The 67,846-nt window shown below is 58.7% G+C and overlaps 2 protein-coding genes across 6 annotated transcripts in view; both read left to right on the top strand.

Moving 5' to 3' along the window:
- The window catches only part of ARHGEF19 (Rho guanine nucleotide exchange factor 19), a 13,928-nt gene extending 3,943 nt beyond the window's left edge, over positions 1-9,985 (top strand). Inside the window, exons 2-16 of one of the 2 annotated variants that reach the window (XM_069477378.1) lie at positions 1-163; positions 595-879; positions 989-1,097; positions 1,174-1,250; positions 1,567-1,829; positions 2,465-2,625; positions 2,733-2,885; positions 3,147-3,276; positions 3,416-3,490; positions 3,658-3,747; positions 3,917-4,077; positions 6,293-6,451; positions 6,883-6,962; positions 8,622-8,726; positions 9,145-9,985. The exon at positions 1-163 is cut by the window's left edge and continues 281 nt beyond it. In XM_069477378.1, the coding sequence (XP_069333479.1) occupies positions 1-163; positions 595-879; positions 989-1,097; positions 1,174-1,250; positions 1,567-1,829; positions 2,465-2,625; positions 2,733-2,885; positions 3,147-3,276; positions 3,416-3,490; positions 3,658-3,747; positions 3,917-4,077; positions 6,293-6,451; positions 6,883-6,962; positions 8,622-8,726; positions 9,145-9,302 (2,169 nt within the window). In that variant the 3' untranslated portion in view covers positions 9,303-9,985. The remainder of the gene's footprint in view (positions 164-594; positions 880-988; positions 1,098-1,173; positions 1,251-1,566; positions 1,830-2,464; positions 2,626-2,732; positions 2,886-3,146; positions 3,277-3,415; positions 3,491-3,657; positions 3,748-3,916; positions 4,078-6,292; positions 6,452-6,882; positions 6,963-8,621; positions 8,727-9,144) is intronic. The other variant, XM_069477380.1, reaches the window with a different exon arrangement.
- Positions 9,986-31,164: 21,179 nt separating this feature from the next.
- On the top strand, positions 31,165-67,510 carry EPHA2 (EPH receptor A2). 4 transcript variants are annotated; one of them, XM_069479391.1, is made up of 17 exons: positions 31,165-31,210; positions 44,948-45,015; positions 46,654-47,323; positions 55,815-55,970; positions 56,066-56,398; positions 57,210-57,325; positions 57,727-57,880; positions 58,339-58,438; positions 58,912-58,967; positions 59,239-59,364; positions 59,470-59,658; positions 59,807-59,868; positions 59,980-60,189; positions 60,381-60,530; positions 61,246-61,439; positions 62,027-62,182; positions 66,531-67,409. In XM_069479391.1, the coding sequence occupies exons 3-17, from the start codon at positions 46,663-46,665 to the stop codon at positions 66,634-66,636; spliced, it is 2,769 nt and encodes a 922-aa protein (XP_069335492.1). In that variant the 5' UTR covers positions 31,165-31,210; positions 44,948-45,015; positions 46,654-46,662; the 3' UTR covers positions 66,637-67,409. The 4 variants fall into 4 exon arrangements, with proteins under 4 accessions (XP_069335492.1, XP_069335495.1, XP_069335491.1 ...); XM_069479394.1 differs by lacking the exon at positions 31,165-31,210 and adding an exon at positions 39,331-39,349; XM_069479390.1 differs by lacking the exon at positions 31,165-31,210 and adding an exon at positions 40,183-40,395 and having other exon boundaries at positions 66,531-67,510.
- Positions 67,511-67,846: the final 336 nt, after the last annotated feature.

Genomic DNA, 67,846 nt, shown 5'->3' with positions numbered 1-67,846 from the left:
CCAGATACAGAGATCTCCACCAGTGGAGGAATGCGGCCCAGCAGGGCTGGCAGCTGGCCACACTGTCCTGCTGCCCAGCCCCCAGCTCTGGAGGGACCCTGGAGTCCCCAGCATCCACAGCCACAGCGCCGGGCCAGCCATGGCTCTGAGAAGAAGTCAGCCTGTGAGTCACCCCGGGGGGCGGGGGGAGGTGGCCCTGTGGGGTGGACAGGGGAGGTGCTGGATGGCTCTTTTAGAACCCTTTAAGCCCTAAGTTCCCCCCAAAGTCAGGATAACTGGTAGGTTTTAGTGATAAGGAAACTAGGGCTCAGGGAAGGCAAGTGACCTGTCCAAGGTTGCATGCACAGCAAGAGAGTCACCATCCTGGGTACCCTGGCCCCTTACCCACCCTTTGCCCACTGCAGTCAGGAATGTGCTGTCTCCACCCCCCCTTGTTGACTACATTGCTCTAGGGACCAGAGGCCAGCAGAAACTCCGCCTCTTCCTCAGGCCTGGCCTGTGAACCCCAGATGCTCAGGGTCACAGAGCAGCACCAGAGAGGTTGGAGAGGCCCCAGTGGGTGCCAGTCTGGGCTTTCACACCCCCTTCCCCCAGGGCGCAAGATGCGGGTGTACCAGCGTGAAGAGCCCGCTGGCAGCCTCGAGGCCCACGCTGTCTTCCTGGAGCCTGGCCAGGCGGTGCAGGAGCAGGCCCTGGGCACAGAGGAGCCTAGACCACGGGAGCTGCCTGGGTGCACCCGAGCAAACCTCGAAGGGCCTGAGCGGAGGCGCTTCTCGGCGTCTGAGCTGATGACCCGTCTGCACTCTTCTCTGCGCCTGGGGCGCAATTCAGCACCCAGGACACCGATCCCCGGATCAGGCACTGGAGCAGCCCGGGAAGGTACCAGCTCCTCCCCTGGGCCCTAACACTGCCAGGGTGCTTGTCAGCTGCGGTGCGTTGTCAAGGGCCACTCTCCAGACCACCCACCTCCAGCCCTCTCCCTCTCCAGGGAAAGCATTTGGAAGGGAGTCGCGAGGTGTAGAGATGCGGGTGGACAATGTGTCGCTGCCAGCCCCTCTTGACTCAAGCGAGGGCCATGGCTGTTGGCCCGAGCCCAGGTACCACCGCCCTCTCTGGGCTGGGGTCCCAGGTGGGTGCAGGTGAGGAAGGGCCCTGACACACTCTATTTCCTAGGCTAGACGCGCAAGAAGAGCCTCCGTTGGGTACCAGGAGCGCCAGTGAGCGGCGCCAGTCACGATTCCTCCTTAACTGTACGTGGGAGGGGGTCACGGAGGAAGGGGTTGGGGATGTGGAAACTGGGAAACTGGGGTTTGGAGAGTTCGGAGGTAGGGACTGTGTGAGAGGTAAAGAATCGAACTCTCAGTATCTAGCACAGGGACTAGCATGCAGTTGGTGCCCAATTAATGTTTATGGTATGAATGAATGAGTGAGCGAATGCATTCACTGTGTCCAGATACCCCAGCCTCCGCAAAGGCTTAAGTGAGGCGGGCCCTTGGGGGCGCCGGGGAGGAGCCGGGCCGCTCCGACGGGCGCCCCACAGCCCTTCCCCGCCCTCTCCCCGCCCAGCCGTGCTCTACCAGGAGTACAGCGACGTGGCCAGCGCCCGCGAACTGCGGCGGCAGCAGCGCGAGGAGGAGGGCCCTGGGGACGAGGCCGAGGGCGCCGAGGAGGGGCCCGGGCCGCCGCGCGCCAACCTCTCCCCGAGCAGTTCCTTCCGCGCGCAGCGCTCGGCGCGCGGCTCCACCTTCTCGCTGTGGCAGGACATCCCCGACGTGCGCGGCAGCGGCGTGCTGGCCACGCTGAGCCTGCGCGACTGCAAGTTGCAGGAGGTGGGCGCGGGGACCCGGCGGGGCGGGGCCGCCGGGGGTGGGGGGCCCGGAGCGGGTGGGGCGACAGAAGGGCGGGCCAGGAGTCAGTACGTGATCGGGGACTTATCTGGGACCCGGGCCATGAGGGGACGGGGCCACAAAAAGGGGCGCGCCCGCGGGACTGTCAACGGGGAGGGTGGGTGCTAGGACCTCACTAGGCGGGGCTGGCTGGAAGTGAGGACAGAGAAGCAGGGGAGCCAATAGCGAGTGAAGCTAGACGAGGGGGCGGTGACGGCGGTGAGGGGCGGAGCCCGTGATAGGGCAGGGCCAGGGGAGGGGCGGAGCCATTGGGAGGGCAAACGCGTGGTGGGCGCGGGGCCAGGGGCGGGACCTCGGAATGACTGGGGCGGGATCCTGGGCGGGGCTAGAGTAAGGGGCGGGGTCGAGGGCTCCCGTTGGGTTTGTACAATTGCCCGCAGCAAGTTATAGGTCCCCGGGCTCGCCCAGCGCCAGATTAGGGGTGGGGCTAGAGGAGGGGTGATGGGAACGCGGGGCGTGGCTGGGTCTAGGGAGATGACGTCCTGGGGCTGGGGGCTACGAAGCTGGGGCGTCCAGGGTGGGCTGGCTCAGCCCTTTCAACCTTGGCCCTCCCTTAGGCCAAGTTTGAACTGATCACGTCTGAGGCCTCCTACATCCACAGCCTGTCGGTGGCCGTGGGCCACTTCTTAGGCTCTGCCGAGCTGAGTGAGTGTCTAGGGGCGCAGGACAAGCAGTGGCTGTTTTCCAAACTGCCCGAGGTCAAGAGCACCAGCGAGAGGTAAGAAAGTGGTGTGGCCTGGCCCAGGGCCGGGACCAAGCCTGTTGTTGACTGGCACCCAGATCTGGGATCTCTGTCCTGGCCCTGACTCCTCCCTGACCCCTCAGGTTCCTGCAGGACCTGGAGCAGCGGCTGGAGGCAGATGTGCTGCGCTTCAGCGTGTGTGACGTGGTGTTGGACCACTGCCCGGCCTTCCGCCGAGTCTACCTGCCCTACGTCACCAACCAAGCCTACCAGGAGCGCACCTACCAACGCCTGCTGTAGGGCTGGGGGATCTGAAGTGGGGGGAGGATGGAGGGAGTCTCAGGCAGGTGTAGGCACAGAGGACTGGGTGAGGAAGAGTGACTCTGGGAGGGAAGGTGTCCCTGAAAGGGTCTCTGTGACCAGGGTAAGGTGAGACCAATCCCAAGTGGCAGAAAGGACGTGCTGACAAGGTACATGAAGAACCAGTGGGGTGGCTGGGGTCATGGATCCCAGGAGTTCAGGCCACCTGTGACTCCGGAACTCTCCCCATCTTCCAGCCTGGAGAACCCCAGGTTCCCCAGCATCCTGGCTCGCCTGGAGGAGTCTCCCGTGTGCCAGCGTCTGCCCCTCACCTCCTTCCTCATCCTGCCCTTTCAGAGGATCACCCGCCTCAAGATGCTGGTGGAGGTACCTAGAGGGCACCAGGCTGCAGAGAGGGCTGGGCGAGCTGTGGGCCGTGACCTCCACAGCCCCTCAAGGCACGTGCCCAGGCTAGGTCACAGGGGGAGGACAAGGCCGGCCTCATTGCACTGGTCCCACCTTCTAGAACATCCTGAAGCGGACGGCACAGGGCTCTGAAGACGAAGACATGGCCACCAAGGCCTTCAACGCACTCAAGGAGGTGAGCTCGGCAGGGCAGGGGCTGTTTGGCTCCGGAGGGCCCCCCTGGACCCCCCTCTAAGAAAGCCTCCACCCGTCAGAGTCTCTGGTCCCCAGGCGGGAGCCTGAGGCTGGGCTCTGGGAGCCCGGGTTAGAGGGCTGCAGGTGACCCACCCACGGCCTCCCCAGCTGGTGCAAGAGTGCAACGCCAGTGTGCAGTCCATGAAGAGGACAGAGGAGCTCATCCACCTGAGCAAGCGGATCCACTTTGAGGGCAAGGTGCAGGCAGGATGGGGCATGTGAAGGGGCAGCTCTTGTTTCCTCCTTGCCAGGGGGACTTCAGGCCAGTTCATCACTGCCCACATCCTCCCATTCCCCACCCCGTGCTCTCTGCCTGGTGGCCCTGGGCCTGACCTGCCCTCTCCCCTTGCCTACTCCATCCCCCTAGATCTTCCCGCTGATCTCTCAGGCCCGCTGGCTGGTTCGGCATGGGGAGCTGGTGGAGCTGGCACCACTGCCTGCAGCACCCCCTGCCAAGTTGAAGCTGTCCAGCAAGGCCGTCTACCTGCACCTCTTCAATGACTGCTTGCTGCTCTCCCGGCGGAAGGAGTGAGTCGGGGCAGGGTGGGGGTAGGTAGATCAGAGCTGGGCTCCCTTCTTCCCCACCACTGGGCTCACGGCCAGGTCATCACTGGTCCTGGAAGCCCCAGCTTGCGCCAGGCTGTGCTGCCAGGGCACCCGGAGCCTTGGAGGCTCCTGAAGCAAAGGCAGAGATGTGGGTTAGGTCCATCTTCCAGATGGGAGAGTCAAGGGCTGGACTGTGTGCAGAGGACTTGAAGCTGCTCGGAGCTTAAGCCAGTTAGAGCAGAGATTAAGAGCACGACCCTGGAGCCCCAACTCCGCCCTGAGTCACAGCGATGCTAACAGCCAACGTTTACTCAGCACCTGCTCTGTGCCAGGCACGCTGTGTGGATTATTCTCCTTGATCCTCCAAGCACCTCCCTAGGAAGTAGACTCCCTTGTTATTCCAGATTGTGGAGCTGGGAGGTGGGGGAGCCAGGAGAGGGAGCAAGGAGGAAATCAGGTCTGGCCGATGCTGGATCCCAGGCTCATACCCACTGCACTGTCCTGTCTTCCATCTGTAAAATAGAGACCACACACAGGGAGGGTCAGTGTGAAAATAACACATGCAAAGTATTTAGCACAGTGCCTGGCACGTAGGGAACATTTCCTCGGTGTTAGCTGTGATCATTGTAAGTGCGGGAGGACGAAGGAGACCTTCTGGATGAGGCAAGTCCTACGGCTGGATGGGATGAAGGATGGACATCTTATGCTATCAGAAGAATTCATTCCTGATTTATTTGTGGGCTGGGCGTGGTGGCTCACGCTTGTAATCACAGCACTTTGGGAAGCCGAGGCCGGAAGATTGCTTGAGGCCATGGAGTTTGAGACCTGATTTATTTGTTCATTCAATAACCTGTCACTGGCTATTGCTGAGGACTGGTTATTACTAGGCCATCTGCTGGGTGCTGAGGACATAAATATGAATGAGAAATGTTCTCTGCTTACAGAAGCTGTCAGACCAGTGAAAATATATCCTGATAACCATGTTGTCAGGGTTTTGATGGGAGATCATACTGTGGTAGTTAGTCCCTGGTGTGGGTGAGAATCAGTAAAGCTTCATAGAGGAAGGACCATTTGAGCTGGGTTTTGAAGGATGAATAGGAACCTTACAAGTAAAGAGGTAGTTTGTGGGGGAATGGACAAAAAAGTCATGATAGTATTATATATAAGAGCAAAGTGTGTGTTTGGGGAATGATGAAGCCTAATATGGCTGGATGTGTAGAAGAGCAGGGCAGGAGAAGGAAGTTGGGATGTTGAAAGTCATGGTAAAGAGACTGGACTTTTCTTTCTTTCTTTCTTTCTTTCTTTCTTTCTTTCTTTCTTTCTTTCTTTCTTTCGTTTTTTCCTTTCTTTCCTCGTAGTGAATCACTGAAGAGAGATCAGACTTTTTCTGAGGGCAGCCGGGAACATGGAGAGTTAGGCAGAGGGGTGACACTTTACTCCTGGCCAATTTGGAGTATGGGTGGGAGGGGGAGACACCAGAGGTCTTGCCTTTGCCCAGGAGAGGATAGATGCTCCGGGAGCACTAGGGTGCTTCCAGGGACAATAAGGAGGAGGAAAGACAGGCGGAGCTGCCAGCTGGGTGTTGGGGGCAGGCGTTGCAGAGGTGAGCATGAGTCTGAGTTTCCTCCTGGGCAAACTGGTGGAGCCTCCCACTAGCATGAGAGCCGCAAAGGGATCCAGTTTGGAGCGGAGATGCCGGGCTCTGTTTAGACGTGTTGAGATAGAGGAAGCTGTGGAGCATCCTCCACCTGCCATTCGCCCATCCTTCCCGCAAGTATTTTTGGAACCCAAACTGTGGGCCTGGCACCAGCAGGCCCTGAGATACAGCAGCAGAGAGACAAGGTTCAGCCTTCGTGGAGCTTGTATACCGGTCAGGGAGCTGTCCGGAGGGCGCTTTAGAGCAGGAGCTTGGGGGGGAGGTTCAGAGAGAAGTTGAAAGCGCGCCTGGGGGTCAGGGACTGGTCTCCGTCCCCTCCTGCCTCCGTCAGTGAGCCAGCAGGACAGGAGCTCCCAATTCCTCGTGGGGACTTTGCTGGCCACTAGGGAAGCAGTACCTGTGTAGAAGGAGGACCCTGGGGCGGCCGCTGGGGGAGACAGGCCCTTCTCCTCCCCTCCGATCAGAACCCGCCTCATCCCGAGGGTGGGCACTCGGGGCCGGAGCCCAGGCCAGGCTGACCTCCCCTGCCCTGGTCCCCAGGCTGGGGAAGTTTGCTGTTTTCGTCCACGCCAAGATGGCCGAGCTGCAGGTGAAGGACCTGAGCTTGAAGCTGCAGGGCATCCCCGGCCACGTGTTCCTCCTCCAGCTTCTCCACGGGCAGCGCACGAAGCACCAGTTCCTGCTGAGGGCCCGGACTGAGTGAGTAGGCCTGGCTATGGGGAGAGGGCATCCCCCCAAGGTAGACACAAGGCTCGCCTAGGGGTGAGCAGTGCGCGGGGCAGAGGGCAGGGTTGGGTGGGCAGAGCAGTGGCGCGTGCCCCGCAGGTCATGCCCAGGGCTGGCCATCTCCCCGGCCTCTGCACGTCTTGCTTGCATGTGAACCTCTGCACCCGCCTAACTCTGGCTTCCAGACAGAGGTGTTAGGCAGGACGGGGGCCTGTTTTTATGCTCAGAGCTGAGTGGGCACAGGCTTGGAAACAGGGTTGTGGGGTGGGCCCCAGGGTGGGGCAGACGTGACCTGGGTCCTGGGTCTGGGCATCATACCCAATTCCCCCAGCCCTGGTCTCGGCACCCTGCCCTGGGCGACTGCACTTTGCATGTGGTGACAACTCGACCTCCCCCTTCCCTAGAAGTGAGAAGCAGCGATGGATCTCAGCCCTGTGCCCCTCCAGCCCCCAGGAGGACAAGGAGGTCATCAGTGAGGGGGAAGGTAGCAGCCTGCCCCCAGCCACGTCCCCGGGCCGGGTTCCCTCCCTCTCCCTCTCTCCCATGCTGGGTGCTGTGTTGCTGGCGGGGCAGTGGGCAGGCCGGGTGGCTCTGAGGAACCCTGAAGCCTGGGCGGGATTTACAAAGGACAGGCCAGTCCCAAGTGCACAGACAGCACCCTGGAGATTGCCAAGGCCTTCAGAGGTGCCCATTTCATCTCCATGAACCCCCAGTTTACAAGTTAGAAAACAGAGGTTCAGAGGTAAAGTGACTTGCCCAAGTCCACCCAGCTAGCAGGTGGCAGAGCTGGGACTGGAGCCCAGGTCTGTCTCTGTCTTTGCATGGGTTGCAAAGGGGGCAGGGACCCGAGTGGCCAGGGCGGGTGGGAGTGGTGCTGCAGGGTGGGCATCTGCTCAGCTGGGGTAGAGGCTTGTCCTTTCGGTGCGAAGTGAGGCTGGTGGGCCCGGTGCAGCCTGATCATAGAGGGCCTGCATGTAGGGGGCGCAGGGTCGCCATCGAAGGTTCCTGAGTGAGGGCCGAGTTCGGTAGCGAAGGGAAGGGAGGGAACTCATTACTGAGCGCCTGCCCCGTGCCAGGCCCGGGCCCAGGGGCTTCATATTTGCATTTATTTTATTTAATCCTCACGGCAACCCTACTAGGTAGACTCATTTTCTTCATTTTTCCTATGTGAGAAAATGGAGGCTCAGAAATTTTAAGTAACTTGCCCAAAGTCACATAGCCAGTAGGTGGCCGAGCTGGGATCCGAGCCAGGTCTGGCCCCAAGACTTGTGGGTTTTGATGCTTCCAGCCCACCAGGTCTGCTGGAACGCACTGAGGTCTGGAATGGGCCAGACTCCCTGGCTTGAGCTAGGAGTCCCACTTGGGCTGGGGGTGAGCTCTCTGCTCCAGACAGGTGGTCAGGGAAGGCCCCTGGGAAATGACACTTGACCCTGAAGAATGAGGGGAGGCAGCCGTGGAAAGATCTGGGGAAGAGCACTCCTGGCAGGAGGAACAGCCAGTGCAAAGGCCCTGAGGCAGGGGGAGCTAAGGGTGTTTGAGGAGCAGCAAGGAGACCAGTGTGGCAGCTCTGTGAGTAAGGGGAGAGGGGGAGTCGCGAGGGGAGAGGGGGAATAGCAGGGAGGAGGTGAAGTTAGCAAAGGGCCAGCGCCAGACCACACAGGGCGTTGTGGGCCCTGGGTGGAGGGGGGACTTTGGATTTTATTCCAAGAGGATAGGAAGTCCTGGAGGGCTTCAAACAGGAGAATGATGTGGCTTGAGTCCCAGTAGGGAAGGATGGACCGGAGGGAGCGGCAGGGGGCGTAGGAGAGGCCGTTACAGGTTTGGGTAGGGGCAGTTGGATGTTGGGGTGTGGAGGTCAAAAGCAAGGTGCTGGACTGAGCTGGGCAGGGGAGAGCCCGCGGCTCAGAGGCAGCACGGAAGCCAGGAGGGACGGGGGTCCTCCGCGCTTGTGTCTAGGGCAGGAGGGAAGAGCAGCCAGGGCGGGCAGCGGGTACCTGACGTCTTGCACGGGGACATGCGGCATGGGAGGGGCAGAGGAAAAGAGCTTCAGTGGCCACCCTCCCGCCACTGCCCCTCCTCGCCCCACCCCTGCGCCTGCCCCACCCTGCCCCCAGGACTCCCTGACCCTGCCCTGGGCTGTCAGACCACCCCCAGGTTCAGTGCGTTAGGACGTACAAGGCACTGCAGCCGGATGAGCTGACCGTGGAGAAGACTGACATCCTGGCAGTGAGGACCCGGACCAGTGACGGTGAGAGGGGCCTCCTGGGAAGGCCTCCCTGATGGGGCTTGGGTGGCAGGAGGGAGCTAGCTGGCTAAGACATCACAGGGAAAAGTTATGCAAGTGTGTGAAAGTTATGCAAGCATGTGGGAATCAGGTTAGACAAGAGTAGGAACTTCGTGCTTGTAAAGTTGTAGGATCAAGAGTGACAGGGGAGAGTGGGAAATACCCTTCTCAGGGGCTGCAGGAAAAACAGGTCAGAAGTTCATCTAAAAGACGGCTAGAGGCAGGGTCCTTCCTGGAGCTGGGGGATGCTGAGATGATGTCGCCTTGGCCCCAGGGGTGCAGACAAGGCTTGCATCAGGGCTGAGGCGTCCCCTCCCAGACCTGGCCCTGGTGCCTGCCCCTTTGATGCCACTGATGCTGCTCTTGGCCTGCGTGTCCCTAGGCTGGTTGGAAGGGGTCCGCCTGGCAGATGGCGAGAAGGGGTGGGTGCCCCAAGCCTACGTGGAAGAGATCAGCAGCCTCAGTGCCCGCCTCCGAAACCTCCGGGAGAACAAGCGGATCACAAGTGCCACCAGCAAACTGGGGGAGCCCCCCGCGTGATGGGTGGCCGTGGCCTGGGACAGCTCTGGAGGGGCCTGCAGTGTCTCCATGCCCCAGGCCACTGCTGCTGGCACTTCTGTTCCGAGGCCCTGGCATTGAGGGCACAGGCTGGACACAGGAGCAGGGGGCCTCCAAAGGGTCTCCCCTGTCCTCACGCTCCTCAGTGTCCACACTTGAGGGCAGTTTCTTCGTCTGGCATGGAGGCCACGACAGGTGACTGCTGGTATCTGGCAAGGACTGGGATCCTCTCCCTTCCATGCCCTCGACCCTGCCTGACTCTTGGTCCCTCTGGCAGGGGCCTGGCCGGGGAGTGCTCCGGTGCCGATGGGTGCTAGGACCTGTATATATCTGGGGTCTTCACTACCACCTCCCCTGGCCAGAGCCCTGAGTGGGTGCTGGTTGCTGTGACTTGTCTGTAAATAAACTCCCATCATGCCTTTGCTTGGAGTCTGTGAGCCATCTGACGCCACGCCGCCCTCCTGCCAGCCCCGTTTCCCCAGCTAAAGACCGGGCGGACCTCCGCTGCCTCCTGACGGGGGTTTGTCTTTCTCTAGAGTGCCCCCTTGGCCATGGGCGAGAGACGGAGGCAGAGGGACAGTATATCAGTTAGGCTGCTTTCAGCTGCAATAACAAAATGTCAGATTCAAATAGGCTTAAATATTAAAGAGAGTTCATTAGTTCTTATGTTTGTTTCCCATGGCATCTGTAACAAATTACTACAAACTGCGTGACTTAAAACAACAGAAATTTCTTCCCTCACAGTTTTAGAGGCCAGGAGTCCAAAATCAGTATCACTGGGCCAAAATCCAGGTGTTGCAGGGTTGAGCTGGAGCCTCTAGGGGGAATCGTTCCCAGCCTCTTCCGGCTTCTGGTGGCTGCTGGCATTCTTTGGCTCACAGCTGTGTCGCTCCGGTCTCTGCCTCTGTGGTCATTGCCTTCTCTGTGCGTCTGTATGAAATCTCCTTCTGCCTCCCCTGATAAACAAGTGATTGCAGTTGGGGCCCACCCAGATAGTCTCCCCATCTCATGATCCTTAAATCACATAAGACCCCCCAACACTTTTTTTTTTTTTTTTGTCATATAAAGTAATACTCACAGGTTTCAAGGACTAGGACATGGATATCTTTCGGGGGCCATTTGTCAGCCCGCCACAGTTCTCATAACTGAGAAGTGTAGAGGAAAGGTGGGCTTCAGGCAAGGCCTGATCCAGTGTCTCATTGATGTCACTGAGGACCCAGCTCTTTCCATTTCTCTACTCTGCTGTCCTCGGGCTTGGCTTTATCCAAGGCTTCCAGGGGCTTGTTCATCACACCAACGTGGAAGAAGAGAGTTTGTCTCAGCATTCCAAAAGTCCTGGGGTTCTCTCTGATTAGACCTCGGGGCTGATCATGGCAGCCAGGGCCCGGAGTGTGCCCATTTGCCTGGCCTAAGTCACACGCTCTAGCCCAGCAGCCAGGCGGGGGCGTTGTCTTCCCCGGAACCCCATGGATTCCCGAGTGGAATCTGGCGGCTGCTGCACAAGGAGGGGTAGATGCTGGAGAGGCCGATGTTTACTGAAATCCAAGTCGCCCAAGAGGTTGGACGGAGCTGGAAACAACGTGCTGGGAGATGTGCCCACGTGCGGGATGGGAGCGTCCTTCAGCCCCCGGAAAGGTCATGGGGCAAAGAAAACAGATGCGTCAGGGCGGTTCCGGGGGCAGATGGGGAGAGGCTCAGATCCACAAGGAAGTCTTTGGGAATGACTTTCTAACGTGGAATGGCACAGGGATGGGACCACTTCTCCAACGCAGGGGTGGAGCGTATGGGCTTAGAAAGTGGACATATTTGAATTTGAATTCGATTCTGACATTTATACCCCATGTGATTTTTAAAAAACAAGCTTTTGATTTTGGAATACTTTTAGATGTACAGAACAATTGCAAAGATAGTACAGAAAGTTCCGTACACCCCTCGTACGGTTGTCCCCATCGTTAGCATCCTACACGACCACAGTACAGTTGTCAAAGCTAAGAAACCAACGCCGGGACACTGCTATTAACTGAACTCCGGGCTTTATTCGGATTTCACCAGTTTTCCCACTAACGTCCTTTTCCGTTCCGGGCTCCAGTCCAGGGTCTCACATTGCATTTAGCTGTCGCGTCTTAGGTCTTCTCTGGTCTGTGACAGTTTCTCAGTGTTTCCTTGGTTTCCATGACCTTGACAATTTGGGGCGGTCTGGTCAGTATTTTGTAGATTATCCCTCAATTTGGGTTTATGCGATGTTTTTCTCATGACTAGGCAGGAGTTATGGGTTTGGGGAAAGAATACCACTGAGGTAAATAAAGTGCCTCTCCTCACGTGACACCAGGAAGCATGTGATGTCCACGTGACTCGTCACTGGTGATGTGAGCCTTGGTGACGTGGCTGAGGTTTTTCTCTCGTGAAGTTGCTCTTTCTCCCTTTCCATACCCTGTTCTTTGGCAGCGAGTGGAGCCCACACTCAGATTGGGGGTCTCTGCTTCACCTCCTGGTGGGTGTATCCGCGTATAGCATTCGGAATTCTTCTATGAGGAGGCTTTGTTCCTTTCTGTGACTAACCTTTATTTGGTTAGTCAGTTACAGTGGAACACAGCTTAGCAGCGAGGCTCTGTGGTTTGGCCTGTTGCTCCCAGGCTGCAAACTGGCGCCGAGCGTTACTGCACCGAGGACTGCAACGCAAAGCCCTAGGCAAGAGGAGCTTTTCAGCTCCATTCTAATCTATGAGACCACTGTCAGATATGGTTTGTCATTGACCGAAATGTCGTTAGGCGGCGCCTGACTGTATTTCTACCAGCACGGACCTATGCATTTACCTATTCTTATACTTTGGGTTATAATCCAATATTATGTTACTTATTTTGTTGTTCACACTGCTCCAGCTTTGGCCCTTGGGAGCTCTTTCAGATTGGCTGCTGTGCCTGTCTGACGTGCTTCCATTCTTTTGGTTTTTGAGCATTTGCTTGTGTTCTGGGACTACAAGATGCTCCGGGCTCATCTTGCACTTTCTCTGCCTCATGCTAGAGTCGAGTCAGCCATTTCTCTAAGGAGCACGATTCCTTTCATTCTGGAAAGTGGTGTTGAGAAACCAAGACCCGGGTGTGGGTGTGCTCATTGCTACTGAGGTGTCACTGCTCCTAGGCCCTCTCACAGGCAGAGGTGCCATGTGATTTTGGGCAAGATACAAAGCCTCCTTAAAGCCTCTCCAAGGCTCCAAGCCTCAGTTAACTCATCTGCAAAATGGGTATGACAATAATGGTACCTACTTCATGGAGCCACTGTGAAATAAAGTATGTAAGCAGTTTATGCAGTGCCTGGCCCATAAGAAATCATAACAAGTGGTGGTTTTTATTGTCAGAGCTGCACGAAGCATGGGGATTTAAGGAACTCAGAGAGTCTGCGAATGGGATTCCTACACTGAATGAAGACCAAGGGGCCTTTGTGCTGCTTCCAGTGCTGAGTCTGCATGGGGAGAGCCAAGGTTGGCACCAGGCTGGCAAGGCAGAGGGAGCAAGCTCTCCTGCATTCAGCCTGCGCTGGCACATCTGGCTTCTGGCTGGCACCTGAGTCTGGGATAGGCTGCTGGGGCCACAGGGGCTGGCTGTGGAGCTGTGCTGTCAGGCAAGGAGCCTGGGGCTGCACGAGGTCTCACCGGGCCCACTTCCCTCATTCCCCATCTGCTCCCTGCTCACCTGCCCAGGTGGTAGATCCAGGCCAGGCATCCTGGGGGAGCCCCTCTCTCAGTGGTGCCTGCCTCCGCCTACTGGGCCTTGCCCTGGTAGGGCCTTGGCCAAGGACCCAGGGCCCTGCCCATGCTTGTGGCAGGAGGAGGAAGGTGCGGGGTGGTATCGAGCGGGATAGTACCTGGAGGTGGGCACGTCTGGGGCTGGGGCTTTGGCCTTTGAGGCTGTCTGCCCAGACAGTGTCCAAGCTATGGGCCATCAGGAGCCCCCTCCCCACCCAGTGCCCACACCCTTTTCTACAGTGGCTGAGGGGACCCTTCCGCCCCCGTCACTCCTGTCGTCCCAGAACTGTGAACCTATTGTTTAGAAGATTTTGTCCTGAAATGAAACTACTGAGGAAGAAACTTATTCGATTGTTCATTTCAGGGCACACTGAGGCTTCAGTGAGAGCCGGTGAGCCCCTCTGGGCAGCCGGCGCGCTGTGCGCTGGGTTCCGTCTGTTCCCCGCCTCTCCCCCTCCCTCTCCTCCTCCCTCCCTGCCTCCTTGCTTCTTTCCTTCCTCTTTCCATTTTTCCAATCCTTTTCACTCTCCCCTCTGATTTGTGTCCCTGTGGGCCAGGGGACACAGGCAGCACCACCTGTGGCACTGCCCAAAGGGTGAGAGGCATCAGTAAACCCGTGAAGTGCAGGGCCCCAGCCAGAGAGTTCCCAGGCTGCGAGGCAGCGGGGTCCCCCGTCGGTGGAGGTGTAGCACAGCTACTTTGGAAAACAGTCCGGCTGCCCCGCTAACGCCGAGTGCGTGCCCACCCCGTGACCCAGCAGCTCCACGGCCTTCTCTGGGTAGATGCCCGACAGTCGGGTGCCTGTGTGCCCCAGAAGACATCGATTAGCATGTTCTTAGCAGGACTACCCGTTAATAGCCAAAATGCTAGAAACTACCCAAATGCTCATCAGTGGTAAAATGAAAATCCTGGAATATTCACACTGTGCAGTGATGAGAATAAACCATTTACAACCACAGGTAAAGTCCCTGCCTACGTGGGAAGAGAAGCCAGACACAGAGGAAGACTTCCTAGGTGGCTGTGTTTGCACACAGTACAAAAACAGGCGAGACTAATTGATGGGATAGAGGTCAGGGTGGGGAAGGCCTGGGGCAGGGGCCGGGACTGGTAAGGGAGGGACGGGTGCTGTTTACACAGGGCTGTGCGTGGGACAATGGGCTCTGCACTTAAGATCTGTGTGCCTTCATGCGTGTGAGTGAATGTCAGTGGGGAGCTTACTCAGTGCCCTGGCAGGGCAAACGCTCTGGCGGTAGGAGCACAAATAAGGGAGCAACCTGCTCTTGCTGTAGGTCAGGGCAGGCTTCCTGGAGGTGGTGCCACTGAAGCTATATCCAGAGAGCTGCAATGGAGGTGGCAGCACAGGGATACTGCAGAGTGCAGTGGCCACTCTGGGATCCCTTGTTTATTCACTTGTTCACCTGTTTGCTGTCGTCTCCCCCATTGGACCATGAGGTCCGTGAGGACAGGGACTTCGGCTGTCTTCCCAGAGCTCTGGCCTCATGGCCATCTGTGGTCCCTGGCACCGAGGAGCAGCTCAGCGTTTGTTGCTGGATTCGAACCTTGTTGCAAGAATCCTGAGCCTGAGCTCTTCACCGCCCCTCAGACCCCCTCTGCTCCCGGATTCCCATGCCAGCCCCTGCAAAAGCCACAGGGTGCCAGTGTGGCAGGGGGTGGGCCTGGGCGCCCTCAGGCGGCGGGTGCAGCTGCCCCACCTGGGCTGAGGCTGCCCTGGGCACCAGGAGACCCGCGTGGCCACTCTTGCTGCCCTGACCTGGATTTGAACCTAGGCTCAGCTGTCATTCCCTGTCCCTGAGTGACCCTTCCCCATTCCAGGGTCCCTCCCTCTGGGCCTCAAGTGTCCTCCCCAGATTATATTTCTACTGGGAGAGAAAAAACGAAAAGAAATGGACTGAAACTGCAGCAGGAGGGACTCTGGCTGGACACGAGGTAGAGTTTGCCGACTGTGGGCACCGCCCCGACACCTGGGCGAGTGGAGGAAGCGGAATTGCGGAAGCTCCTCCCCTAGAGCAGCGGGAAGAACTGGATGAGCAGCTACCTGCCGAGGTGGGGTGCAGGGGGTGGACGGGTGACCTCTGGAAGCCACTCTCAAGCTCTCGGCTCAGGAGCTGCCCTGAGGGGAGCAGGCAGGAGGGAGGAAGGGGTCGGCTGCTGGGCCTGGCATTCGGATGGTGCCTTAGAGTTACCAAAGCAGGGTGTGGGGAAGCCGAGCACCGGGGCTTTGAGTCCTGCGTTACCACCTACCAGCTATGATGCTCCAGGCAAGTTATTTCCCCTTCCTGTGCCTCGATTTCCTCATCTGTTAAATGGGCATGATAACACAGACCAAAGGAGGCAACACCCTTTATGTCACTGAAATCGCTCCCCCACCCGTGGGAAAGGACTTTGTATGAAGTCTTATGTAAAGGTGAGGTGACAGACCGGGCAAGTGTCATTAACTAACGATAGCAGTGTTATTGTCTTCAGTTCAACCTATGTGCCAGGCTTGAGGTCATCTAATCCTTAGAACGACCCTATTTTTGTCACCTCATTCTACAGATGAGGAATCTGAGGCTCCGAGAGGTGACATGACTTGCCAAGGTCACATAACCTCTTGGAACTTGACTCGGGACTTAAATCCCCATCTGATTTCAGTCCGGAACCCTGCACCCTGTCCGGGGCAGCCTATGATTGGCTGAGAAGGTACTTTGCGAGCTGTAAAGTGGGGAATAGCAGGAGCAGCAGCAGCAGCACTTGACTTTTTAGGGTATGGCTGCTGCTGTTCTTAAACTGGTTGTCCCAGTGGGAGCAGGATCCCAGGGCAGCCACGAGGGGGCAGCAGAGCCCAGGGCCAGGATGGAGGGTCCCGGGCGCGGGGCTCTGCGCGGTCCGCACGCGCCTGCCTGCGGGTAGAGTCTTCCTGCTGCCTGGCTGTGCCCGTGGGGCAGGGGTCCGGGGCAGGGGTCCGGGGCTGGGGCCAGGCAGGGGCGAGGGGCAAGGGAGGGCACAGCCCCCTGGAAGTAGGAGCACATGCCCCGTCCCCAGCTCTGAGGGTTCCTGAGACTGAAAGACGCTCGTCCCCAGAGGCTCCGGGATCACCCTTGGCCCTGTGATGTCCTAGTCCTTTATGCCAAGTTCGTGGCTGAATAATGGGACAATAAAAATCACCACCACTGCGTATCCAGCGTTGTTTACCACTTCACGGGCACTGATTACTTCCCTTAGTCCCTGTCACAGCCCCGTGAGCAGGTTCTATTTGTATCGTCCAAAGTTTACAAAGGAGGAAGCCGAGGTTCAGCGAGGGGAAGTGACTTCCCTGAGGTCACACAGCAAGCAAGGGGCAGAGCCTCTTTGAACCCAGGCCCATCTGACTCAGCCTAGTCCCTGCAGCCTTTTGCTGTCGCGGCACCCCCACCCCAGCTCTCCAGCGAGCCCCAGCTCCGAGCGCATGCGTGTCAGCAGCCCCGCACGATTTTCCCAACAGCGCCGTGCGGCAGGCAGGCGGGAGGACGGGACGTGCCAGCGCCATGCGGGAGCCCGCTCAGATGGGCTCTGCGGAGTAGCTCTTCCCAGCGCTGCGGTTGGTGAAGTCACGCTGGTGCTGGAAATTGGTGGTAGTGGGGGTATCACGCCACAGAAATCAGCTTCCCCATCCCTGTCCCCGCCCGACACCAGAGCCGGTTGTTAATCCCTTACCAGCACACCACTGTGCTTAGGTGCCCACTGCCACCCGGAGGGGGACATGACGGTACCAAGATGCCTGCAGCCCCGCCCCCCCCCACATCCTCTGCAGGGCTTCAGCCCCTTTGCCTGGCCCACCTCTGCGAGGTGTGGGGTGATGCAATTTGTGGCAGCCCAGCCCTGATCCTATTATCCCCTCAAGAGTGCGACACTTGTGGCAGGCCCTTCTGGGTCCACTGCCCACCCTTGTGCCTGAGGACTGGGGTTCTCCTGAGCCCAGGATGCCTCAGACCCGATTCCATGGAGGCTGTTGGTGCCCCTAAAGCTGTGTCCCATGGCAGAGTGGCACTGATATCCCTCAAAGAAGAGTGACACCACCTGGTGTCACATAGACCTTGCCTCAATGTTCGTCTACACCTGCCCCCTTCAGGGTGGGGCAAAACAAGGCTCTGCAGAAGGCAAGTGGGGACATGCCCCGGGAGGCTGTGCTGCTTGGCTGAGGTGGTGGCGGTGTACTGGTCACCCAGGGCCCTGGTGGCACCCTGGACTCAGCCCCACAGCTGGCTCTGACTCCTGGACCTGGTGGCTCTGGGGTCTCGGCGTGTAGGAGGGAGGCTCTGGGGGCAGCTGGAGGTAAGTACCTGCAGACAGGCTGGGGGAGGAGCTGTAGGGCAGGACAGGGTGCCCACATGTGCTTTCCCAAACAGGTGCCTCCCTCCCTGACACCCCCACCGCGTCTCCTGTTTTCCAGGAAAAGGCCGATGCAATCGCTGAGTCAGCGCATCTAGGCTGGTATCACCCTGGCAGCTCCATAGGGTGAGGCTGCGCTTCCAGGGCCCAGCAGAGCCTGCCCAGGAGCCCTGGACCTGGCGAGGCTCCCGTTACCCGCCCTGGCCTGCGCCATTGTTCCTGCCTTGCACTTGGCCCTGCCCCTCTCACTCTCCTTCTCTCCTGCCCCACCCTCTGGCCCAAACATCACCTCATGCCCAACCCCAGCCTCTCTCCAATTCCACAGATGCCAACACTGCTTGTCCCTGAGGGTGGGATGGGGTGTCAGAAGGCCGAGGTTTGAATTCCAGGACCACACTTACTGGCTGTGTGATCTTGGGCAAGTCCCCTTACCTCTCTGAGCCCATTTCCTATCCTGAGATGCAAGTCAGCTTCCCCACTGTGTCATGCATAGAAAGGCTACCAAGTGCCCCTCATGGGCCCGGCAGGCTGTGGGAGGTGTTCAGGAAATGGCTTTTACCGGATGCTGGCAGACCATTCCCCAGCAGGACCTGTTCTCCTGGGCCCGGGGAAGAAGGAAGCTGTGGGATCTTCTGCTTGGCTGTTGGGCATTAATCAGCCTGCAATCATCTCGCCCAACACCCAGCTCTAATTGTTCTCTGGTGAAATGGGCTGGAGCCCCGGGGCTTTCACCTACCCAGCCCCTGGGCTCCCGGCTGGGGCAGAGCTGGCTCACGCACCAGGTCTGGGCTCCTGGCGTCGAAGCCTGAGTGTGGGAGGATCCAGCCGGCCAGAGAGGGGAGTGGGCGAGGCGCCCGCAGAGGGCATCCGCCGGGCCCTGCAGGCAAGGATGCCGGGCCATCTCTGCTGAAGGCCCCTGGCCAAGGAGCCCCCCCTAGAGGTTTTGTCCTACACCCTGGTTCTAGTCTTCGCATGCCACCCCTGCTCCAGACGGCTCTCTCTTGTTTGTTTTGGGCTTGGAGGAACTGACAAAACTGTTGTGGTGGTTGGCAGCACAGTGGGCACCGTCTAGGACTGGCGAAGGGGGCTGGGGAGGCGGGGAGGAGAGAGCCGGGCTCACGGAGATTGCTCAACAGAGGACTGGTGCAGGGGGAGGAGCTCGTGGGGACTGAATCAGTGAGCAGAGGGTGGGTGGCAAGTGGACGTGCAGGCCAATAGCCAGATAGTACTGTCAGCCGACACCGCTGTAGCGCTCGAGATGTGCCCAGCAGTGTTCTAAGCGCTTGTGTGAACTCACTCAGTTCTGACAGACCCTGTGAAGTAGGCCCAGAGGCCCAGAGAGGTTAAGTAACTTGTCCGAAGACACACAGCTGGTAGGTGACTGAGTTGGGACTTGAACCCGGGCAGGCTGGCTCCAGAGTCTCTGGGAACCAAGTCACTTTAGGACTGTGAAGAGGTCACAGCTCAGGGGATAGGAAGACGGACTCCTCTTTTGCAGGCTGGGCCTTGAGACTTCAGACTTCACCTTATTCCAGCCATCATTCATTCATTCTGTGTATCTGTTGGTCGCGTGCTCACTCACTCGTCCACTCACTGGGTGCTGGCTCTGGGAGTGGGAAGGGGCGAGATTAGTAAGATTCTGTCCTACCCTGTTAGGGTTTGCCCTTCAGGGCTCAGTTCAGGTGCCACCTCCTCCAGGAGGGCCCCCAGGCCCTGGGCCTCTCACTGTCATCTCCCGTGTGCCTCCTTCCTCTGCTCCCTCAGCCAGGCAGTGCTTTTGCCTCTGAATTCTTGGAACACCGTGGGTGCTCAATAAATGTTTGATGAGGCATCCTGCCGCAGCTGAGCCTCCTGCTGGGCTCTCCCTGCTTCCCCCCAACCCCAGCCAGGATGCTCTGGTATCTGGGCAGAGCCCGCCCCGCCCCCGTGGCCGACCCATCCTCCAGTGGAGTGGAAACTCCCCGGGCACTGGTTCCAGCCAGGGGCCATGGTCAGCAGGGCCGGGATTCACCCCTGCCCTGGGAGGGAGGGAACCGGACCGGCACCGCCAGCAGCCTCTTCCTTCCCTGCCTAAATGTTTGTTTTCAAATTCCTGAAGCCTGTGTCACCCCCACCCCTGTGTCCCGCTGGCCCCAGCTGCCTTTGCTTCCTTCCTCCACTTGCTGGACCAGGCCGGTTTGCAGGGTGGGCAGCAGGCCAAGCCTCTGTCACACTGCCCACCAGCAAGGGCCAGGGCCTTGAGCCAGCTGACTGGGAGCCCCACAGACTGGGGGGACATGGCATAGGACCACTCAGGAGCCCGCCCAGCCTCTCTGGACAGAGCATGGAAATGCCAGCTCTCGCTCTCCAGGGAACATTGCCGGCTGGCGAGGACGCACAGGCCGGTAGCCAGCGCTAGGCATCTTCAAGGCTGGGCTAGCTGGGTTGGGGAAGCCCTGAGGGGCACCCTCCCCTAAGCAGGCCGCAGGAGGCCCAGTGCAGCTCAGACCTCATTCAAGCTGTCTCCCTGCTGGGAGTCTTGAACAAGTAGGGTGTTGTTTTGGATCTTAAACTTGACCTCTCATGCATCAGAACCACCTGGAGGCAGTAACAGTTGCTCACGCCTGTAATCCCAGCACTTTGGGAGGCCAAAGCAGGAGGATTGCTTGAGGCCAGGAGTTCGAGACCAGCCTGGGCAACAGAGCAAGACCCCATCACTTCCAAAAAAAAAAAAAAAAAAATCACCAGGAGAGTCTGATAAAAACACACACAGACAACGAACGGAGCCCCATCCCCTGAGACTCTGATCCAGGAGGTCTGAGAGGAGCCTGGGGTCTGAAGTGTCAGCACACTTCCCTGGCAATTCTGTAAGCGACAGTCCAAACTGCTGAAAGGCGGCACTCGAAAGCTTGAACAACACGAAGTTAGGCCAGGTGAACTGGGGTTCTAATCCCGGCTCTACCGTTCACATGTGACTGACCTTCTAGAACTGCACCATCCAGTTCAGTAGGCACCAGCCACCTGTGGCTATTTAAATTGAAATTAATTACAATGAAATAAAATTAAAGTCAGTTCCTCAGCTGTGCTAGCCACAGTTTCAAGTGCTCAACAGCCACGTGTGACCAGAGCCACCCTACTGTGCCAGGCACATGAGAGCATTGCCATCCACCCGTCATCCCGGCACAGAAGGTCTCCTGGACACTGCTGTTCTAGACGTCCCAGAACATCAGCTCCACAAAGGCAGAGATATTTGTGTGTTTTCTTCAGTGCTGGATCTACAGCATCCAGCACAGCGCCTGAAACTTAATTGGGGATCAGTGAATTTCTTTAGTTTGTTTTTTTATTGCGGTAAAATATACATGACACAAAATTTATGATTTAAACATTTTTAAGTGTACAGCTCAGTGGCTATTAAGTGCATTCAGATGATGGCGCAACCATCACCACCGTCCACCTGCAGAGCTTTTTCGTCATCCCAGACTGAAACTCTGAACCCACAAACAACTCCCCATCAGTCAATATTTTTTGAACAAAAGAATAACCTTGGTCAAATCACTTCCACTCTCTGGGCATTGGCTTCCTCTTCTACAAAATGGGCATTGCACTGGTTCTCACCTGGCAAGTTTGTTACGAGGATTAGATGAGATAAAGCATGCTCTTAGCACAAGCCCACAGTGAGTTCTCGAAAATTATTAGCTGTTCCTAATTCCTGTATGCCTACCCCAGCAGGAAGTCTTCCTGAGTGTCCTACACCTCCTTGTTTTCTGAACTCTGCAACGATCAGAGTGTGCCCCATTCAAGGCAACGAGAAACGGGGAGACCACAGCTGGTGTGAATCACACAGGTGTGTTTTGTCTCCAGGGCGTGAACCGTGGGGATCCTTTGTGTCCCAGCTAGGCTGGTTACCCTGAGGACCAAAGGCCTCCCCTGAGATCCTGCAACAGCCCCCAGGGACAGGGAGAAGAGTTGGGACTCTGACATGGATGCCATTGTACAGATGGGAAGGCTGAGGCCCACGCTAACCAGGAAGCCAGTGGCAGAGGCAGAACTCAAAGCAGGAATCCTGATTCCAGTATCTTTCCGAGACACCACCTGGCACAGGGGAGCTGCCAAACTGCAGGAAGGGATGGAAGGATGAATGTAGTCGAGTCGACAAGCCCCCTTTTGCAGCTGAAGAAACAGGCTCCGGGAGGTCAAGTGAGGTGCCTGGTAAATATTTACGGAGTGGATCATGCACTGTCAGAGGGCAGGGCACGCTGGCCGGAGCCGAACCTGTGCTACCTTTAATCCCTGCTCCAAAGGGACAGTCAGGACACTTTCTTGCCCTGGACAGGAAGTTGTCCTGGGGGAGTAGAAAGAGAAGTGAACTCTTGCTCTGGCTTTGGAGTCAAACAGATCTGTCGCACGTTCTGAGACAGGGGGAGTCTTGCTAGGCTCTCAGACTGTCTAACCTGGGGACCCTTCTGAGACACTATAAAAGCTGTGGCCTCCAGCCCGTGTCGAGCTGGTGAATGTTTAACAACCTGTTCTCTGAAAGGATAAAAGAAAAAACGAAGCAAAGCCCTGGTTTGGATCATTTGCTGATTGCTGTGGTGTAAATATTCGCACCACAGTGATTTCAAGATACCAACGAAACCTGGCTTACAAAATTCATGAAAAGTTAACAATCTGCTGTCCCGTGCCGCACGGCTGGGTCCGTGTGAACCCCGGCAAGGCCCCCCTCCTGCGCCTCATCTGCCTATCTGTGAAGTGGAGCTAGTGGTTCCTGCCTTCAGGGCTGTTATGAGGATGAACTCAGAGGCGAGGGGACTGGCGAGGACTGTGGAAGTTCACATCGTCCAGCCCCTGATGGAGGCACGCGTCCCAGAGGTAGAAATAAGCATTGGCCATGGAGGGCCAGCACCTCCCCCTTTGTGCCCTGGGCTCCTGGGCAGCTTGTCCTCCTCTCTTGACCTGCGGAGGTGACCATGAGGCCCCCACTCTTTTTAAAAAAATTTTTTTTTATTTCAGCATATACAGGGGTATAAATGTCTAGGTTATGTATATTGCGTTTGCCCCACCCGAGTCAGAGCTCCAAGTGAGACCATCTCCAACACGGTATATTAGGTGTGAATATACCGATCTCCCATCCCCCCCATCTGCCCGACACCTGATGAATGTTACTACTATATGTGCGGTGAAGTGGATTTTTTTTTTTTTTTTTTGAGACAGAGTCTCACTCTGTTGCCCGGGCTAGAGTGAGTGCCGTGGCTTCAGCCTAGCTCACAGCAACCTCAAACTCCTGGGCTCAAGCGATCCTCCTGCCTCAGCCTCCCGAGTAGCTGGGACTACAGGCATGAGCCACCATGCCCGGCTAATTTTTTCTATATATTTTTAGTTGTCCAGCTAATTTCTTTCTATTTTTTTTTAGTAGAGATGGGGTCTCACTCTCGCTCAGGCTGGTCTCAAACTCCTGAGCTCAAATGATCCGCCCGCCTCGGCCTCCCAGAGAGCTAGAATTCCAGGTGTGAGCCACCTCGCCCGGGCCCGCAGTTAAGTGTTGATCAGCTAAAACCAATTTGATGGTGAGTACATGTGGTGCTTGTTTTTCCATTCTTGGGATACTTCACTTAGTAGAATGGGTTCCAGCTCTATCTGGGATAATACGAGAGGTGCTAGATCACCATTGTTTTTTGTGGCTGAGTAATACTCCATGGTATACATATACCACATTTTATTAATCCACTCATGTATTGATGGGCACTTGGGTTGTTTCCACATCTTGGTAACTGTGAATTGTTCTGCCATAAACATTCTAGCGCAGATGTCTTTTTTGTAGAATGTCTTTTGTTCTTTTGGGTAGATGCCCAATAATGGGATTGCTGGATCAAATGGTGGTTCTACTTGTAGCTCTTTGAGGTGTCTCCATATTACCTTCCACAGAGGTTGTACTAGTTTGCACTCCCACCAGCAGTGTGTGAGTGTTCCTACCTCTCCGCATCCACTGGACATTTATTGTTGTGGGACTTTTTGATAAAGGCCATTCTCACTGGAGATAAGTGATATCTCATTGTGGTTTTGATTTGCATTTCCCTGATGATGAGAGATGTTGACAATTTTTTCATATGTTTCTTGGCCATTAGTCTGTCTCCTTTTGGACCCACCCTTCTTTGTTGGCCACTTTCAGAAGCCAAGCAGTGACAGGGCAGAGGGGACAGAGGAGCAGCCAGGCGCTGCTGGCAGGGTTTGCCTAACCCTGAAAAGGCAGGCTTACCTGCCCTGGTCTTGCTAAGCCCACTCGTTCACCTTTACTGGGGGAGAGGAAAGAAATTCCCCTCCCTGACCCAGGCAGCCCCTCCGCTCCCTACCTGAGCCCTGGCACGACCCTGGGTGCCCAAGGGGGTACACCTTTGACACTGGGTGCTGTATCATGGTGGCACCTCTCCTCTCGGTTGTGGCATCTAGGGCCCTTGTACACAGGAGACAGGGTGCCTGAAAGTTAAGGGGGTTGGTCACATTGAAGAGGCTCCTTCTCACTTTGGGAGAGGAGAGGGCTTTCCTGGCTAGATGTTCCAGAATTTCCTTCCATGAAAGGAGATGAGAACACAATAAAATATTAGAGCAGAAAGGTGCTCACGGCAAAGGCAAGCCTCTGTTACAAAGATGGGGGAAAGAGGCCAGCCGGGGAAAGGTCATGTTCACAGTCACGCAAAGGACTCAGAGGCTGAGCTGGGACCTGAACCCAGTCCCTGGGAGGCCACTCTCTCTCCGGTCTTCTCTACTGCCTGGCAGAAGGGGCTGAAATGTGGGGGCCCAGCCACATGGCTGTCCTGGTGGGAAGAGTAGCCAGCCGAGGCCTTACATTTCCCAGGGGGACCCTCATCCTGGGTGACCACCTTGGAGGAGTGGGCATTACCTCCCAGGAAGCAAAACACCCTTCTGGAAAACCCAGGGACCTAAGAAGTGCAGTGACTGTGAGTTTGGGGGTAGGACACTCCCCGTCCTGAGTGGGACCCTGCCTGGGAGCAGGGCCCTGGGTCTGCCCAGCTTTGCCCCTAATTCTCTATGTGGCCTTGGGCAGGTCATGAACCTCCTTGGCACCAGTCTCTGGCCGCAGAATGGGTGGTTTGGACCAGCCTAGTATTTTAAGACTTGTTTTAAGTCGCAGACTTATTTTCTAGTATAGAAAAGAGTCAAGAGGGCCAGATCCAGGGGTGTCTGGGGCTTGGGGACAGAAGGAATCTGGTCTGGGGCCTCCACTACTCAAACCCCCCTTACCCCAGTGGGGCGGAGCCCTTGCATGGGGCCAGGGCCCGACTGGGGGTTCCATGCCAGGGGCCTGGGCCACACACCAAGGCAGGCATCTGGGATCGCTCCTGACTCCCGAAAACTGGGAAAAAGCACGGAGGGAGCTTGTTTCCTTCATGACCCCATGTGTGAGGGGATGGAGAGAGAGACAGAGAGAGAGAGAGAAGGATGGAGACAGAGAGACAGAGAAAGGGAGGTATACAAATGAGAAATATTTGAGGATGAGCCGGGGACAGAAAGATGGGTGTCGGGGGAGGGAGAAGAAAGAAACACATGTTTCCACTCAAAGTTCTTTTTTGTTCAAAATAAAACTGACCCCACAATCTCCGTTGCTGACAGTTGGCTGGAGCCCAGGCCTCAGGCAGAGTGACCGCGGGCCTCCTGGCCCCCTGCCTGGAACCTCAAGTCTTCGCTGCCTGGGCCCTGCTCTCTGACAGGGCACCTTGTCCCCGGAGGCTGGCTCAGGTCTGAGGGTCACAGGAGAGACCCCCATGCTGGCAGGTCACCTGAGGGGGCTGCCCCCATGGGAGCCTTTTGGCTGTTCTGGGCCCGGAGCAACCAGCCACCCTGAGGCCCAGGGCTGAGCCCAGGCAGGGTCTGCGGCGGGAGGAGGGGCTGAGAAGGGAGAGGCTCTGGCTCTCCTGGGCTTTGGCTTGGGGCCTAATCAGCAGGTGACTGGCACCCCCAGCTGCCAAGCCTTCCATTCCTCCCCTATGGACACCCAACCCCCCAGTCCCTGGCCCAGGGCAGTTGGCTGGGACTGAGATGCTGCTGTGCTGTGGGGACCCCGGAGGGTGGGACAGGGAGGGAGTGGGCATGGGGCCTGGGGGCCTTGTCTCCCCACACACCTGGCCAGGCCTGCTGAGAGCCCCCATCTCTCTCTGTCACACACAGGTGCACACACACGTGTATTTTGCACTCAGACCCAAGATTTGTTCTGGCCTAAGCTGCACGTACCCAGGCAAGAACGAAGCTAGTGTAACAGCAGCTACCGCAGGCAGAACACATCTGAGACCCCATGCCCGGCCAAGCGCTGGACACATCATCTCATTCAACCCTCCCGCTCCACGAGGCTGGAGCCATCACTATGTCCACTTCACAGACAGTGAAACTGAGGCTCCAAGGGGTTCAAACACTTGTCCAGGTCTCACGATGAGTAAGATATGGGATCAGAGCCCAGGTCTGCTGGCCCCCCACAGCTCCACACCCTGAGGTAGTGGGGAGCTTGTCGGTGTGGGGCCACTCCATTACCCCAGGCCCATGGAGGGAGCGAAACACACCCCTCAGGCCCAGGCTTCAGTCCCGTCCATTCCGGAGCTGAGAGAGGCAGGTCTGAGAACAGCTGATCCCCTGGGTTTTGTTCTTGGCACAAAGGCGCCCGGATCCAGGCTTAGCAGTGAATGGCGAGGGGGCCCGCAGCCCCTTCCCTCAGGCAGGCCTGGCAGGCTCTGCCCCTCCCTCCCCCTCCAGAACCCGGCTCAGCCACCCACAGGGGTCTCAAAGGCAGGCAGATCCTCAGGGATTGAAGGAGGCCCGGGGGGCGGGGAGGGGGGGCACTCCCAGGGGACTCCCATTTTCCAAGGACCTAGTGTGTGGTGGGCACCTTCACAATCTCGTGTGCCGGGTAGGTGAGAAGGGGAAATGGAAGACCCAGAGAGGGAAAGGGACTTGCCCAAGGTATCACAGCAAGTCAGAGACAGAATCAGGATGCAACTCCAGATGGCCCTGCTCCCAGACGAGGCCCCTTTTCATAAAACCAGTTTCCTCTGTGCTTAAGACACCCCTTTCCTGTGGCCTCCTCCCAGGATGAGGAGGCAGAGAGAAAAAGACAAAGGCAGCTGGAGAGGAGGGGAGACCCCAGCTGGCGGGGCAGACACAGGAGGGAGAGGGTTTCCTGTGGGAAGCTCCTCCCCTGCCTGCCTGAGGGTGGCGCTGGGGGCCAGGGCTGGGTGACAGGGGCCCTGCCCTGGGAAGATGCCCGGTCTGGTCAAAGGGCAGAGAAAGGGCGGGGGTCCCCACCTGGATGGAGCTCCAGGAAGGGGGACATGGAAGCCCAGAGCTTGCCCACCCAGAGCCTCCCCGAGCCAGGTCTGGCCCTGGCCAGAGGGAAGAGTGGGGCCTGGGGGTCCCCACGGACCTGGGACGCAGACTTGCCAGGGAGGAAGGGAGAGTGGGTCCGGTTAGGGAGGTGCCGGTGGGCACAGAGGATGGGGGAGCAGCCGTGTGGCCTCAGTCTTCCTTTAGGGCCCCAGAGCCAGAAGACCCCCTCATTCTGCGGGGCGTGTGGGTCCCCGTGGACCTGACCTGCACTTTCACCCCGTCCTCACTGCTACTGTTACTTCCTCCTCGCTTTACTGGTGAGGAAACTGAGGCTCAGAGTAGCCTTGTCCAAGGTCACAGAGCTTGTAAAGATTTCAGAGCTTCACTCTGGCCTCCTCCCCTCAGGATGCTGGGCCCTGGCTCTCAGCTGGGACCCTGGCGGGCTGGCCCCAGGCCCGGGGCAGCTGGGGAGCCCTGGGCCCTGGTGTGAGGTTCCCGTCTACCCAGTGCTGAGGTGCCAAGGTGGCAGAGGAAGGTGCCTAGCTGCCCGCTACCCCACCCCAGTCACAGGCACAGAGCCACGGCACCCCCCAGGAATGTGGCTGCATTCCTGCGGCAGGGGTGTGGCTGCCCGGGGCTCTGTTTGCCCGAGGCCTGCCCCGTTGCTAAGCAAGCCCTGGTTCCCAGCGCTGAGTCAGCAGGCTGGGTAGCCCTGTCACTCCCAGCAAAGCCATCACCAGGAGGGTGGTGGCAGGGGGAGAAGAGGAAGTAGCACTTCCCATGGAGGAGGGAAGGGTGCCTCAGGGTTCACACCTGGGGACAAACGCTGGGAGCAGTGGGGGAGGGGTGGGGGGAGGTAAGATCCCTCCAAAGAAGTCGGGGAGCAGCGCATTTCCGAGCCACAGTGAGGACTTCAGACCAGGAGGCGGCTGTGTTTTATGTTGGCTGTGTGCCCGGCTCCCTGCCGGCTGCTTTGCCCCGTTCTCTTATCTCATATAATAAAACTGACTCACTCTCCTTATCCTCTCCTTTTCCTATGGGGACACTGAGGTGCCGCCAGCTCCTCAGCCAGCGAAGGGCACAGACAGGCCTGCGGGTCTCGGGTGCTCTGTGTGCCCGGCGTGGAGCAGTGGGGGCGGGACCCCCCATTCCGCCAGGCCTGGCTATATGAGCCTGGACTAGCCCCTCCCACTCTGGGCCTCAGTTTCCCATTTCTGCTGGAGTCAGCTGAGGTCTCTCCAAGCCCTGAGAAGGTGGGTGAGAGTGACAGCCCCATGACTTCCTCCTCAGTGCCGTTGCTCTTGATCAGGGACAAGTGACGCCCTCCTCAGCTGGCCTCACCTACCTCCCCCGCACCCCCAGAGCCAGAGTCGATCTCCCAGCACTGCCTCCGCCCTCAGATTCCCTTTTTCAATAAGGGCCATGTCCCTGGCCTGCCACTCTCACCCCACCCCATCCTCTGCTGCCATCAGGAGGGCAAAGGGGCAACCCCCAGAGAAACAAAAGAGGGGGTGCAGCGCCCGGGCCAGGAGGGGCTGGGGCTGCAGGGGCCTGGGGTGTTGGCCTCCTGGTGCCAGCTCTGCTTCCCTCTGGGTCTTCCTGGGAGCAGAATTGGCAGGTTGTGGGCACTGGATGCCAGGGTGGGGCAGGGTGGGGTGCAGGAGTTTCAATGGCTGGTTTTGGTGGTTTTTTGATAAGAGAAGCAAGGTGTGGTCAGAGTCCTTGGGCAGCAGGGCTGGGCTGGGTGAGGTGGGAGAGGGCAGTGGTCTGATTCTCATCCAGCCAAGCACTTTTGCCCCACTGCCCAGGCTGAGGACCTGCGGCCCCCCTCCCCTGCTGCCCTCCCAGGCCTGGTTGGGGGAGACTCAAACAGATGACACTGATCTGGGGAGTCAGGGCTGAAAGAGGCTGTGTCTGTGGTACCGACACTCCTTCCTCCGAGACCTGAGCCCTAGTGCTGGTGGCAGAGGCCAGGCCCCAGTCTGATGGGGGAAGGCGGGCCTCTGCCATCAGCTGGGCCGTTCCCGGAACAGCCCCCTAGTCTGCTGGAGGAATCATCGCTTTTTCACCTTGGGGTGTCCCCTTGGGGCATCTGTAGTCTGAGGACAGAAGCAGGCGACACATCTGGAGGTGAGGAAAGCAGGCCAGGCCCACGGACACCCCCACTCCCCGCCACATGCTAGGGATCAGACTAGGGTCAGGCCTGGGCGAGGGAGAGGTCTCTGTCAGACGGGCCCCAAGGCACATTTTCAGGCTGTGACATGAGGCGGATCTGCTGGGCAAAACAGTTATTACTGCTCGCTCCTGCAGGTCGGCGAGACAGGGAGGGTCTATTACAGGGTTGGAGCTGCAGGCTGCCCTCCCTCCTTACCCCACCCTGCCCACTGTGCGAACACACACCCATCCACACACACACACACACACACACACACTCACGCCCCTGTACACACGCCCGCCCATGGGCAGACACGTTAGTTGTATTATTTTGAGCAAATCGTTTACCTCCCTCTGCCTCAGTTTCTTCATCTGTAAAATAAGGATGATAATAATATGCCCACGTGGACATACAACATCTGCACATGCCACAGTGCCCCCCTCCCCTGTGCCAGCCCATTGCACTGGGACTCTCAGACACTCAGACATGGACCCTCACGTGTGATGTGCCCACACGTCCTTGTTGCATGCCTTCACCCAAGGGCACAGCACACCTGTATAGAAAGTTGGAGGGCTGTGGCAAGGACCCCAGGACCCCCAAGGGAGCCCTCATCCTCCTTCCACCGGCAACATTCTATGTCTGGGACAGAGCCCCAAGTCAGCCAGGCCCCAGGCAGGGGCCACAGGCTCGGTGCCCCTTGCCCTCTCTGCTGGGAAAGTGCCAGTTTGGCAAGGCGAAGAACGAGCATGTGAGGGCCATGTCAATCTGGCTTCCAATGCCAACTCCGATCTTGAGCCTCCAATTCCTTGTCTGTAAAATGGGGATTTGAATAGTCATTGGAAGGTCATGGGAAGGGGGTGCAGATAGGGGTGAATTCTGTGAGATGATCTATATCAATGTGATGTGTATAAAGTGTCCAGGACATAATAGGTGCTCAATAAATGCTGGTTGGGTTGCCATGGGAAGGCAGGACCTAGCTGGACTGTGGAAGAAAACAGATAATTAACAGGTGCAATCAACAAACCTTTTATGTTCCAGGCCTTGAGCTGGGCACTGGGGGCCTCAAATTAAAAAGAAAGCAAAAACCAAACCAAATCTCATCCCCTCCCTCCCCCAAAGACGCTTACCCAATACTGGAGATGCATCAGCAGCCGGTTTCAAGTCAGTGTGAAGTGCTCTGGGAGACACAGAGAGAGGCAGTAGGGTGGAGAGCAAGGAACAGGGTTGCTAGTTACCAAAGGGTAATTTTAGTCAAGTGACTTTCCCTCTTTAAGACTCAGCTTCCCCATCCATAAAATGGGTATAACTAACCACCTCACAGGGCTGTCGTCCACATTCAGGAGGTGTTGGACACGTAGCCAAGCTCACCAAGCAGAAAAGATGATGATTCTAGTGTTGCTGCCCAGGAGGTGGTCTCCGGGCCCCTTTCTCCCCTTCTGAGCCTGTGTTGGGAAGGGTCTGAGGGTACGTGGGGTGACACTGCCTATTTTCAGGGCAGAGCCTGAGGTTTCCTCACCAAGAACCCAGTCCTGTGGACCGCTCAGATCTCAGGGTCAGGGTTTGGGGCCGGGACAGACCCTCTGGGATGCACTTGTCCATCTCCAGCCTGGGTTTGGGCATTCCTAGTGACCACAGACCTGGGGGAGTAGCAGAGATGTACTGACCCGTAGCAGAGCCCACTCTGATGGGACAGGCATAGCCCCCTGCCCGAAGAGCTTCCATTCAGTGGGGGTTGGCTATACAGCAAGTCACCCTCTCAATGACCTCAGCGTTTTCAGAATCTCGGAGCTGGAAGGCCTGTTAGAGATGTCTCTTGAGTCACCAGGACCTTGGCCTGGAGGGACCTACTCAGGATCAGAAGGGTGAAATTGGTTGGGGGACAGAGGACACCGAAGTAAACCGGAGCCTGCACACTGACAGCAGACCTCGCCCAGTCAGAATGTGACACTTAGCCGGCTCAACTCAGACAAGTCTCCGTCTGGTTTCCACACTTGGGTGGGTCCGTTGCAAGCTCCTGGTGCAACCTTCCCTTTTCACAGATGGGGAAACTGAGACCAGAGCAGGGAGGTAATTTTCTAGCTGTGAGACCTGGTGCAGACTCACCGCAGCCTTAGTTTTCACGTTTGTCAACAGGGACAAGAGTTGCCCTTCCATACAGGGTTGGTATGAGGACAAAAGGTGATGAACGAGAAGGAATCAGCCCAGTGCCTGGCACAGAGACAAGCTTCCGCCAATGCTAGCTATGATGACGAAGACGATGAGGATTAATCATTACTGTTACAGTGAGGCCGCCGGGCGGCTTAAGACTTTCTGGAGGAGGTGAGTGTTAACCGCTGGGGTAATGGGTTTGCGAAGGGGTGGAGAGAGGGGCGGGGCCGGGGCTGGCCCGGCCCAAGGGGAGGAACATGCAAATATATGCAAAGCGCGCTGTGGCTCTCGGGTCTGCGGTCGCCGCCCCAAGGCCGCCACTGTTTCCATGGTGACGGAGGCCGTGGGCGCCCTCCCCCCCGGGCCTGGGACCCTTTTACGAGGCGCAGAGGCGGTTCCTAGCCGCGGGGAAGGGGCTTGGGCCCCGCCGTAAACCTCACGCGGCGACCCTCAAAGGTGGCACCTGCGGAGCCGGAAGCCGGGGGGACCCGGGTGCGAGACTTGGGGGGTTAGGGCTGAGACTGGGGGAGGGGCCGCCCCGCCCCAGGGGCCGCCCCGCCCCCCTTCCTCTTGTCTCCTGCTTGCGCCTCCACAAAGCGCTTCCCGCCCGGGGACCCTGGGTTCACTCGGGTCCGCTCCCAGGGCAGGTGGGGCGCTCCGATCCCTGCACCCCACCCTGCCCCCGGCCCTGGCGCCCTCCCCGCGTGTCCTCCGGTCCTACTGCTCTATTGTCCTGTGCGGCCTATGGAGCTCCTCTGCCTCCTCCCATCTCTCTCCTCCACGTGGCCCGGGCCCCTTCCTGGGCGCCGGGCTTTTCTGGGTTGTGAGCATTTTCCGTCTCTCTGTGTCCCTGTCTCTCCGTGTCTGTCTGTCTCTTGTCTCTCAGCAGTGGGAAGAGGAGAGGGAGTGCTGATGGCCCTTCCGGGGAGGGCGATGGATGGCCCTAAGCAGGGATTTCTAGGGCTTGGGGTGCCTGGGCCCCCAACAGTGCTGGGCATCAGGCCCCTCGGAAGGAATCAGGAGATAAGAATGGAAACTGGGTATTTCTCAAATTATGTATTTATTTTCCAGTAAGCCATCCATGCATATGGTGACAAGTGCAAACAGTGCCTAGGAAGAATACACAGTGAAGTAGCCACCCCTCCTCCTGCCCCCATGAAGGTTCCCAGTCTACACACACACACACACACACACACACACACAAGAGCTCTTCAAGGCAGGGCTGTGTCCAGGTCTCTGGTCCTGTGCTCAGCACAGGATCTGGCACAGCACATGGGGGCAGTCATGGGTATCTACAGACAGGAACACACACACACCCTTACCGGTGCTGGCATAGGAAGGGGGGAGATAGGGAACATGTGAATGGAAGCAAGAAAGGACAAGTGGCCTGTGGCATGATGGATGGGCTGGCGGATGGATGGATGGATGGGCTGGTGGACAAAGCTGCCAGGAGGTGGCTACCTGGCTGGGCAGGGCTGTCTGGAAGTGACGGATGGGACACAGTGCTGAGAGGGGCTGAGCCAAGGTGGGAAGGAGGGGAGGAAGGGTGGATGGATGGACAGACAGACTGACAGATGAAGGAGACAGCTGAGGAGGTGGAGGATGGATGGATGGGGGCCTGGATGAGTGATGAGAGACCCTGCTGAGAAAGGGGACAGGGTCTTGGTGGGGTGGTGTGGCAGAGCTGATGGACAGGACTGGGTGTGAATGGATTGCTCACTGCTGGGCTGGCGACAGGCAGACGACAGACAGATGGACTCGTGGAAGGATGGGTGGGTGGATGGACGGAAGGGGAGCTGGGAAGGAGTGAGCAGGGCCCTGGTGGGACTGGTTGATGGAGATGGATGGACAGAGAGGGAAATAGGACAGGAAGGGGGAGTGGGGAGGGAGCCCCCATCCTGTCCTGAGGTGGCCCCTACAGAGCCCCCCCCCCCCAAGAGACCTGGCCGTAAGGAAAGCAGATGTTTCAGGATTGTTGCTCGTGGGCACACATGTGAGTGTGCATGGGCAGGGGTGTGTGTGTCTACACAGAGGTGTGGGTGCTTGGCACGGCTGTGTTCCCAGCACTAGGCCTGGTGATGGGTGCGGGCCTAGGAGCCTGGAGCGTGGAGTCCCTCCCCTTCTCTCAGGGGCCGGATGGGGTCCTGGTGGATTTATCCAGGGAGCATGGCTTCCAGGGCCAAGGGCAGATTTCCAGGTGAATGGGGCCTGTGTGTTGGTGTGGCAGGGAGGGGAAGGAGCTAGGGTCAGATCAGGAGATTCTCAGAGGCAGAGAACAAACAGAGCAGCTTCCCCTACCCCTTCCTCCCTTCTTCCTTCTGAGCCTCCGCCCAGGCCCGCAGCCAAACTGTTTAGGACGCAGGAAGGGACCGGCACCTGGCAGGTACCATGCCAGCCTGGGGCCCCCGAATATGGTGTCAGTGATAAAAATAATCCCAGCTGACATTAATGGAGAACTTGCCTTGTGCCAGGTTGTTCCCGCTTTCATGTCTCCCCCGCAAGGTGGGTATTTTATTATTTTTATCCCCACTTGACTGAGGAGAAAAGCTCAGAGCAGGGAAGCGCCTTATCCAAGTCTCCCAGTAAGTGGTGACCGTGGGAAGCCAGAAATGCGCCTTCAGCCCCTCCCTGGCCAGCTGTGGCTGGGTCTTCCTCTTCATGTCTGCCCAGGGGACCCTGGTTGTCAGGCTAGACACGAAGGACACAGTGCAGGAGGAGGCTGGGGCAGAGGAAAGACAGCAGGGAACTCCAGAACCACACAGTGAGCACCAGGGTCATACAGCCCGACAGGCCTGGATTCCGATCCTGGCTTTGCCACTTCCTTGCGAGACTTTGAGCCTCAGTTTTGTTGTCTGTGAAATGGGGAAGAAGCCGCTGAGAGGGGCTATGGTGAGGATGAAATAAGATCATGTAGGGAAAGTACCTGGTAGGCTGGAAGGCCCAGGGCCACAGAGCAGGATTCTGAGACTCAGGTAAGGCGTTTCCTGGGGTCCCCTGGGCACTGTCATCCCACCTGCTGCAGCAGCAGGAATCCCCCATTAGTCATCATCTCCGGAGGTTGTCCTGGGCCTCTGGGCATGACGCCACGTTCTGTGCTTGGCAATGGTAACCTATGCCATTGTCACACCCCTCTAAGAGGATGAGCTACTGTCATCCATCAACATACTGATGAGGAAAGTGAGGGAAAGAGAGCAGTAGCCAGTCTGATCAGGCGGTGTGAGTTCTCATTGGGAAGCCACCACATTTGCTCATTCACTTAACAAGTGTGCATGCCAGACTGGGGAGGGGCACCATGAACAAAGCAGGTAGCAGCCCTGGCCCTCCTGGAGGTCGAGGGGGTAGGGACAGATGATAAACAGATAAACAACAAGGAAGGGAAGCAGGGAGTCCAGGGGTTGGGCGGGTGAAAATTTGGGGTGATCCAGCAGGGGGTAGGGTAAGTGCTAGAGCCCTGAGGCAGGACTGGCCTATTTCTGTACTGCAAATTTGCTTATTCCAAAGGTGGTGATGAAACACCTTCCATGCAGCTGACAGCCTTTGGGGGCTGCCATGGGAGGGCCAATGGGCACAAGAGAAGTAATTAACGGAGAAGGTGAGAGCACTAAGCGGAGAGTCGGGAGGCCAGGGTTCTAGTCTTCACACTCTCTGTGACCCCCAAAAGTCCCTTCTCCTCTCTGGGCCTCAGTGTCCTCCTATGGAAAATCCAGGGAGTGGACTTCATCTCCTAAGGTTCCCCACTGGTCCAGTGGGGTGGGGCGTGCAGGATGGGTTTCAGGGCAAGGGCTTTGGTGACACTTCTGCCCCTTCCGCTTCCTGACCTTCAGCAAGTGACTCCAAGTTCTCTGAACCTGAAAGTTCCCAGCAGTGAAATGGGGATGGAATCCGCACTTCTCAGAGAGCTTGTGTGCCTGAGATGAGGCGATGCTGCAGCGCTTGGCACAGAGCCTGGCACGCAGTCAGGGCTCAACAGGTGGGCACTTTTACTGCGATTTTTACAAACACCTGGCTGAAGACTGGCACTCAGGGGACAGGGAAAGGCCTGAGGTAGGGGCGGGTCGGGGAAGGGCGTGGGGGTCTAAGCTGAGTTGGGAGAGAGGAGGATGTGGGCGGACGTGTCAGGAAAGTCCGAGCAGAAAGGTGGGCGCCCCGGGGGGCCGGGGCTGGAGGAAGGCGGCTGCTGGGCGGGCGGGAGGCGTGCGGAAGCCGCCGCGGCGACCCGGTGGCTGAGGCTCCGCCCCGCCCAGAGGCTCCGCCCCCATCCAGGCCCCGCGGGCAGGATTTGCGGAGAACCCACTTCAAAGGCTCCCAGGAAGCGCGAGCGAGCCCCAGAGGAAGCGGCGCAGCCTCTAATCCGGCTCTGGGGGTGGGGGAAGCCCCGCAATTATTGGGGGCCTTCCTCCCGCGCTACCTCCCCTTAAAATCCGGGAGCCCACATGTAAGTCCCCCACTCCTACCTCAAATCGCCTCATTTGAGGGGGGATGAAGGTGGCGGGAGGGGGGGTGTGGGGGTGGGGTGGGGGGCTGAGTCCTTAGTAAAACTTTTGTTCAGGCAGGTTCACCCCGGAAACCTCACCTGAGAAGCTAAAAAGTCTCACTTTGCGGCTGCAGTTGGGGAATATGTTTTTTTGGAAAAGATGGGCCCCAGTAACCACATGTGTGTGCATCCCACAAACATTTACTGAGCACCTACTGTATGCCCAGTGCCATTGGGGATGGCAAGCTGGAATAAAACTGGGCCTCTGCCCCTCAAGGCGCTCCCTGCCTAATGGGAGGGAATTATAGCACCCTGTGAGGGCTCCGGTTTCTTCCAGGGGGAAACTATTTGGCCTCGGGGAGGCCAGCCGGCTTTTCGAAGTAACTTTTGATTGTAAAGGTGGCAATAGCTAAGATTTAACGCACATTCACTGTGTGCCAGACACTGTGCAAAGGGCTTTAGATGCATGATCTCATTTAATCCCAGCAGCAGCCCTGGAGGTAGAAACCACTATTATGCTCCTTTTACAGACCAAGTCGCTGAGGTCACACAGCTCCACTAAGGCGTCACAACTGGTTACGTGGCAGAATCCAGGTCTGCTGGACCCATCATTCATTCATTCATTCACCAAATCTGTTTTGCGTGCACACTATAGACCAGGCACTCTCCTACCCTTTGGGCCTCTCTTCTCTTGCACTACAACAAGGTGGGTTTTGAGGAATGAGTAGGAGTTGACCAGATGGAAAGGGTGCCGAGGCAGGGTGCAGCTTGGACAAAGGCTGCAGGCCTGAAAGCACATGATGTGTTCAAAAAAGAGCAGCAGGCCGGGCGCGGTGGCTCACGCCTGTAATCCTAGCACTCTGGGAGGCCGAGGCGGGTGGATTGCTCAAGGTCAGGAGTTCGAGACCAGCCTGAGCGAGACCCCGTCTCTACTAAAAATGGAAAGACATTATATGGACAACTAAAAATCTATATAGAAAAAATTAGCCGGGCATAGTGGCGCATGCCTGTAGTCCCAGCTACTCGGGAGGCTGAGGCAGTAGGATCGCTTAAGCCGAGGAGTCTGAGGTTGCTGTGAGCTAAGCTGACGCCACGGCACTCACTCTAGCCTGGGCAACAAAGTGAGACTCTGTCTCAACAAAAAAAAAAAAAAAAAAGAGCAGCAGACGGGGCTCTGGGGGAGACACTTAACTTTTTAGTTCCACCTCTGCCATGTACTAGTTGTGTAACTTTAGTTAAGTTGGTTCTTTCTGATCCCCACTTTCTTCCTCTGCGAAATTGGAGGCAATGTTAGTTTTTCCGTCCAAGGCTAGTAGGGGTATTAAATGAGTTCACATAGGTGAGGGGACCGATTTAAATGTAACCATCACATGAAGCATCTACTGAGCGGCTCCTGTGTGCGGGGCACTGTTCCGGCTGGTGCCCGCAATGCAAAAGGGTGTCAGATTCGTCCCCTACCCTGGGGAGCTTTACAGTCTAGTTGGGAAGACAGTTCACAGGCTCTGAAAGACAAGAATGAGTTCGGTTGGCTAAGACTGGGGTTCCAGTGGGCATGTAGTGTGGGGACTCCAGCAGCTCCCGGGACAGCCTAATCCCTGGGGGCTTCCCTGAAGAGGTAGTCTTTAGACATGAAAACCCCAGCTGCAGAGAGTGGGCACATCGTTCCAGCATGGGGGACTGTTCTCTGGGTTCTGTGGGATTCAGAGACGGTGGATGAGAGTGGTACCCATGAGCGTGTGTGCCGGATCCAGACTGCCTGGGCTAGACTCCCAGCTCCAACTTTTATGAGCAAGTTCACTCCTCAGTGCCCACCTCAGAGTGCTGCCTTGAGAATAAGGGGTCAGCATAGGCGAAGTGCTTAGAACCAGGCCTGGCACATAGTAAGCACTTTATAAGTGTTGGCTACAATTATTTTTCCTGACGCTCCTGGCTAAAGGCAGGTGGGGCAGGTGAAGCTATGGCTTGAACATTCGTCTTTGGCGTCTGCCCACCCCCAGCCCCAGCCACATCCTAGCAAAGTTGGGCACCTGGGTGGGCTGGTGGGCTGGAGGTGGGGATTAGCAGGTGAGGCAGCCACACTCAAACACACACTCAGGTTCCACCTGCCTGTACTGGATGTCTTGCCTGCCGCAGTGGCACTCAGGCCCTGAGGCCTCCTTGGGGCCTTTATGGGGTAATTCCATCTCCATTAGGGCTGATTATGTCACTGTAAATACCATGTTTCAGTGCCGCTTTGTAAGACTCACTGAAGAACTTTCCACATTACCATCCACTCACCCAGACCGGGAAGGACTCTGAATCAGGACAGGAAAAGAGGGAAGGGCGTGTCACCAGGTGGGTGACTAAAGACCAGGGAACTGTCCTCCCCTCCTGCCACCTCATATACCACTCCTTCCCACAGGCCTGTGCTCACGTCACTTGCTGCAGGTGAGTGACACCCTGTTCTGTGTTCTTGGCCCCCAGCTTGGGCACATATGGCCAGGGATATGACTCACAACCCTTAGGGCCTGCCTGCACCCCTGCCTTGTGCTTGCGTCCACCCTTTTGGGGCCACACATGTAAGCCACACTTGCCACCCGAAGGACCAACTAACATTATATACGGAGACTTTCCTGCAACACAGAACTTGCCAACACCTTGAACTCATTAGTTCAATGAACTCATTAGTTCATTCATTCTGCACAGGTTTGCTGAGTACCTATTGTGTATCAGGCAAACATCCCTGCCCTCCTGGAGTATATCTTCCCAATCTTCCCGTGACACACCGAATATATGGATCCTGCAAATGACATGTAACACACATGTACAATCAGGGTCTTCCATACAACTTACATGGAGTCTTACACACACCACACAGTGTCCCTAGCCTAGAGGGTCCAATGCAACATGCAAAACGCTTATCCATACCACGTACTACACACATGCCACACTTACCTGTACACCCCACATGCCCATGCCCAGAGCCCTGTGGACACCACATGCCCTGCCATCCAAGATGCAACTTCCTCTTGCTCAATTGCGTGTGACCCAGTGACCGCTGAGATCGATGAGTGCTTCCTGTAGTCCCGGCCTGAGTGGTTTACATGCATGACCTTATTTGATTTTCATAATAACTTTCCAAAATAGGTTTTTACATCTGCCCAGCGAGCAAACTGAGGCTCAGAGAAGTGAAATAACTTGTCCAGAAACTCACAGGCTGACTTCACAGCCACTGTGAAGTATGGCACACTCACACACACACTCATACACAAATCCTCTCACAGCCATACACACACAGACTCACACACACATAGATCAACACTCTCATGTCTCTACACACATGCACAAACACAGTCTCACACACTCACACACGCATTCCCTCCCATGGGCGCTTGCACACCACTCTCAGAAGACCAAGGCTCCCCTCCCATCATCTTGGTCAAAGGCTTTAATTAACCCCAACACCTGTAATTAACCCTTCCTCTCCTCCTCCAGGGGAGATGTCTGGACCCGCTTCCCAAGGGCAGGCACCAAGGCCGAGAGGCCAAGATGTCCACATCTGGCAGAGAGGACCCAGGTCCCTGAGTGAGCGGGTCCAGGGGAGTGGAGGGGAGGATGGGATCAGAGAGAAGGTGGGCCTAGGAGGCCTGGGGCCTCCCGGGAAACCAGGCCTGCCACAGCTGCTCCTCCTGGACTGGCCATATGGTGATTGGGCAACAGGCAGCCGTGGGTGGCCAGGCAAGCCAGAGAGAGAATATTTCCCGTTTGTTTTACTAACACCGGCTGCTTCTGTCAGGAGGGAAGATGAGCTCACCACGTCTGAGGAACCTTTGGGAAGAGGCCCCTTGAAGGAACAGGTGGGAGGCAGGTGTCCTCTAAAGTGTCAAGACATACCAAATGATTCTGCCATGCCAGGGTCAGGGCTAGGGACGATGACATGTACAGTGGCCCCTTGCCCACCCTTCCCCAGTGTGGAGCAGTGGTTACAGCAGAAACCACCAGGATTCAAACCCTGCCTCTACTACTGGTGAGCTGTGCAACCTTTGTGCGTGCTGTTTGAGCTCTTGGAGACTCAGTTTCGTCTTCTGTAAAATGGGGATAATGACACCTGCTTCTCAGATGAGAATTAAATGAGATAGTGTATGTCTGGCCCCTTCCTAGAGATGGCTGCTCTTAGATTACAGTTGGCTTAGAGGTTTCTGAACTCGGATGCCGTCTTTGACCATCAAGATTTGGCACACCCTTCAGAGGTTCCAGGAAGAGGGACCTCTGGGTCTTCAGGACTCCTCTCCCAGGCCTGCTGCTAAGGAGGCAACTGCTTCTTGGGCCCCCAACCCATTTAAGCTCAGGCCTGCAGGCCAACGTTGAGCTCAGTCTGGGAGGGCAAAGAGTGAGAGTAGGGATGGCTCAGCGCAAAATCATCCCCACTTGTGGGTGAGGATCCCAGGCTCAGAGGTCCCCGGGGAATAACCCGTAGGGGCGCTGGCGCTTTGAGGTGCTCAAACTCGGGAGGGGCTTGGGGGCGCCTGTGAGTCCAGAGGGCCCAAGGTCCTTCCCAACCCCCTCCGGACTTCCCCTCCCTCCCCTCCGGGTGCCAGCCCGGCCCCTTTAAAGACATTCCTGAGGGCGTGGCTTCGGTGACGTCAGCCCGGGGCATGAATGAACAGGAGCCGGTTCTCACCCAACTTCCATTAAGGACTCGGGCGGGAGGGGTAGAAGTTGCGCGCGGGCAGGCGGGCAGGAGCGGGACACCTAGGCCAGCGTGCGGGCGTGCGGGAGCCGGGCGCGGGGCTTCGGACCGAGAGCGAGGGGCGCGGCATGGAGCGCCGGGCAGCCCGCGCCTGGCTCGCCCTGCTGTGGGGCTGCGCGCTGGCCGCGGCCGCGGCGACGCAGGGCAAGGAAGGTGAGTGTGCGCGGCGGCCGCCCTGGTAGGACCCAGCCGGGCCGCCCGACCCTGGGACCCCCGCGCCTCCCAGAGCCCGGCGCGCCTGGACGCGCGCAACTTTGGAAACCGACCTGGCGCCGCCGGGTCCCGGCGCGCTGGGGTCCGGAGGGCGCGCGGGCTGCTATCCGGACGAATCGGAACACCCACCCGGGGTTTTGGGGGCTCCAGGGACGACTAAGGGTTTCTGGCTCCGGTGCTCGGGGCTCGGAGGCCGAAGAGAAGGGGACGCCGCGCACGCCACGCGGTTGCAGCCTCGACAGGGGCTCCGGGAACGCATCTCGGCGGGGGACGTGGGGGTCCCTTGGAGAAGGGGGCTCTGGGGGCTTTCCGCGGGTTCAGCGTCTTAGCGACCTGAATTCACTAATTCACTTGTCCAAGTTTTGCAGAGAAGGTGTTTCTGTGGAGCCCCGCATTTTGGGGAGGGGGCTCTTCGGCGGACAGGGAGATTTTCTCCCTGAGATTTTTTTTGCTCCCTGAGATTTTCTCCTCGCCCGCCTTTGCCTCCCGTCCCCGGGAGAGCTTGAGGGGAGGCTCGGGCCGGTCCTGCCCACGCGCGCCTTTCGCCTTCCCTAGCCGCCCTCCCGGGCTCCGGGGCAGGTTAGGGGCCGCGAGTGCGGACAGGAAGTCCCAAAGTCAAGCGTTCTGAGCAAGGGGTGACTCAGAACGAGGAAATGCGGCAGGTGGGGGCGCGGCCTCCCGAGGTGTGGAGCCGTCACCCCAGGGCCACCAGGGAGCCGGGGCACCCCGGGGGTGGGGGACTGAATCACCCTCCCCCGCCCAGCGTTCCCGGAGCCGCGCTGGGCGAGGGGCCGCAGACTTTGCTCAGGGCGGGGCGGGTGTGTGGCTGGGGGCGTCGTCCCTCAGCGAGGGTCGCGGGGAGGATGGGGGCTCCTGCCCTTGGCTGAGCCCTCCCTGTCCATCCAGCTGGGGACGGCTTCAGTTTCCAACGGTGAGAACAAGCTTTCCCCGGATTCCGCAGGCTCCACGAGGGGGGAGTGAAGGGAACCCTGGGTGGGTGAGTTTCCTTGAACCTTGATTTCTTTTTCCACCTCCTAAACTGGTCGGAGGTATTGCTTGTCCGTGTTGGGAGGAAAAGAGGCCAGAGTGGAGACCTTGCAGGGTGGAGGGTGTTGTTGGGGTGGCATCCTGTCCCAGTCCCTGGAGCAGACAGGCCCTCTGGTCCCAACCCCGAGCTCTGGTTGCAGGGAAGAGCGCATGGCAGGGGGTTCTGCGACCTTCAATACCACCCCCCAACTTTTGGTCCTCCCCCTTCCTGTGGGGGGACTGTGGTTGGAGAGAAGGGGAGAGACAGCTGGAATCACTGCAAGCCTTTCTCCTAGGCTGCCCGCGGGGGGTGGGGGGATTAGGCGGTTGCTTTGCTGCTGCAGCCCTAGCCGCCAGCCCGCAAGCCTGGAGCCGCCTTGTCCTAGTGTCCCCATGTCCGTTTCTCCCCAGCCAGTGCGATTAGCCCAGACCCTCTGCCCGTCCCCCCATGGGATGGAAGAGGAAAGCCTTGTGTACTGGGTAGGGGAGCATTTTTGCTTAGGCTCCAAAAGTCCCTGTGACTGACTCCCAGGGAAGTGTGCCTGGATGGGGGTGGCAGTGGCAGTGATGGCCCAGCTGGCAGCTGCTGGTTTCAGCTCCTGGGGTGTGTGGCTGGATGTGGTGGGTCTGCCTGGGGGAGGGTTGGGTGGCAGATAGGACACACATGCCCTTTCTACCCTTAACCCAGGTGGCTACAAACTTCTCTTCTCCTTTCCTGCCCCTCCCCCCAGCTATATTTGGCGACTCAGGTGGAGGCTGTTAGGTCCTCAACAGCTACCGAGTCTGCCCTCTTTTTACTGATGGGTAAACTGAGGGAGGCCTGAGCCCTCACCAGCCAGGGCCCTCTGCACAGAGAGGGTCAGACCTGAGCATCTGGCTTCTTAGGCTGCCAGAATCAAGGGCCCCTGCCTTGTGGTTGGCTTCATGGAGGATTTTCCTGGGAGGCGGGCATACCTGGGCAGGGGGTGCTGAGCCGGGGTGCTGCTGAGGGTGGACAGTGCCAGGAGGCCTGGGAAGTCCTTGGCTGCTTGATTCTGGAAAGGCCCAACCTGCCCGCTGTCCCTTCTCTTTTTTCTCTCTTCAGGCCCCCCACCCCCACCCCACAGCCACTTCCGAGTCCCCGCCTCCCCCTTTCTGTAGGTATTAGCTAGTTTTGGTTAAAGAGGGGTTGGGGAGCAGGGAGGTGACAATAAGCAGTGGGTGGTAGTCTTCCATTTGTGGCAGAAGCTGTAAAGCAATGTGGACCCACAGAAATGACATTTAGATGGAACTTCAGGCAAAGAAGGAGGATTTTTCCAGGGTGGGCTGGTGAGGGTGCAGAGGGCTCATGCATGGGCCTTGCCTTGCCCAGGCCTCTCAGTGAGGCTGTCTGGGCATCTGAGGGGCTCCCAGGCTCCTACGCCTTGCAGGGAAGCAGGAGCCTCTGTCCCTGGGAAAGAGCCGCACCCGCGTCGGGGCGGAGGGACCAGGGCTGGGCGCCTCCTGTTCCTGGTGGTTGGTTCTAGGGAATTTCCCGGGGATGGGGCCGTGGCTAGAAGCCCCCGGGGGAGGCTCCTTCCTGCGTGAGGGCTCTTTTCTTCTCAGATTGAGCCCTGTGCTCCTTCTAGAGCCAGGCCCAGGCTGGAAGGGGAGGGCCCTCCTCGGGAGGGATTGGGGGAAACCCTCCATGCCAGGTTAACCCTTCAGAGCCAGAGGGATGAGCCCCTCTTCAGAGGCACAGACCTCAGCTTCCTGCCACCCCGTCTGTGCCCCCGCCAGGGGTGTGTGTGCAGGACTGTGAGGAACACTCACCTTTGGCCTCCTACCCACCCTGCTGAAGCCAGGAGCCTCCAGATTCCTTCCTGTGTAGCCGGAACATTCCATTTACTAGTGGGGTTAGTGAGTTTTCCAAGCCGGGGCCCTGGGCATGTCTGAACAAATCCCTGCCGCACCCCCCCCCCCCCCCCCCGCCACCACCCCCAGCCACCTTCCCTATCCCCACAGCTCTGCCATGGGGCCGATGCCACGTCGGATTTCCTCTTCCCTGTCTGGGCTGCTGGGCCCTTCCTAGAGAGATTTGGCCCAGGTCAGCGGTCAGGGTAGCAGCGCCTCACACCCAGGCTGGGGCCTTCAGCCCAGGGAGGAAGGCCATCTAACTTCGGGAGAGGGCTTCTAAGACCGCTTTCAGAGCCCACCTCCATGTCCCCAAACCAGGCCATCCATCCCTGCTCCCAGCCTGCCTGGAGCTCAGCCTCGCCCCTCCCTGCCTGGCCTTGAGGAGTGCTGCTTCTTGAGGTCAGATCTCTCATGCTCCAGGGCTCAAAGAAGGCTATTACTTGGTCCCTTCCCTCTCCACCTAGGACTTTATCCTCCAAATCTGGGGACCTTGCATAGGTTCTATGCCTCAGTTTCCCCACTCTCCTTCCCCTCCAGGGAAGGTAGCACTTATTGGCAGCTACCTGGACTTTGGTTGGAAATGGAGGAGGGGCAGAACCTGTAGCCACTGAGCCTGGCATAGGACCAGAAGTGGACCCATGGGAGATGCCCAAGGGCAGAGCAAAGTCTAGGGAAGCCCCTGGCAGTGTGTCCCTCCGCCAGGCACCAGATGACTGAGGACCTTGTGGTCCTGGCACCTGGTCCCTCTGGGCCTGGAAAGTCCCCTGCAAAGGTTTCCATCTGTAGTTTCCCAGGAATCCCTGGTACCCCTGGCAGGGCAGTGGCCAGGGTGTGAGGGCAGGGGGCAGTGGGAGTGACTTTCCCAGGGAGGGGACCTCGCCAGCTGTGTGTATCTTTGGGCCCCTCTTAGAGGCCCCTATGGGTTCGGGGCTTTATCCTGCCTGCTCTGTGGCTTTCGTGGTGGGAAGATCAGTTTCCAGATACCCCCTTCCCCCCTCCCCTGGAGCTGTTCCCACCTGTTAACAGCGCTCTCTTCTTGGAGTGTCCGAGACACGTGTACATACGTATGCATATGTGGGTGCTGCGTGGCCCGAGCAGGGTTGGGGTGTTCTATGGTGGGGGGATGGTGCAGAAGCAGATACCAGCAGCCCTGGGCCACTGTCCCCAAGGCCCACGTGTGTGTGAAGTGCTGTCGAGGGGCCTTGTTCAAGGAAGCAGACGGGGCAGTGTGCTGTCACTTAATACCGCCGCTTGCCCCAGCACTCTGCCCAGCTGCTGTTCTCCCGCTGGGCTGAGCTCCCGGCCTGCCCTGCCCAGCTGGGGGCTGACTGACAGGAGGCCCAGTCCTGACCTCAACCTGCTGCGTGGCTTCGACTGGGTCCCACGCCTTCTCTGGGCCTCTGTTTCCCTATTTGTTGAGGGATGGTTTTCTTGGATATGGTGACCCTGTGTAGCCAGGTCTCTGTCTGAGAGCTGAGAAGGTCATCAAGGCCTCTTGGGGTTCCGAGAGGGACTCCCACCGTTTCTGCCGTGGTCTGACTCTTGGAGACACCCCCCAGCTCACCCGGCCCCCCTCCCATCTCTCTTCCAGTTGTACTGTTGGACTTTGCTGCGGCTAAGGGGGAGCTCGGCTGGCTCACACACCCATATGGCCAAGGGGTACGTAAGCTGTCAGGGTGGGGGCGGGGTGCGAGTGGGGCGGCTGGTCCCCTGTGGGGATGGGGAAACTGAGACCCAGGGAGCGTGGGGCCTGGCTTCGATCCAGCAGCTCAGCCAGGGTTCCCCCTGGGGCTGGCTGCGGGTGGGAAGGTGGGGAGGGCTGGAGTCCCTGGCAGAGTGGGAGGCTCGGTGCCCCAGAAGGGCCAGTGGTCACAGGGACCCTCTGGCTCCCTCCAGCCACGTCTTGGGAGGGAAGGGGTTAAAGACTCCCCCATCCTGAGGTCTCAGCCCAGGAGGTGAGGGGTGAAGGAGAGACAGGGCACAGGGAGGCCTGATCAAGTTCCTTCCTGCTGGGCCCCTCTCCCGCTGCCCAGCTGTTGCTCCCGTCCTGCTCTTTCCCACCCAGGGTTCCTCTCCTCCGACTGCCCTGCTGTGGCCAGGGCTGGTGGGCAGGGCCCTGGGGTCCTTCCCCAGCTCTGCGTGTGTCTGCTGTGTGATCTTGGAGAAGATACTGCTGCTCTCTGGGCTCAGTTTCCCCCTCTGTACAATGGGTCCTTGCCAACTTTGTCCTGGTATCTCCAGGGGGCTACTTGGAATGGAACCCATAGCTGGCCAGATCTATGTGAGCCAGGTGCCTGTCCCTGGTCACTCTAGCTCTGGGCAGGCCTGGAGTATAGCTCTGAGCGGATTTCTAGGATGCTGGAATGTCCAGCTGGGAGGGAACACAGATTACCTAATCCAACCCAGTCATTATACAGTGTGGTAAACTGAGGCCCAAGGGCATGCAGGGCCCTGGCCAATGCCACACCGTGCAGCGCAGACCTCTGTCCTCCTCCCCTCTGCTTTCATTCGTTCATTCATTCAGCAAATACTTCCCTGAGCATCTGCTCTGTTCCAGGTAGGCCCTGGGGATACAGAGTCGAACTAGATGCAGTCCCTGCCCGAGGAGCTCAGAATCTAGTGTGGGAGCCAGACGTAGGCATCCCCTGTGCCATGGGCTATGATTTTGGGGACATGAGACTGGGAGCCAGAGGGGGACACTTGGCCCAACCATGGCCCCTCTTGGGAAGTCTTTCCGGAGAAGGCCAAGCTGTGTTCCGAGGGAAGAACCCACGTTGATCTGTTCCAAAGCCAAATCCTGCATATTGGAGGATCAGCTGTTTTTGACTTAACCCTTTCCCTGCCACTCACAGGTGTATCAACACTCATGTGCACAGTGAATAATAACAATAATAATACCACCGCCGTATGGCTGTTACTTCCTGCCAACCACTGTGCTCGGCATTTGTAGACAGTCTGTCATTTATCCTCACAGCAATTCTATGAGGCAAGGGATCTTGCCCTCATTGTACAGATGGCGACATTGAGGCTCAGAGAGCTTAGGTGACCCAGCTGAGGTCGAATAGAGCCCCCAGACTCCATCCATCCCTTTTTAATATTGAGGTTCGGACTTTGGGGGCCAGAAAGACTAGGGGACAGATCCTGCCTCAGTTGCACCTCTCTGGGCCTCAGTTTCCTCTGTGTAGAATGGGGAGAGCAAGAACTGGAATGCATCTTCCCGATGCCCTGCTCTGCCACCTGGGCCTCAGTTTACCCCGGGGGCGCCTGCCCACGCTAACCTGTGGTTTCCCCACACAGTGGGACCTGATGCAGAACATCATGAATGACATGCCCATCTACATGTACGCTGTGTGCAACGTGGTGTCTGGTGACCAGGACAACTGGCTCCGCACCAACTGGGTGTACCGCGGCGAGGCCGAGCGCATCTTCATCGAGCTCAAGTTCACCGTGCGCGACTGCAACAGCTTCCCCGGTGGTGCCAGCTCCTGCAAGGAGACCTTCAACCTCTACTATGCTGAGTCGGACGTGGACTACGGCACCAACTTCCAGAAGCGCCAGTTCACCAAGATTGACACCATCGCGCCCGACGAGATCACCGTGAGCGGTGACTTCGAGGCGCGCCACGTGAAGCTGAACGTGGAGGAGCGCTCCGTGGGGCCACTCACCCGCAAGGGCTTCTACCTGGCCTTCCAGGACATTGGCGCCTGCGTGGCGCTGCTCTCCGTCCGCGTCTTCTACAAGAAGTGCCCCGAGCTGCTGCAGGGCCTGGCCCGCTTCCCTGAGACCATCGCCGGCTCTGACGCACCCTCCCTGGCCACCGTGGCTGGCACTTGCGTGGACCATGCGGTGGTGCCGCCGGCGGGGGAAGAGCCTCGCATGCACTGTGCAGTGGATGGCGAGTGGCTGGTGCCCATCGGGCAGTGCCTGTGCCAGGCGGGCTACGAGAAGGTGGAGGACACCTGCCAGGGTGAGTGACAGTTCCAGGTGGCAGGAAAGGGGTCCTGGGGTGGGAGGCCGCGTTCCTGGGTTCTAGTCTCGGCTCTGGGACTGTGGGATTTTGGTAAGCTCGTCCCTGCTCTGACATGCACTGGTTCTGTGAAGGGACATTATAGCGCCTTCCTGGGCTTCAGTTTCCTTATTTATGACTAGATCGCCTCATTCATTGAGAAAAGTGAACTGGGAAGCAGTACAGTGTGGAGGCTAAACTTGAGGACCCTACAACAAGAATGCCTGAATTCAAATCCCAGCTCTGCATTTAGCTGTGTGACTTTAGGCTATTTCCTTAACCTCTCTGTGCCTGGGTTTGCTCATCTGTAAAATGAAGATGATCATAGCGTCTGTCTCATAGGGCGGTAGTGATAATCAAATGACTTAATGCTTGCAAAATGCTTAGGTCAGTGCTTGACACGTAGTACTTTTAAGTGTAGCTGTTATTTTGATTCATCCCACGGATGCGTCCTGAGTATCTACCATGCACCAGCACTGTGGAAACATGGTATAGTCCCAGGAGCTTGTTTCATTTGTGTTAGCTCACTGTGTGCCCTTAGGCAAGTCACTTAACCTCTCTGGGCCTCAGACTCTTTTGTACATGGTGGTGATTGAATTGGACCTGGGGTTTGCATCACTTGGGGGACATTTGAAAAATGCCTGCATTGGGGGAGAGGTGGAGGGAGGCATAGGGCCTGCCCCACTTTACCAGTCCAGATTCTTCCATGGGGGCTTCTGTTGATGACAAACTGAGCCCAGAAAAGGGGCCGATTAAATCAGACTCTTGCTGGGAATGAGGCCTGGGCATGGTGAGCTCACGCTGAGGAGGCCGCGGCTTGGTGCGGCCGGGGCCTGTGGCAGCGGAAATCTCCACAACGTGGATTTTTCAATGGGTGACTTTTTCTGGAAATGGCCGTGGGGCAGGGCATTTGTGGAATGCAGGCCGACCTTTGGAAGGCCAGCTCATCCCCTCTCTCTGGGAGCTTCTTTGCTGAGATAAGCGGGGTGTTGAGAAATTGGAGGGTTAGTCTCTGCGGTTGCACACACCCGCCGGGCAACCTTGGGTGAATCCCAACTCTTCTCTGGCCATAGGTTTCCTGTGAGTGAAATGAGAAAATTCAGCTATAGCAGCAGACTTTACACTTGGTTTTTAGCTGCAGATCCTGCAACCCTTGAAGGGTTGAGGTGTTGGAGGACCCCAAAGCCCTTGCCAATGGGCCCCACTTGTCTCCCACAGCAAATCCTCAGAACCTTGCTTAACACAGTCTGTAAACCCCTGGATGAGATGTTCCTGAAGAGCCTTCCTGGCCATAAGCCTGTGGTGTGGTCTCTGCTCTGACCCTTCCCATCACCCCTTTGTCCCCCCAGCTTCCCTGTGTGGAGTGAGCCCCTTCCCCAGGTGGCCCCTGCTTTAGGTGACCTCGAACACACACTCCCAGTTTCAGACAATGACTGTGGGGTAGGGGGGGCCGAGGCGGCCCAGTGGGGCGAGCAGGCCCCTCCCACATGACATCCTCGCGCAAGAATGCGGGGGTGGGGGTGAGGGGCAGCTGAAACTTTCCACAGGCTGGTGATTCAGGCCATGCAGAGATAAGTGGACGGTTGGAATGGGGGGGTCTCTCCAGGAAGGGGGGCAGCCTTCCCTCCTCTGGAGGTGGGGGTCAGGGTTCTGGCAGGCTTTGTCTGCAGAGGGCTGAGAAGTCTCCCTTGGGAAGACTCAGCCCAGCAGGGGGACTAGTTTCTGAGGTTGAAACTTCTGACTTAGCTAGCGGGACCCTCTCAATTGCCAGCCACCCATTTACTGCCCTGAGTTTTCCTCCTTGGGACCCCCACCCAAATTCCTTTCAGTGTGGCTGGGCGCTGGTGTGTGAGATGCTGGGACCCCCAGCCTGGCCAGTCTTCATGCGTCCCTGACCGTGATGCTCACAGAGATAATGACAGTCACTGCCATGGACAAGTGCTTTCCCAGGGCACTGAGCTAAGCAAGTGCTTTATCCGGAGGCTCTTGCTGAATCCGCCGCACTTTCCTTCAAGGCAGGTACTGTTACCATCTCATTTAATAGACGAAGATACTGAGGTTCAGAGAGGTGAAGAGGCTTGCCTGGAGTCACACGACTAGGATGCGGCTGCATCAGAATTTTTTCTTCTTCTTTCTTCTTTTTTTTTTTTTGGAGACAGGGTCACTCTGTCACCCAGGCTGGAGTGCAGTGGTGTGATCTAAGCTGACTGCAATCTCAAACGCCTGGGCTCAAGCATGCATCGGGATTTGAATCCAGGGGATGCAGCGGTGCCCAGGCTGCAGGATGGGTCAGGAAATGGGGCGGGAAATGACCAGTTCCTTTGGAATCCCTGACTCAGCTCCTGGCCCTGGGATGGGCTCTCTGGGCAGCCCTGGGATGGCAGGTCCTGCTGCAGGGTGTTTTGGGCTCCGTTGGAGGTGGGGGTGAGTGGGAGACCGTTGCTGGGCATGTTGAGGGAGAACCGGAGGGAGGTGCAGGGTTTGTCAGGGACCCAGATTCTCCCACTGGGGCTTCTACTGATAACAAACTGAACCCAGAGAGGGGCCGGGGTACCCTGAGGTCACCCAGCACCTTGTCCGGGTTATTTCCAGAGTTTGTCCGTTTCTCTTCAGGGTTCTTTCCCTCGGAAGCCCGGAGCTCAGGAAAGAGTTAAGTGGGCAGCGGAAGGGAGGCACCTCCCAGGTGCTGTGCTGGACAGGTGGGCACGCTGCCCGGAGAGCTCCCGTGAGCTATGTCAGGAATGAGCCAGTTCTCCTCTGGCTCCCCACCCACCCCCCGGGCCTGCCCCGGGGACAGTGGAGTCACTCAGGCTGACCGTCGTCCCCCCGGGGCTGCTTTGTCTCCCTGCTTGTCTCTGCTTCCTGCGCTGGCATCGGCAGCTGAGCTGGCGGGGCCCCGGCTGGCGCCTCGGCCGGGGGATCGCTGGCCAGGTGAGCAGGTGGCCGGCGGCCTTGGCCAGAGGCTGGGCCCAGCAGCTGGGAGGCCAGAGCTGGAGGCGGGAGCTGTGGGGGCTGGGAATTCCCTCCCAAGAGGCTCTTGCTCCCTCGGGGGCCCAGCTCCTTATGGATGTCCCCTCCCTACTCTAGTTTCATTATCCCCAGGTCACAGGGACACCCCATTCCAGGCACCATGCTACACGTTTCATAAGCAGGGTTTCCTTCAGTCCTCACAAACACCCCAGAGAGGATGAGGATTTTTCCCCATTTTACAGATGAGGAAACTGAGGCCCAGAGAAGAAACAGTGACCAGTGACCAAAAGAACCAGGACCTGGCCTGAGGAGGGCAGTGTCCTGTCCCCAGTTGTCCCTGGTGTGTGTCCTTCCACCCACAAGCTGTGTGACCCTGGCAAGTCCGGACGGCTGGGTCCCAACCCCCTCACCTATAAAGCAAGTGGGTTGGACCAGTGTCTCTGAGGGACCCTGCCGACCTGGTGCCCAGAGTCTACCTCCTGTCACTTTCTGCTGGGGCTCAATCTGAGAACCTGGCAAGCTGTTGACCGTGTGACTCACATGTGTGGCAAGGAGGGGATCCCAGGGCTGGCATCCCGAGCCCAGTGCTGGCATGGCCTAGCCCAGGGTCCAGAGCTGACGGGGAGGCGTCCCCGGGGCAGGGGGTGGCCCTGGTTAAGGTGGTCTCTAGGCAGGGTGGCCTTGGGCTGTGGCAGGGGCTGCTGGCAGGTTTCCTGCCTTGTCAGGACATGACCAAACCCCGGGCTGGGGGAGCCCTGTGAGCTGTTCACTGGGGCTCTCAGGCTTGTCCCCTCCCTGGGGAGTGCCACCGGGCCCAATTTCTGTGGTGCTTCCTCCGTCTTGCTGGGTGGGGGGGACCACAGTGGCAGCACCCCCGGGCGGTGGCTCTGACCTCTGTGCCCTGCCTGCCCCGCCCTCAGCTCACACTGGGGGCAGACTGAGGTGCTGGCAGCTCTGCCGGGCGCCGGCCCCTCCCTCCCTTGCCGGAGGTAAGTGGGTCCCCAGAACGGAAGGAAGGAGGCCAGGGAAAGCAAACAGAAGATAAAAGGCTGGTGCTAGGGAGCGCGCAGGAGGGGGCTGGCGGGAACCGTGCTTATCGCAGCTTGGTGGAGGAATGTGCCTCAGATAATTCCCCAGGGTGTGTGTGAAAGGGGCAGGGTGCTGGCAGCGTCGCTGGGCCGCCCTTCTGCAGGGGCGACAGGGCCTGCTGTGGAGCAAGAACCACCAGGCGGGCGGGAGTTATCAGTCCCCTCATTTGCTGGGTCAATAGTTCACAGGCTGCTGTTCGCTGCTGTCCGTCAGGCCTGGGAGACACAGTCCAGTCCACACATCCCTGGGCTGAGGTGGTACCTGCGGTCGCTGGGCTGGGCTTAGGGAGGTGACTGGCCGCAGGTGAATTGCTGTTTGACCTCTTGATACCTGGGAGGTGGCCGGGCCTGGGGCGGATGGGCTCTGCTAGGGGCTGGACTTGCGTCAAAAGAGGGCGTCTGTCCCTGAGTCATCCCATGCTGCCACCTGAGGGGCGGGCATCGGGAACTGGAAAAACCGGGGTGCAGCCCTAGGTGCAGCCACTGTGCCCCAGTTCCCCTGCTCAGAGTGGCCCGGGCCTGCCAGGCACCTGGGCCCAGAAGAGCCCTCCACAGGTGTGCCACGGGTGTGCCAAAGTCAGGCTCTTGTGCCAGGCAGGTGGGCGTCCCGGTCGTGGGCCCTTCCTACTCGCTGAAATGCTGCTCACTTCTGTGGCCCCGGAGCATATGTTTAATGTGCGCTTGGTAGGTTTGCCCTCCACTCCCTCCCTCCCTCATTCATTCACCTGCCTTCCGTGCATTCCTCAAATGGCAGCTCGGCACCTACCTGCTTCATGCCTGAGCCGCGCTGGGGCACAGTTCAGTTGGATCCGTTCCTGCTCCCCAGGAACTACCAGCCTCATATGTGCAGAAATAATTTCAAATGGAGCCTGAAAGCCGGGCTGTGAATTCCCCTGGAGCTGAACGGTGTTTATCTGTCTCACCGTCCTGTCCCAGCACCCAGCGTGGTGCCAGACACGTAGGAAGTGCTCATTTCTATTTGGCAAACATAAGATTGAGTAACAGATGCCCTGATGGGGCCAAGGGGGGTCAGGAATTGGGCAGTCTGGGAGGGCTGTGTAGAGGAGCTTGAGGGTTATTGAAGGATGCATAGGAGTTTCTGGTTGGCTAAGGGACAGTGGGTATTTGGTCTGTGTGGCTGTGTTTGAGTGTGTGTGGCCCCTGTCCCCACTTGCCTGCCCAGAACGCAGGGAAGCCCAACCAGGGAAAGTCAGGAAGACACAGGAGCTTGCTGGGGTCTTACTCATGAACTCCAGGCCCCCTGAGCGCTTGCAAACTCTGGCAGGGCCCCGGGGACAGCCCCCAGTGGCTCCGTGGTGGGAGGAGGGGCAGCAGAGCCCGTCAGGCAAGCACTTGCCCTGTCGATGGCTGCCTCCCGCTGTATTATCTGGCACATCCGCAGCGGAAATCTCTCCAAATTCCCTCTTTCCTGGCGGCAGCAGGCAGGCCACCCCCGGGCTCTGGGGCCAAAGAACCCATCTCTTCCCCCACTTCCTCCTCTTGGTACAGGGCTGAGGGGCTTGGGAACAACCACATGGTGGGGAGTCGGCACGTTGTGGGGGTTTACAGGTGGCTAAAGCCTTCGGTGCACCCGAGCCTGAGCTGCAGGGGCTGAGGCCCCCTGCCCGGCCGGAGAGCCTGGGCTGGGCAGACGTGACCCTGGTTCCAGGGGCCGGACCTGCCTCCCCTGAGCGCCCCAACTCTGCCAGGCCTGGACCACCTGGAGCCAGCGCTTACCCAGGGCTTAGGCCCCTCAGCAAGTCCGGGCATTTGGGGGAATTGAAACCCCAGGCTGAGCCTGGACCAGCTTTCCAAAGCCTCGTTTTTACTTGAAGATTTGGGGGCGGAGAGAGCTATTTTTGTACTGTAGCAGATATGCTATGTGGAGGAATGCAAAATACACATGGATTCTTAAATACAGTGGGAGACTTGAAAGACATTTGGGGCTTGAGGGAGACCACCCAACCCCCTGGGCTGGAATCTACACTTTCCTTCTCACAGACACGAATGTGCCCAGGTTGGGAAGATCCGTGTTGGGGGGTGGGGCAGACACCGCTCCAGCTGCTCTGAAATTCGTCTTGGGATTTTCTGGCTGTTGAAGCAGGTCAGGACTCATTGTCTGTCTTCAGGCTTGTCTCAGAACGCTGATTTCTCTTTGCTCTAAATTGAGGTGCTGCTAAGCACGGAGGTGGGAAGGGACAGAGGCTCAAAGTGAGGCATCTTCAGTTTAAGTTTTGGTTTCCTGTCTCAGTCACTCAGACACCCTGGACGAGTTGCTTTGCCTCTGAGCGTCCGTTTCTCCGCATTCAAAGCGGAATGAGTGTTAATAGCTCCCTGGCAGGACTGGTTTACTGTGGGGACTAAATGCGTGTCAAGTGCTTGGCCTGGGCCCTGCACACGGTAGTTGCTTATCGAAAGTCACTGTCACTAGGGATCCAGGCTGTGCACAGAGCAGGAGTTGGTCCTCCTTTGTCCTGCGTGGCCCTGGACGTGCCCTCTTCCCTGCCGTGTGGTGCGTGCCCAAGCTCCCAGGGCCTGTGCGGGGTGGGGAGGGGGGTCTGGCGAGGCAGTACGGGCCCAGGGGGTGAGAGAGGCCGTTTGTGTGGCCCTGGGGTCAAGGCGGGGAAGGGACAGGCTCGCAGTCTGACTCCGTGAGCAGAGTCATGAACAGAAAGTCACTGTCCAGGACCTTAACATAGCTGGTGTCCCTTGAGCCCTTGTCCCCTGCCTCCCAGTCCCTTTCCACACCTCTGCTCACACAGGCCTGGACAAAGAGGGTCTTGGCGCCAGACTCCAGTCCTGAGGGTTAGCAGGCCTGGCTTGGGTCAGAGGTTTGCTTGGGCCAGGGCACTTGAAATTGGCTTCCCTGGAGGGTGTTGTCCTCAGACTACCAGGGGCCAGGTTGCCCCTGGCGTCCAGGCAGCCTTTGTCCAAGAATTTTTCCTGACAGTGCAGATCTGACTTTGTCATTGTTTCCTACATCAGACCTTCAGTGGCTCTCCATTGCCCCCGGATAAAGTCTCATCTTCTTGGCCTGGCATTCAAGGCCTTTCTCCACTGCCTTGTTGCCTGCTGTTCCCCCACATTTGTGCCCACAAAGCCACTAGCGCTTTCTGTATTAGTCATGTGCTTTCTCACTCCTAACTCCCTCTCCCAGTATTTCTGCCCTGCTAAACTCCTACACAGCCTCTAAACCCCAGCTGAAATGTCCTCTCTGTGACTCCTCAGACTGCTGGCCAAGGTTGTTTCCCTTCTCCACCCCTTGTCTCTTTCCCACCCCTTCGTTATAGACCTGGTCAGATGCTCGGCTCCCTGACCTTTGTCTGTAGCCTTCGTATTCATCTTGGTGCAGGCCCAGCATGGGGCCAGGCACAGGGTAGAGGATCAGTGAGTGTTTGATGAGCGTGGCACTGAGGTAGGAGGTGTCTGAGGACTCTCTCCTCAGAATAAGCTAAAGGGGGTAATGGTAGGTTGTAGGGGGAGGTCCATAGGTGACCCCGACCCACCACCCTGACCAGTTTAGTAGCTGCCCGAGCCCAGGACAGCCCTGCACATTGGGCCTTGTGTCTGGGCAGCTTCCTGCCTATGGGTCCAGGAAGGGGCTTGGGGCAGAGGCAGGATAGGGTGGTGGGAGGAAGAGTGCCTCCCACCGGACACCCACCAGAGTCAGGTGCCTGAGCCCCAGCCGGCCAGGACGGGACCGGCCACTGGGGGAGGAAGAGCCACATCCTGGCTGCCCTTGTGAGCGGCGGAAATGACTAGGCCCTGGAAGCAGAGCCAGAGAAAATGCTGGGGGCCTGGCCTTTCCTGCTTTCTTGTCGTCCAGCCCCGGAACAGGAAGGCAGGTGGGTCCTCGGGTTGCTGGGGATGGGGGGGGCACCCGCAGGGGTAGCACCCTGAGCTGGAGAGGCCGGGTGGGAATCGGAGTGGTGGTGATAGTCACGAAACAAACACCATCGAGGAGATGCAGCCATTGCCCTGGGCAGCTCACAGCCACCCAGATGGGGACCCGACAGGCTGGTCTGCGCAGATTCGAGGCGATAGGCGGGCGGGCAGCGTGCTGAGCCAGCCTGCGATAGGCTTCTTAGGAAGCTGGAAGGCGAGACGTGGCCTTGAACGCCAGGCGCAGGGCGTGGGGCGTCTTGCGAGAGCAGCGGGAGTGGTGCGAAGGCGTGTAGCGAAGGCGTGCAGCGTGAGGGTGAGGCGCTTCCCGGGCGCCCGGCGCACGCTGCCGCTTGCCACCCATTTTCTCAGCACAAGACATTTCCCCGGGGAGAAACAGGTGCACGGGGGCTCCTTGCTGGGGCTGGGGGTCCCCCCAGGAGGGTGTGGCACAGTGGCTCGAGGTGGGAGCAGATTGAACTGATGTCCCTGTGTCCTGTCTGTCCCGCCAGCCTGCGCGCCTGGGTTCTTTAAGTTCGAGGCGTCTGAGAGTCCCTGCCTGGAGTGCCCTGCCCACACGCTGCCGTCCCCCGAGGGTGCCACCTCCTGCGAGTGTGAGGAAGGCTACTTCCGGGCACCTCAGGACCCGCTGTCGATGCCCTGCACCCGTGAGTCTTGCCGTGGGTCAGGGAGGGGTGACCGAGGGTGACATGTCCAGGGCCACCTGGGTCCAGCGGAGCACTGACCTCTGCCCTCTGTGCAGGCCCTCCCTCTGCCCCGCACTACCTCACGGCTGTGGGCATGGGCGCCAAAGTGGAGCTACGCTGGACACCCCCCCAGGACAAGGGGGGCCGTGAAGACATCATCTATAGTGTCACCTGCGAACAGTGCTGGCCTGAGTCCGGGGAGTGCGGGCCCTGTGAGGCCAGCGTGCACTACTCAGAGCCACCGCACGCGCTGACCCGCACCAGCGTGACGGTCAGTGATCTGGAGCCGCACATGAACTACACCTTCACCGTAGAGGCCCGCAACGGGGTCTCGGGCCTGGTGACAAGCCGCAGCTTCCGCACCGCCAGCGTCAGCATCAACCAGACAGGTGAGGCTCGGGATGGCGTCTGTGCCCTGTGTGGCCTGCCCAGGGAGGACTTAAAGAGGACAGCCACCGGGGCTGGGCTGTGTTCAGAGATGGGCAGCAGAGCACATTGTTAAAAGCGTAGTCTCTGGGCCGGGCGCGGTGGCTCACGCCTGCAATCCGAACACTCTGAGGGGCCGAGGTGGGAGGATTGCTTGAGTCCAAAAATTCGAGACCAGCCTGAGCAAGAAGGAGACCCCGTCTCCACTAAAAATAGAAAAAATTAGCCAGGCATGGTGGTGGCGCCTGCAGTCCCAGCTACTGGGGAGGCTGAGGCAGGAGGATCGCTTGAGCCCAGGAGTTTGAGGTTGCTGTGAGCTGTGGTGACACCCCTGCACCCTAGCTGGGGTGACAGAGCAAGACTGTGTCTCAAAAAAAATATATAGTGTACTCTCTAGAGCCACTTCTGAACACTGTGACTGTGGTCATAAGTAAGTTACTTAACCTCTCTGGGCCTTAGTTTTCTGCCCTAGGAAGTGGGGGCAATAATCGAGAAGATGTGAAGTATTAAATATCAGGCTCCTAGAACAGGGCCTGGCCCACAGGAGGGATTCGGCAAGAGTCAGCTATTGTCTTATTTCTATTATTTATGCAACTGTAATACTCAGAGGGCACCGCTGATGTGCCAGCCACTGTGGCGGGGCCGGGGCGAGGTCCCAGGGCTCTGTACTCTGGAGCTGGAAGTTTAGGATCCCAGGTTGGGGTCTACAGAGCCGGGGTTGTGGGGAGACTGGCTCTGGGTCTGCTTGTCACCCCGACCGGCTGTCCCTCCCAGAGCCCCCCAAGGTGAGGCTGGAGGGCCGCAGCACCACCTCGCTGAGCGTCGCCTGGAGCATCCCGCCACTGCAGCAGAGCCGCGTGTGGAAGTACGAGGTCACCTACCGCAAGAAGGTGACTCCCAGAGGGCCAGGGCGTGGGGCGGGCTGGGCACCACACAGCTGTCTGAACACACTCCCTTCTGCAGAGGGGGAAACTGAGGCCTGGGGTCTCCCAGGGAGTTACAGCCTGGCAGAGATGTGTAGGAGAGACGACACTGGGTTCTGGATCCTCGGAAGGCACAGTCAGGGTGGGGACAAGAGCAGGGTCTTTGGTTTGCGTCCTGGGTCATCATGCATTTATGCATTTGCTGCCCTTGAGTGAGTCACTTCACCTCTGAGCCTCAGTTTCCTGCTCTGTAAGGAGAGCCTCGAGTTTGCCAACTTAGGTGAGCCGTCTCGCTAGCCGGGGTGGCCGAGCCGAGGCCCCGCCTGCTCTCCTCATCGCCTGCTCCTCTGCCCGCCCGCCACCCACAGGGGGACTCCAACAGCTACAACGTGCGCCGCACTGAGGGCTTCTCCGTGACCCTGGATGACCTGGCTCCGGACACCACTTACCTGGTCCAGGTCCAGGCGCTGACGCAGGAGGGCCAGGGGGCCGGCAGCAAGGTGCACGAGTTCGAGACGCTGTGTGAGTCGGGGGACCGGGGTCCTTTTTGAAACTGAGCGGTTGAGACATCCTGGGAGAAGGAAGTGGACTAAAGGACTTAGAAATGTGTGGGCTGGCCCAAGCCTGGGCAGAGGGAAGGGTCGGGGGCTGAGGGCGCAGGGCGGGGGATGTGGATTCACGGCAGTGTCACGTGGAGGAGGGATGGGGACTCTGGCAGCGGCAGACCCACGTTCAAATCCGTATCACAGAAAGGGCCAGCACTCCGAGTCCCATTCACCTGGGAACACCTGCTGGGAGACCTCTGGGCAGGTCTCACTGTCCAGCCGTGAAGTGGGAATCAATTTCCTCGTGAGCCTTCGCAAGTGCAAGCGCCCAGCGTGTAGTCGAGACCCAGGTGCCCCTAAGGTGGGCCTTGGGTGCAGTGAGGGTGTTGCTATGATTTGGGGGGCTCCCTTGTCATCCGCTGGTCTCCCCCGCAGCCCTGGAAGGATCTAGCAACATGGCGGTGATCGGCGGGGTGGCCGTGTGTGTCGTCTTGCTCCTGGTGCTGGCCGGAATCGGCTTCTTCATCCACCGCAGGTTCGTCCGAGCCGCCCTGGGCTCCAGAGGGCTGACGCGGGACGCAGAAGCGCAGGAACCTCAGTTTCCTCATCTGCACAGTGGGGCTGGCAGTGATCTAACGTAATGCAGTCTCCTCTGGTCTGGTCCACTCCCTGCCTCTGGACAGCGGGAAGATACAATGAGAGTTTAGTGGAATGCCTGGGACGCAGTGGGGGCTCGGGACGTGGTGGTCATTATCTCTGCTCTTGTTATTAGTGGCATGACAGGCAGGAAGCAACGTGCAGGCAGGAAGCCCTCAGGACAGCTCCATAAGGGGCCGTATGGGGCGCAGATCCCCGGGAGTGAGCCCTCGCTCGCCCACTTCCTCGTTGCCCCTGCCCCACCGTCCCCTCACCAGCCACCCTCAGGACCAGAGCAGGCCCAGGGCTCCCTCGGCCAGAGCGGGCCTGGCTGACCCCCCTGTGTGTTGGTTCCCCACGGGGTTCTTGCAGGAGGAAGAAGCTACGAGCCCGCCAGTCCTCGGAGGACGTTTACTTCTCCAAGTCGGGTAAGGTACAGCCCCTGCTCCCGGCCCAGCCGGCCCCTGCTTCCCCAGGGCCTCCCTAGCAGTGGTGCAGGTGGGGGCAGCCTGGGCATTCCCAGGGCGCTGTGGGTGGGCCTAGAGGCTTCCGTGGGCAGCTCTAAGGGGCTGAGCGAGAGGGTCCATGCCCCCCCTGCCTGGTCCCTGAGGTCCCTGGTCATGTGACCTCCTCCTTCCCTAGGGCAACCCCTCACAGGGGCCCCTCCTGAGCTGTGACCCCACTCTTTCCCTCTTCCAGAACAACTAAAGCCCCTGAAGACGTATGTGGACCCCCACACATATGAGGACCCCAACCAGGCTGTGCTCAAGTTCACCACCGAGATCCATCCGTCCTGTGTCACTCGGCAGAAGGTGATCGGAGCAGGTGAGGCTGGCGCACCTGCTGGGGGAGGCAGGAGGTGGGCCCTACAGGTGGGAGTGCCGGCGCCCGGGCTGACTGGGGCGCCCCCCTGACCTGGCCTGCCCGCAGGAGAGTTCGGGGAGGTGTACAAGGGTACACTGAAGACGTCCTCGGGGAAAAAGGACATCCCCGTGGCCATCAAGACGCTGAAAGCCGGCTACACGGAGAAGCAGCGGGTGGACTTCCTCAGCGAGGCCAGCATCATGGGACAGTTTAGCCACCACAACATCATCCGCCTGGAGGGCGTCGTCTCCAAATGTGAGTCCTGGGAGACCCTTGGGCCTGACCACGTTGGGGTGGAGAGGGGCTGCCCGCCTGGGCCACCTGGCAGGGCTCTGTCCGTGGCTGTGCCCCCCTCTCCCGCACACCTGGGCCTGCCTCCCTCTCACCTGTCATCCTCCCACAGACAAGCCTATGATGATCATCACTGAATACATGGAGAACGGGGCCCTGGACAAGTTCCTTCGGGTGAGGACCTGGGCTGTTGTGGGTGGGGCTGCCAGGATACGGGGCCGGCACGCCCAGGGGTGCCCCGGTGGGCTCGGGCCCACTGGCGGCTGAGGGTCTGTGCCCTGGCAGGAGAAGGACGGCGAGTTCAGCGTGCTGCAGCTGGTGGGCATGCTGAGGGGCATCGCGGCCGGCATGAAGTACCTGGCCAACATGAACTACGTGCACCGTGACCTGGCTGCCCGCAACATCCTCGTCAACAGCAACCTGGTCTGCAAGGTGTCCGACTTCGGCCTGTCCCGTGTACTGGAGGACGACCCTGAGGCCACCTACACCACCAGTGTGAGTTGGGGAGGGGCTCGAGGGGGAAGCAGCCTTCACCCTGCCCAGGGTCCTCTCACCTGCACACCTGGGCATGGACCGCAGGAGGCAAGAACACCTGTAGGAGCATAGGAGGGGCCCTGAGGCCTGGCTGTGACAGTGCTGGGGCCAGCCGGAGGAGACAGTGGTGACTGGGCCTGGGTCCCCTGCAGGGCGGCAAGATCCCCATCCGCTGGACAGCCCCGGAGGCCATTTCCTACCGAAAGTTCACCTCGGCCAGCGACGTGTGGAGCTATGGCATTGTCATGTGGGAGGTGATGACGTACGGCGAGCGGCCCTACTGGGAGCTGTCGAACCACGAGGTGGGTCCCCTTGCCCTACCCAGGCCTGCCTGGGCCTGAACTTAAACCCTTTACTCATTCCCAAACCCCAGGGCTGGGCAGACAAGTGTTTTAAGGTCTGATCTTCACCTGGTAGGGACCATTCTCAGGTTCATTCAGTAAATGTTTATTGAGGACCTACTATGTGCCCGACCTTGTTCTGGGGCCCAGGCCCCAGTCCCTGCTTACAGCCTAGACAGTGCAAAGGCAAGGAAACAAGGAGTGGGGTGTACATATGTAACCGCGTGTGCACGTGTGTGTACATCTATGTGCACGTATGTGTGTGTCTGTGTGCCCGGTGCCTCAGCCAGCCTGGTGGCCTGGGAGGCTTCCCAGGGGAGGTCACATCTCTGCTGAGACCAAGGATACAATAAGGTAGCCAGCTGCAGGCGAAGAGGAGGGGGCAGAGCGGCAGGAGGGAGGCTGGGGGCAGGGTGCAGAACTTGGCTGTCACTTGGGTGCCCTGTAAAGAGTCCCTTTCTCCATGGAACTCTGGGGACAGCCCTGAGCACTTGCCCTTTGGGCAGGCCTGAAGGTTGTGTGTCAGGCTCAAGAAAGGCCCATCCTGTCTGCTTCTGGGATGTTTCTGTTTCCCTTCCCTCCCCTGCCACCTCCATGTGCTGGGCCCCCAGGGGCCTGGCTACATGAGGTCTCGGTGGCCTCCTGCCACGGCACCCCTGACCATCGTGCCCCCCAGGTGATGAAAGCCATCAACGACGGCTTCCGGCTCCCCACGCCCATGGACTGCCCCTCCGCCATCTACCAGCTGATGATGCAGTGCTGGCAGCAGGAGCGCGCCCGCCGCCCCAAGTTCGCCGACGTCGTCAGCATCCTGGACAAGCTCATTCGCGCCCCCGACTCCCTCAAGACCCTGGCGGACTTCGACCCCCGGTGAGTTCTGCGCCCTCTGCCCTCAGTGACCCCCCTCTACCATGTGGTAGCGTGGCCAGCCAGGGGCAGCTGACGGGGGTGGCACTCAGAGGTCACACGTGGGCTTTACTCAGACCATACGGGCCTCGGGACTCCTAACGGAAGCGACCAGCGTACGTGGTCGATGCGCCAGGCACCGCGCTCTGCCCTTGACGTGTTTTAACTCATTTGAGTAACCTACGAGGTGGGGCCCACAACCACACCCCCGTTTTGTGGGTGGGGAAACTGAGACACAGGGTCATTCCATCCTATGTGGCTGGCAAGTGGCCAGGCTGGGATTGTGGCCCCAGGACCCCGAGTGTGTGCTGGTAGCGTTTCGTGGTTTGGGGGTGGTTGTGGTGGTCTTGCTGGTAGGAGCGGCGGGGCAGCACCGAGTGCTCCCGACCTGCCAGCCCGTCTCCCCGGGCCCTGCCTGACTTGGCCTTCCCGTTGCCCACATGAAGAAACTGAGGCGCAGGGCAGCCGAGTGAATTGCCCAGGATAGGGAGCCGCAGGCTCAGGGCGCGGGGGGTCGGGGGCCGCCGCCCCTCACCTGGCTCCTGTTGCAGGGTGTCCATCCGGCTGCCCAGCACCAGCGGCTCGGAGGGGGTGCCCTTCCGCACGGTGTCCGAGTGGCTGGAGTCCATCAAGATGCAGCAGTACACGGAGCACTTCATGGCGGCCGGCTACACGGCCATCGAGAAGGTGGTGCAGATGACCAACGAGTGAGTCCAACCCCCGACCCAGCACGGCCCCCACCCACCCTCCTGGAGCTCCCCGCTTTGCTCTGTCTCTCTCTCCTCGGGAGAGGGGGTGCCCGGGAAGGCAAGGGCAGAGCCAGGCTGGCAACGGCAGTTCTGGGCGCCCACTGTCCCGGGCGCTCCCTCCCCTTCCCGCGTGTCTTTCCAGAGTGGGAAATAATAGTCACTGTAACCATGACAGGAGCCACCGTTTATCCGGGGCCGACCATGTGCCGGCTCTGTGCTCGAGCACTTTGAATCAGTCCTCGTGAGAACCCGGCAGGCCAGGTCCTCTTATGTCCCCGCTGGACAGGTGAGGAACAGGTGCAGAGCAGTGCAGCAACCTGCCCAGGGTCCTGTAGCCGCTGTGGGCAGAGTAGGATCCCAGCTCTGGTCAGTCAGGGTCCAGAGCGCAGGGGACGTCAAGGTCGTTAGTGCAGAAACTGAGGCTGAGGGTGACCTGGCTTGGGTGAGGTCGCACAGCCGGTAGGAGCAGCGTTCCTGTCCAGGAGTCCCAAGAGAGAGTCCCCAGCCAGCCCCTCCCAGGCACCTCTCTCCCTGGGGTTGACCCTCGGCCCTGCCATCCGGCCCTGCGAGAAGTCCCGCTTGCCCCCTGCTGGTCCTGGGTTTGGCCCTTTGTCAGGCTTCCCCGTGGGAGCTCGTCTGTCCTTCCCAGCTCCAGCGTGGATGGGGACCTTTCCGGCACAGCCTTGGCAGAGACACCTCATCTTGTCCCAAAGTTAGCCTTTTGTCCCTCTAAAAATAGCGGTGGATCCCAATAGCCCAGCTTTTGCAGGGTCCAAGGTCATGGCAGGAACAGGCTGGGAGGTTTTGGGAACCACATGCATGGAGGGGACAAGCTGGGCCCTCCCCCGGTTCTGGGTCACAGAAGTTCTGGGATTTGGGGCCTGTGTGTGAATGTTCTCTGGGGCCTCTGGAAGCTGCCCGGCTGGGCTTCTGACCTGGGGCCAAGGCCACGGCCCCTCAGGGGACAGCCGGCGGTGGGAATCAGAGGCATGATATGGAGTGGGGAGAAGATGGGTCCCAGATCTCTCTTGCTGCCCGTCCGTGGCAGGGTCACAGGCGTGGGCTCCGCATTCACACCTGGGGTCAGGTCCCACATCTGCCACTTCCTAGCAGGTGACATTGATCACATTAGGTCCAACTTTGAGCCTTGGTTTCCGTTTCCCATTGCGGGGATCCCATGGGTGCAATGCAATTAACACACCTAGTATGCAGTAGGGGCTTAATCCGCACTGCTCCCTTCTTTTCCTACACTCCCTCGCTTTCCTCCCGTGGCCCACGGGCAAATCCTGGGGTTCCCTCGCTCCTTCCTTTTCCCTGGGAGCCTGGACCAGCCCTCTTGCCCCTCCAGGGCTCCCCACAAGGATGACACAGCTTCTCTTCTGGTGGCCAGAGCCGAGGGCAGGGAGAACTGCTTATAGGAAACACATGTTCTCAGAGGCTTCCCGAAATAGCCCGGGGTGCTCCTGGCCAATTCCTTTCCCACGAGCAGGGACAGGGCTGCCTGGGATGGACGGAGGCTGTGTGCGCGCCGGAGTGTGTGTTGTTTTGAAAGGGGCTGGATAAAGCCAGGAAGTCATTCGGGGCTCCCTCCTCCTCCCTGGCCCACTGGCGTGACTCACACCACCACTGCCGCCTCCTTCCCCTCCGACTCTTTCCAAATAAATGGGATCTCAAGGCAATTTTTTAAACCTTCAGCCTGTGTCTACACATGCCATGGATCCCAACGGGAGGCTCGGAGCTGGTGGCAGAGACCCCACCCCTTTCCCGAGGGGATCAGGATTTAGGCTTCCGCGTCCCACCCCGCCCCTTCCCGGCCTCTTTGACCCCTCCCAAGGGACTAGCCCCCGCTCCCCCGTGGTCCCACAGCCACCGTCTCTTCCCACCCTGAGCATTCACCGTGCTATCTCAGAGTCACTTGGGTTTCTAGAAACACTAGACTAGTGGTTTGAAATATTTTTGAGGAGCTAATGATAGGGTGGATGTCGCACCCCAGAAAAACGCCCAGCACAATGCCAGGCCCTGTCCAGTGTCAGGACGGCAGCGTCCCGTGTGGGGGTCAAGGGCACAGGTGGATGGGCCCTGTGGTTTGGCATGCCAGCACAGGTTTGGCGCCAGAGGAAGGTTTGCTGGGCGAACGAATGATCCGACACGCGAGGCTCCCGAGAGCCCTTTCTCACTTCCCTCTCCTTGCACGCAGGGCCTGCACACAGTAGGTGCCCACTGGGTATATGGGTTCCTGGGGCCAGGGCTGGCATGTGAGTGCAGGAGAAGGACAGGATGGTGCAAAGGGGGCTTCAGTGTTGTGTTCCCACTCCTGTGAGGGGATGTGATGAGGGTGACTGCCCTGCATCCCTGAGGGGAAACTGAGGCTGGGGCCAGAACAAGCTTGGGATGGTCTGCAGTGGGCCACAGGCCCTGGCTGGCCTGGGACCCTCATCCCAGTGTGCTGCTGTTGGTGCTTAGGAAGGAGAGGGAAGGTTTGGGGGGCTTCGTGTTAAAAGAGGAGGAGGCGGGGACAGGCTGCTCGGAAGCATGGAATGGAAGCCTCCTGTTTACACATAAAGAAACTGAGGCACAGAGACAGGGCCTGACCACCCAAGCTTTGACATGAGGTCAGGACTAGCATTCAGCCTCCTCCCACTCACTCCAGGACTTTGGCCTCATAAACAGGCCTCAGAAGCAAACTCAGCCTCCACCCCGCGAGATTAACCCCTCCGCTCTGGGAGGGGAGTCTGGCGATGGCTCATCCCCACCGTGGCATGCATTCATTCGTTCATCAGAGTCTCCCCGAGGACCTGCTGTGTGCAGGCCCGCCCTGGTCCCTGGGAGGGGTGGGGGCGAGCTGGGGAGGAGGGGCCCAGGCACTGAGGTCTCAGCGCTTGTCCTGGGGTGCACGTAACCCGCTGGTTCTTAAACCCTATGTCGGGGTCTTGTGGGACCCAATCACATGCAGACACCCCGCCTTGGGAACATCAAGTTTAGTGGGTCTGGGGTTGAGCTGGGATCCTGCCCGTTCAGTAAGTGCCTCCTGCCTTGGTGGCCTGAGTACACACCCGGGCCTCGATCTGCAACTCCGTGTGGGGGCAACACTGCTGCTCTGTCAACACCCCAGCTGTGTAGTTAGAAAGGTCACTTGGGTGGTAGCTTAGGAAGTTCTCCCATGTGTCCAGCTCCCGGCTCTCCTGCTGCCGTGGGAGCGGCCAGCCCCTCCTGGGGGTCCGGAGTCGCCCCGCCCCCCGCTCACCTGGGCCTGCCCTTCCCTGCTCGGCAGTTCCCTGCTGCCACGGGCTCCCCGGGCCTGTGGGAAAGTCATGTCTCCAGAGTTGCACACGGGAGCTGGCACCATGTAATTAGCTCCACTTACAGCCAAGAGACGGCCCATAAAAACCGAGGTGTTTTCATGGGTCTGGGCCGGTGGGTGAGGGTGGTGGAGGAGGAAAACTCCCAAGGGGAGCAATAAATACCCTGCTCGTGGGTTCTTGGGAGCAGAGTGGTTTTATGAGGGGCTGAGGGGCCTGGAGCAGGAGAGCCTGGGGGGCGGGGGCTGCACTCGCGGGGCGGGCGAGGAGGGCCGCGGGCTCCTGGGCACGTCTCTGTCTGGTACCGATGCCGCCTTCCCCCTCGGCTGCTGGTTTCTGAGGCCTCCCAGCCTCCATCGGCTACCCTGTCTCATTTTACCTGTGAGGAAATTGAGGTTCCCACAAGGGGAGACAGCTGCCTCAGGTGACCCATCCCTGGTCCCTGCATCTGGTGGCAAGCTCCTCCCATAGAGATTTGCGGAGTGTTAATCCTTGACAGGTCTCCCCAGCTACCCACCCTGGGAGCTTGGAGGGAGTGAGAGTGAAACCAGGCAAGGGATGAGAAGAGGGCTTGGGCCGAAGGGCTTTGAGTGATGCCCCTAGAGGGTCCCTGGATCGGTGGGGAGGAGACCTTGGCTGGGGGGCATAAGGGACAGACTGGGGGTGGGGCATGATTCCCAGCTCTTCCACCTCCTGGCTGTGTGACCTTGGGCAAATCACTTTACCTCTCTGAGCCTCAGTTCTCTAATGTGCAAAATGGGGGTGAAAAGAACACCTGCCTCACAGATAACTGCAAAGATTTGATTTAAGAACATCAGAAGCTTCTCATGGAGCCAGGGCTCCTATCATTTTCCTGGCTCTGTCAATGGCAAGCCGGCTTAGCATGTGGCTCCCCTCCCTTACTCTGCAGGTCCCCAAGGCCCCCTCTGCTCCCTCCCCTGGCTGCCCCTCACGCCTGGCCACTGCCCCCCAACCCTGACTCTGCCACTGTCCCTCCCCACCCGCAGCGACATCAAGAGGATCGGAGTGCGGCTGCCCGGCCACCAGAAGCGCATCGCCTACAGCCTGCTGGGGCTCAGGGACCAGGTGAACACCGTGGGCATCCCCATCTGAGCCCGGCAGGGCCTCGCGCCCCTCCGCCGAGAATACTTGAAGAAACAGCGTGGCCTTCCTGCCAGCGCCGCACTGGGCCACCAGGGACCTTATTTATTTCCCTCTTGACGCCCCCTGAGGCCTCCGCTGGGGGGTCTTGGACCACACCCTGGACTGAACTGAGGAGACGCTCAGGGAGCCCGGGCCGGGCCCTCTTGGCCCATGAAGGACAGCGGCCAGCACTTAGCGGTCACGCCACGTTCCCAGCAACTCTGGGGCAGAAGCCCCACCAAGGCCTTGGGACAGACACACAGGACTTTTCCAAAGTGACCTCCCTTCGCTTTCTCCCGCGAGAGGCCATCCGGGAGAAGGGGGCTTGGCCCAGGGCCCGTGCACAGGGTACCTGAAGCCCCACCCCTCGCTCTAAGAGGACAGACCTTGAACCTGACTGGGTGAGACCCAAAGTGGTCCTCGTCCCTCTCTAGTGCCTTCCTCAGACCCCCGGCCCCGTCCTCAGCCCTAACTGGCCCTTAACTGGCCGAACTGTTGCTTTCCTGGGGCCCTCGCAGGACGCTTGGTTGTGCTGAGGTTTTTTTTAATGTATCTTTTATACTTTGTGGAGAGAATGTGTGTGTGGCGGGGGGCCCTGCCAGGGCTGGGGGCAGAGGACAGCCTGTGTCAGACATTCCTAGGCTGGGGGCAGGGGTGCGGGGGGCCGGTGCTGCAGAAGGTCCCTGCCCATTCCCCAGTTCGCCCCATCTCTCGATCAGTGTTAATGATTTTGTTTTGGGGTATTTTTTTTCAAGCCTTAATTTATTATTATTTTTTTTTATATTTATTGTTAGAAAATGACTTATTTCTGCTCTTGAATAAAGTGGCAGATGGTTCAGACTGATCTTGGCTTTCGATCTTGGGAGCAACAGTGGGGTCTGAGAGGCCTCCGGGCTGGTAGTCGGGGGTGGAGAGTGCCCCTGGCCCCTGAGTGTTTAAACAGAGCTCCTTGCGCAAGGCAGACGCATCGTGTAACCCTGGAAGCAGGGGCGGGTGGGAGATGGGCAGGGGTCCAGGGGACAGGCCCCACCAAGCCCAGCCTCTGTGGGCAGCAGGCCTCGATCACCTTTGATCTCAGTGCTCCTGGAGGGCTGGAGGCAGGAGAACAGCGAGGGTAGCCACCAGCCTCCCTCCCACGTGACCCCACGGAGCTGTCAAAATAGATTCTTCAACCATCCGT

Source organism: Eulemur rufifrons, chromosome 8, assembly GCF_041146395.1.
Source record: "Eulemur rufifrons isolate Redbay chromosome 8, OSU_ERuf_1, whole genome shotgun sequence".
NCBI classification, from domain to species: domain Eukaryota; kingdom Metazoa; phylum Chordata; class Mammalia; order Primates; family Lemuridae; genus Eulemur; species Eulemur rufifrons.
This window is presented reverse-complemented; position numbering and strand designations above follow the sequence as displayed.

Bases quoted from the DNA above. Each gene is read 5' to 3' on its own strand.
- EPHA2 (XM_069479390.1), top strand. From the start codon at position 40,311: ATGGAGCGCCGGGCAGCCCGCGCCTGGCTCGCCCTGCTGTGGGGCTGC. The intron at 40,396-44,947 runs GTGAGTGTGCGC...TCTCTCTTCCAG, and splicing joins GGCGACGCAGGGCAAGGAAG to TTGTACTGTTGGACTTTGCT. The intron at 59,659-59,806 runs GTGAGTCCTGGG...ATCCTCCCACAG, and splicing joins GGAGGGCGTCGTCTCCAAAT to ACAAGCCTATGATGATCATC.